The sequence below is a fragment of the Notothenia rossii genome, assembly GCF_949606895.1.
Source record: "Notothenia rossii genome assembly, chromosome: 3".
In the NCBI taxonomy this organism is placed as follows: domain Eukaryota; kingdom Metazoa; phylum Chordata; class Actinopteri; order Perciformes; family Nototheniidae; genus Notothenia; species Notothenia rossii.
Genome location: NC_136901.1, coordinates 15,469,927 through 15,542,015, shown reverse-complemented (window position 1 = coordinate 15,542,015; position 72,089 = coordinate 15,469,927). Strand labels below are relative to the sequence as shown.

At 44.3% G+C, this 72,089-nt stretch overlaps 4 protein-coding genes across 4 annotated transcripts in view; 1 reads left to right on the top strand and 3 right to left on the bottom strand.

Moving 5' to 3' along the window:
* Positions 1-24,957: 24,957 nt before the first annotated feature.
* LOC307032824 (zinc finger MYM-type protein 1-like) lies at positions 24,958-26,805 on the bottom strand (the record flags this gene model as incomplete). The annotated part of the gene is made up of 1 exon (XM_079671101.1): positions 24,958-26,805. One exon carries the CDS (start codon positions 26,803-26,805, stop codon positions 24,958-24,960), a length of 1,848 nt encoding a protein of 615 aa, XP_079527227.1.
* A 5,718-nt stretch (positions 26,806-32,523) lies between these two features.
* LOC307031294 (SCAN domain-containing protein 3-like) lies at positions 32,524-35,696 on the top strand. The gene is made up of 2 exons (XM_079668261.1): positions 32,524-34,116; positions 34,965-35,696. Exon 1 carries the CDS (start codon positions 33,077-33,079, stop codon positions 33,884-33,886), a length of 810 nt encoding a protein of 269 aa, XP_079524387.1. The 5' UTR covers positions 32,524-33,076; the 3' UTR covers positions 33,887-34,116; positions 34,965-35,696.
* A 7,460-nt stretch (positions 35,697-43,156) lies between these two features.
* Positions 43,157-45,007, bottom strand: LOC307032823 (general transcription factor II-I repeat domain-containing protein 2B-like; the record flags this gene model as incomplete). The annotated part of the gene is made up of 1 exon (XM_079671100.1): positions 43,157-45,007. The coding sequence occupies one exon, from the start codon at positions 45,005-45,007 to the stop codon at positions 43,157-43,159; it is 1,851 nt and encodes a 616-aa protein (XP_079527226.1).
* A 24,983-nt stretch (positions 45,008-69,990) lies between these two features.
* Positions 69,991-72,089, bottom strand: part of LOC307031256 (uncharacterized protein) — a 7,252-nt gene continuing 5,153 nt past the window's right edge. Inside the window, exon 4 of the mRNA XM_079668206.1 lies at positions 69,991-72,089. This exon is cut by the window's right edge and continues 2,163 nt beyond it. The gene's annotated coding sequence lies outside the window, so the exon portion shown is untranslated.

Below are 72,089 nucleotides of genomic sequence, written 5' to 3'. Positions count from 1 at the left end.
GTGAATTGTAAATAAATACAGAGACAACATGACAATTTGGAATGAAACATTTTATTGGGGTCACAAAGGTCAAAAACAGGATTAAGAAAGTTGATGGATACTCACCTCCTTATAGAGAGGCGAAGTCCCTCCCCTTCCGGGAGCCTCCATGGGACCCCGGAAGCGGAAAATTATACATTGAAGTCAATGGAGAGAGAAAAGTTATCTTTTGATCCCGTTTGAATTGTGCCACGAATGACACATATGATGTTTGTCAATCTTAAACAATCATTTCCATGCAAAAAAAGTCACAGTTTGTCGTAAAAATGCTGAAATATAAGACTATGAATAATACGCAACTAGAAAGACTACAAATCCCAAATGCATTCTGGGTCGCGTAAGTGATGTCATAGGCGATAATGCTCCAAGACTGGTTGTGACTCGCAAAGCAAAGAGGAAGAAGAAGACTGATTTATTCCCTCCAATAAATATAAGAGATTGCTCCAATAAATTCACTTTTACAAGATGCCTGTGTGCTTTGTACCAGGTTGTAATCACAAAAGAGATCATACCACTTGCTCGTTCTATCGCTTCCCGTCTGATGAAAGGACCAGGAGTCGTTGGACCAAACATATCAGGTAATATACATGTTTTGCATGGAACATAGTCAAGTTAGCTACCTAGCTAGTAGCGAGCATGTTAGTTAGCATTACATTACATTACTTAGCCTTGTCATTTGTATTAGCCTGAACATGAAGTAAACCAAAATGTTAAACAGTAAGAGTAGTCATGATGGTAAGTATTTTGTGAAACATTTGAAGAGTAGCCTATCGCCCCCTCCACCAGGTGCTAAGGGGGCGGGAGGTAGGCTAACGCCACATTAGTATCAGCGATCTTTTCTACTTAATGCTATCTGCACAAATGGTTAACATTGACCATTAAAATATCAGGCAGTTCAGGGAGGGTCGAAGGAAGGAAGGCTGGCAGCTTTGCATGACATTCTTCTGGACGTGTTTCATTGTGATGATAGTGAGACTGAGTCAATCTGTTTGTTGGAAAGACAGTAGTTGAGTGATTACTGAGAGAAAATTATTAAAAGAGAGAATTATTCAGTGTTGTTACTTTAAAGTGTTGTTACTGACCTTTTTCTCTTTTATTTCCTTTACCTCACCTGTAACTGCTGAGACCCTGAGGAACATGCACACTGGACTGACCTGCTCTGGCAACCTGATTTCCACTGTACGTAATAGTATTTGGTTATGGTATATTATTTATATACATCAAAGGCACAATGCACCCCCCAGAGACACACATGTATTGAGTGTGATATTTTGCATTGGTCATGTGAAATCATCTTTACATACTAGAAAACTATAGGAGCAGCAACTTGTTTTGAAATATAATTTGTAATATCCGATAATAAAGTTGATCTGTTTTCTTTATTCTTCTCTCTTCCCAGCTCCATCCATCACCATTCTCTGTTCCTGCCAGCTCCTGCTTGCTAATCAATATTCATATCTTTTTTACACAATTACAAATAAAGTCAATGTATTGTATGACACGAAGTTGTGCTTCATTCTGAGTCAATAATAAATTCATTCTGCCTTCAGCTGCAAAATTATTGTGGACTGCACCGACATCCATGTAGCAGCCCCCCCCCCCCCAGTAAGATGAACCAAGCAAAGCTGACATACTCAACATACAGCTGTGCTCTTAAGTTTACATGAAGAATTTGTGAAATATTGGTAATAACAGGTTTAAATGATTATTAGTAATTAATTATATAATTTTCTCATTGTAGATGAGCAGACAGGGAGCAGATGAGAAAAGCAGAATATGCAGCTGCCATTTTCCACATGGAAGAGAGAAAGGGCCAAGTGTATTTGAGTGGACAAAAGAGAAATCCCAAATATGAAAAATAAAATTATACAATTTACAGATATGTATACAAATAAATACATATCCTATATACACCATGTATAATGATGGTGTATGATGTAGAAGGAAGTGTGGTAGATAACAAGTAAATATAGAGTTACATACAGATCCATGTCACAGCAAAAGATGGACTAACTAAGAAGCACGCAGTATAATAATAATTACACGCAACAATTAAATAACTGCTCAGCATCTCCACCACAATCCCAATCTGCTGTGTCCTTTTTTCCTCCCCTCTGCATAACACCCCATCACACATACGAAACACAACGCAGAGTCCGAGGGTGTTAAGAGTATGTTTATTTAAATGTCCTCCTCTCTACTGGCCAACACAGGGAGCATATGCTGGGTGTAGAATTGTTCCAGGAGGAGGAGATTTCCATGCCATGCAGGGTCTTTGGGGATGGGGATGATGATCCCCTCCTTCGTGGTCCACAGTAGCAGAGACTCCGGTCTGTGATTTGCAGCTGTTATATAATATACAATACATTTTTTTGAAAAACATTTGATCAAAAAATAAGGATTTGGTCAGGATCTAGAGTCAGTGTGTAGTTTATTAATTAATCAATGCTCTCTACATTAGGAAAACACATACCAGTGTACCAGAGGGAGTCACACACAGCTGTGCCTAGATAACCAAACAAATTGACAACAGGGATGCAAACTCATGAGGTATGAAAAAGGTGACAAGGATCCGAGCCCCCTGACCCCACAGAATATCGGCTTTAAAATGAGGAATAACAGAGGATTTTAGCAGTCAGAACAACTAAAGCAGCAGTGTTAATAATAACAGAAACGCCATAGAGTCACATCTAATAGAAATATATAAAAAGCATTTATTTTAATTGTGTAGCAGTCAGTTTATAATTTTGGCAGCACTGTTGAGCATTTTGAAAATGTATTTTCAGGCCTCTGTGCAAGGCTTAGTCTTTCTATCTTTATAGCCACTGGTGTAAAGTAACTAAGTTCATAAACTCAACAAGTACTATACTTGGGCACAATTTTGAGATACTTGTACTTTACTTAAGTATTTCAATGTTTTGCTACTTTGTACTTCTACTCCACTACAGTTCAGAGGTACATGCTGTACTTTTACTCCACTACATGTATTTAATACCTTTAGTTACTTTACAGATGTGGATGAATGATGTGAAATATAATCAAGTGTTAAATCAGACTTTAGTTCCACCTGGAGTAAATCCAAAAGCTACCCTGCAGTATACAAAGTCATTCAGACTAGCTGCACCTTTACCAGCTTTGAGAACACTTTCATGATCAATCATTATAAAACATATCATATTATTCTGAAATGGACCAATCTGCAAAATGACTACTTTTACTGTCGCTACTTTCACTATATTTTTGATAATAATACTTTTCTACTTTTACTTGAGGAACATTTGGAATGCAGGACTTTTACTGTAACAGAGTATTCCTACACTCTGGTACTTCTACTTTTACTCAAGTACAAGAACTGAGTACTTCTAATTTTAATCAATTACAAGATATATACTTATACCACCTCTGTTTATAGCCTATGAAAAAAACGATTAGAAAACGAAGGCTAAAGCTAACGTTAGCAGATAGTGACAATGTATGCTAGTTAGCTAGCTCAACGATAATATTGCGACGGGAAAAAAAAACTTTTCAGTGCACATCACGCTCTGCCGCTCCGACAGGGAGCTCTACTGTGAACACCTGAACGGCCCGTTCTAACAGCTGTTCACCAGCGGTCCAGTCTGTGCCACAGGGACTCCGGACGCACAGTTAATATTAACGAACGCACCGTAGGTAATGTAGCTGCTGAAGCTAGACCATCATCGCCGAGCAGCAGAGGCTTATTATACATCATGAGCAGAGCCGACAGGCAGGAAGACTCGAGCACACAGCTCGCGCTTCATTATAATATATATAAAAAAGCTCGCGGCCACACATTAATCCGGGTCCCAGACCCCCTCCCATACCCCAAAAATATTTTTATTGCAGATCTACAGGAATCACAAAAACGACCTATTTTGGATTCAAAACGGAGAATTTCGCCGAAAGGTGACAAGTTTGCATCCCTGGACAAGATAACCAAAATCCTTGAATCTACACACAGCAAATAAACTCAAATGACACAACGAGATGTAAAAAGGAGATCACACATATAGTCGATATAGAACTGGCCGCTTCAATCTGAAGAGCAACTAAAACAAAACACGGGAGTGTATCTTGTTCTTGTGAACACTAATGTTATCCACAGCATACACAGACACCACAAAGTTCTTAAGGAGAAAACTAGTTGCTAAAACAAAACACGTTAGTGTACCTTGTTAGCTAGCTGACATTAACCTTAAACATTGCACTCATATTACTCACTGAAACCTTGTAAAGCCGGTCCCGCATGCTGGCTCTTACAGAACCGCTCCCTTTAGTGTATGTACAGCTCTCAACATGCCCAGACTTGTAGTGATTTTCACCTCGTTTTATACTTTTTCGCCTCATTCTGAAAGAAACAGGTGAAATTTACTAACGTGACAGCCATCTTTGTGATGGTGACGCGTATTGTGCGAGACCAGAGACCTGTAGTTCACTGAGCGGTTTCACACAAAAAAAATTGTAACTTCACAGTTTTACGACACATTTTTATTTTTTTGACTTGCAAAATGTTCTTTTAATTTGACAAACATCATATGTGTCATTCGTGGCACAATTCAAACGGGATCGAAAGATGACTTTTCTCTCTCCATTGACGTCAATGTATAATTTTCCGCTTCCGGGGTCCCATGGGTCGGAAGTAGATGGGCTTCGATGGACTTCGCCTCTCTATACCGTGACATACGGAGGTTTCACGAAAGTTACATGGGAAATAAGCCCCTCCTACACCTCTATATAAACAGGGTGTGGAAGCCCTTTCTGGCTCACTCTGTCCTGATGCAGCGCAGAGAATGCATCTCTTTTGCTCACGCGTACAGCTGCATATCCTCCTGAATGCTGAAAACTCACACGCACAGCTACATGTTCCTATAATATACACTGCTTGGATTTGATCACCTTTCAGGGCTATCCTGGGGGGGAGATTGTTTAGTTATAATAAGCCGAAATATTCAGACTCCTGGGATTACTACTGAAGATGTGTATTACAATTGTTATATGTGAGTGATAGTAAAAACACTACTATGATGGCTATCACTCAACTTCATTTCATTTTTCTTGGGGTCTAAGGTGGGAGTTGGATATGCCTCGGTGGAGAGCAAGGATGGCCAGTGCATTCAGTCCTGTAGCTGTCTTGGCAGCAGGATTCAAACCCTTTGACCCAGCCTCTGAATTGGGACACAGCTCATATGTGGTCAATTGTACAGCTAATATATATAACGCAACACATTGGTTGTGTTTCCTTTTAACGGGTGGATATAGAGTTGCTGCAGCGGAGACGCTGCACACAGCTGATCGACAGCTACAACACAAACCACCAAATACGAAAACATAATTCAGATCCAGTCGTCATGACTCCACTCCGGAGGGATTCCCCGATCATTTCTTAGAGTTTCTCATCAAGGAGTGTCTCCTGTCCCCGGTACAAACACACTGCCTGAGGAAGGCTATGTGTATTTATTTGGTCATTAACCTTTTACGGACCATTCATTTATTTATTTTGTTGACGATCCGACCTCCATGCTGCTACTCTGTTTCAAACTGCATCCACCAAACCATATGATTTATCTCCACCTCCCCAAAATAACCAAAATCTGACACGGTGTGAGAAGTCTTTTTTAGCTGTTCTGTCGTCATTTCCTGCGATCTTCTTCATGCAGTCAGTCAAAATGAATGAATGAAAAGGCGTTTCTTTGACTATTTATAGGCGAATATGGGCGTTACGTGAAGCTCGCAAAAGCTGCTCCGCATTTCGAGTCAATTGTGATTTATAAAGGGAAACCGGCGTAGGAAGTGCAGTACGTATTTTCCTCGCCGGTACCAAGTGGCAAACTCTGGGGAAGAGCCGGGACGCCAATGCGGAAGTGCCTCAGACAAGACAAGAGTGCATGTTTTCTGCCATCTTTGATGAGAGATAAAATCATTTCTTGCCATAAGTTCTCAGTGAAAGTGGTACTGCTGGATAGAGTGCTACTAGGACTACCACCACAAGTACAGTCAAGTACTTTTATCGTGTACTTTTTGAGTAAAACCCTGTCAAACTCCCATGCAGAGTACAATAATGCATGTTTTCTGCCATCTTTGATGAGAGATAAAATCATTTTTTGCCATAAGTTCTCAGTGAAAGTGGTACTGCTGGATAGAGTGCTACTAGGACTACCACCATAAGTACAGTCAAGTACTTTTATCGTGTACTCTTTGAGTAATACCCTGTCAAACTCCCATGCAGAGTACAATAATGCATGTTTTCTGCCATCTTTGATGAGAGATAAAATCATTTTTTGCCATAAGTTCTCAGTGAAAGTGTTACTGCTGGATAGAGTGCTACTAGGACTACTACCACAAGTACAATCAAGTACTTTTATCGTTTAGTTTTTGAGTAATACCCTGTCAAACTCCCATGCCGAGTGCATGTTTTCTGCCATCTTTGATGAGAGAAAATCATTTTTTGCCATAAGTTCTCAGTGAAAGATGTAATGTTGCACTCAGTACTATTTGAACTACCACCACAAGTACAGTCAAGTACTTTTATCGTGTACTTTTATCGTAATACCCTGTCAAACTCCCATGCAGAGTACAATAATGCATGTTTTCTGCCATCTTTGATGAGAGATAAAATCATTTTTTGCCATAAGTTCTCAGTGAAAGTGGTACTGCTGGATAGAGTGCTACTAGGACTACCACCACAAGTACAATCAAGTACTTATATCGTTTACTTTTTGAGTAATACCTTGTCAAACTCCCATGCAGAGTGCATGTTTTCTGCCATCTTTGATGAGAGAGAAAATCATTTTTTGCCATAAGTTCTCAGTGAAAGATGTACTGTTGCACTCAGTACTATTTGAACTACCACCACAAGTACAATCAAGTACTTTTATCGTGTACTTTTTGAGTAATACCCTGTCAAACTCCCATGCAGAGTACAATAATGCATGTTTTGCATTTCCGTGTGCCAACGAATACATTGTCAGGTCTAGCTTCCGCGCCAGCTCCTCCTGGGTGTAGCTGTCGGGGTAGTGTGTTGTAGCATATACCCTCTTCAGCTCCTTCAGCTGGGACATGGCAGCCATCAATGGATGGAATACTGGGCTGTTGGCCAGCCTTGCAAATGCTTGGCCAACCTCCTCCAGTTCTCCAGGGGGGGGGGGGGCAGTTTGATGACCTCCTGGCGAAGGGCTGCTATCTTCTCTACTCCAGTGTGCACCAGTCTGCAGACGGTGGACTTGGGACATCAAAGTCCCGGGACACCACACTGTATGACAAGCCGTGTGCCAACCAATACATTGTCAGGTCTAGCTTATATCATACCAATGTTTGATGTGCCATAATAGGTGTGGTCATCATTCCTGACATTAACAGCTGGAGGCATACTCCTTGACGTGGATTTGCTCCTTTTCGGCGTAGGCCGATGTATAAATACTGTTGGAACAGCATCTGGCCTCAACCTCAAATTTCCTCCTGATTTGTTGCCAATATATTGGTCGTCTTCAAAGTGTACCTGTAGGTAGGTAGGTTTGATCAGTTTCCACTGCACACTTCAAATGTCATTGAAGAGTCATAATTATCTACACTTGGAAATATGATGCCCTTTAAAATGTAAGCGAAAATGCCGTCAAATGGACATAATTAACATTGCAACTGATGACCAACTGGCAGAATGTGTCTCAATGGACATGCTACTCCAATTGCCTATCAGTTTACTGTACCCAAAGTGTGAAAAAAAGTATTCATTTGGACACGCTGAAATACGTTCAATTTACAATAGGTGGAGCTGCAGTAGAACCTTCCCCGCCTTTCAGAGACTTATTGCTGGGTAGAAAAGCCATGTGCATCACCCTGGATCTCTGCATGTGTGTGCGCCTGTGAGTCTGAGACCCTCACAGCAGTGACTACGGAAGGGGGACTGCAGGAACAGTTTCCAGCCCGCTTCTCCCCGGCTGCTGCTGCTGTGCTGCGCTCTCACACCCTCTACACATTCTAAAAGACCCATTTTAATTGAAAACTGAATTAAAACAGAGCCCCCCGAGCTTTGCAACTAATCTACCCACGATTCCAGCTCCTTTCCTGCGTTTAAATGATTTATTTTATCATTAATATGGTTCCTTAACACAATCACATAGTCTGGAGCTCACTGGGGTCCTGCATATGCTTTAATCAGGCGTTTTCACACTTTTTTCCATGAAAATGATTTTTATTCACTATCATGGGACTATAAAAATCAAATTCCGAGTAATTCGGAGCTCAATTGTACGTTTTACTATTTAAATTTATTTGTATTATATATGTTTGGGCTATAAAAGTGATATTTTTGGATGACTTTGACAGTTTATGGAGCTTATCCCACAAATCCTGGAGGTTCCAGGCCGAATTTGGGAACTCATAGGTGGCCTGCCATGCGCCCCCACCCGTTGAAAGAAGAAAACAAGAAAGAAAACGGTCAATTATATCTTAAAATAATAAAAAATGAAGTTTTGGAAAGAATGTGTATTTTTTCTGAGTGCCAACAGAGAAGGGGCTCCGAAAAGCTCAACCCTTCGGCGCGAAGCCCCGGGGCACTTTTCCACCCCCCCCCGTTGCAACTTACAACGGAGAGGGGAATCCAAGCCTCCGCTACTCCGTCCAAAAGATTCATTCATCATTTTCAGACTACTGTCTGCACGAAATCGGAAACCCAGTTTTTGAGAGGACTCAGAAAAAAAACGGCTGTTTAACTTCATGGAGGAATTCATCCGCTCTATGTGCACTCTGGCATGGTTCTTACCAAACTTTAAGTTTTTTAACTGGCCTCTGGAGGAAAGTAAGGGGAGTTGTCAGGGGACTCTACCCGCATTATGAGGCACTATTTTCGGATACATTTTAACACTTTTAGCCCTTTTTTATGGTTCTCCAAAAAGTTAACTCAGACTTTTTCTGAGTCTGGAGGAATGCGGGGGGAGTTGTCAGGGGACTCTACCCGCATTATGAGGCACTATTTTCGGATACTTTTTTTCATTTTCACCCCTTTTCTATGGATCTCCAAAAAGTTAACTGAGACTTTTTCTGAGTCTGGAGGAATGCGAGGGGAGTTGGCACGGGACTCTATCCGCATTATAAGGCACCATTGGCGGATACTTTCTTTCATTTTCACCCCTTTTCTATGGATCTCCAACAAGTTAACTCAGACTTTTTTCAGATTTCTCACTGATCGAATGGCAAACGCGACCCGCCATCGGAGGGCCTCCGCCGGCCCGGCCTTGTGCCGGTGCTCTGGCGGTCGGTTCCTCCGAACTGCGGGTTCGACTCTGATGGCCGGGAGGGTGTGCTGCCTGGGGGCAACCCTGCGTGTGTCTTCCCTCCGGGCCGACCGATATGAAGCGTGACCAAGACGAACCGTCTGACTCGGGTCCCACCACGGGGTGGAGGTTACGGGCTGGAACCTCCCCACCTCCGCCGCGGCGCGCCCGGCAAACACTGTTGTTTCTCGAACCCTCCACTGTTGCATAGCGGCCTTCGTCGGCTGCGGCATTCAGCAATTGGCCTTGCTCCGGGCAACGGTTCGCCCGGGGACCGGTGTTCGGTGGCTTCACATGATATAGGGTCGACCCTACTTCATCACAGGCTACCTATTTGATCCTGCGTAACCACATATGCTTGTCTCAAAGGAGTAACGGCCTGGTCCAGCCCGGGTGTTTCTCTACAGCTTGTCCAGCCTTAAGCTCTGATATGAGCAATTGGTCCTGCGGAAACTGAAGATGACAGCAAACTGAAACTTAAACGAATTGACGGAAACGCACCACCAGGAGTGGAGCAGAGCCTGTGGCTTAATTTGACTCAACACGGGAAACCTCACCCAGCCCAGACACGGAAAGGATTGACAGAGACCATCTTCTAACTGACATTGCTTCTAATCGAAGCGAGTGTAATTGGTCTCGGCCGCCTTCGTCCCCCTAAGTGTAGACGTTTCTGGATGTCCGGTGCGGTTGCGTGGATCCCCTGGTCCTCCCTCCTCTCCGTTGGCGCAAACTTCCTTTTTCCTCCTCTCACGTCAGTGTCTTCGGGTCCGGGCGTGGGGCGCCCCGTCGGGCTCGCCTCTATGCGTGCGCGGCTGCCGGTGGACTTTCAGTCTCCGCGCTGCCCGCGTTCCGCCTGGCTTGCCGCATGCGGGTGTCGTTTGGGGAGAGAGGGGGTGCCAGCGGAGGTTGGGTCGGGTCCGAGACCCACTCTAACGCCGCTGCGGAGCACCAGACTCATGGGGAAGCTGTGAGCCTCTCGGTGCGTGCTGGGAGAGCCACGTAGTGTCGTCCTCCGGAGCGGCTCTGAAAGGAATAACAACCTGGTCCTGCCCGGGTTATTTCTCCACAATTTGTAAAACCGGGTAACCTCACTCAGCCCGGACACAGAAAGGATTGACAGACATTCTCGAACAGCGACACTGCTTCAAAAAAAACTTCAGGACGCGTTGACCGCCAGTTCACCACACAAAAAACTGGAACGGCTCTCTGATATTCTGGATTAACATATTCCTCTAAATGCACTCTGGCTCGGCTACAATTGTTGCCTGGAGACCCGCCAGCATGGTTGTTACAGAAGTCCCAACTGGGCAGAGTTGACAGGGGAATCTACCAATGTGCTTGTCGACCAAATGAGGGGTGTGTTTGAGAGGAGGGCTCTGGCTGTTTCTGCAGCCTCTGCTTCTGCCTTCTCTCCCCCCCCAGGCGAGCTCGTGCCTGCTGTAAAAGGCAGGTGCACAGGCTCTCACTGCCACTAACTCTGAGCCTGGCTCCCGAGCAGCACGTTCTCCCCGGCAGTCCGCCAGCTGATGAAAAACTCCCACCTCTCCGCCTCTTCCGAGGGAACTGCGCGGGGGTTCTGCTGGAGGCTCCTGCCGGGTGCTCCGTCCTGCGTTTCACCGGGACCTGGCTCGAAAAACTCGGAACCCTGACTCCAGTGGGTGTGGCGGCCTTGCCCTGGCCGTCCACCGTGCGCCTCCGGGTACCTCACTCCCCTGCCTCCTCCGGGGAGAGGTGTGAGGGGTTCAATGCCTCCTCCCCCCGCTGCGGCGAAGGCCGGAGCAGAGGTACTGTTGTTCCCATGTTACCATGTTGTCTGGAGGATAGAACCGATAGATGACATACTCTCTACCCGAGTTACAAGTCACTATTTTCGGACCCTTTCTTTGCTTTACCCCCAGTATGGATCCCCTTTCCTCAACTCAATCTTCTTCCCCCAGCCCCCCGGTTCTCCCTACTGACACCCGGTTACGGGTCAGTTTGTGATTCATTTGCTGGGTGAGTAACATGAATTGATGGCTCGCATATGAGTGTCGGCCTGGTACTCTGGGGCACTCTCTAGCTCAGTGTTGGTATTGGAGTCGGAGCCCCCCTTCTCCGGGTAAATATGATTTACCCAGCAATGTTGAACACAGATGGAGCCTCCCATCTTCCGAAATAGCGTACCTTTCAATCTGTTTGTGTCTCCAAAGGTTCGGCTAATATGACTTCAAAGATGCAGTCCAAGATGACGACAGAATGCTTGCTGTGTCACCTGAAATACCGCTCTCTCCCAAGAAACTTGGTGTTCCGGCACCTAGTCCGCAACAAAACTAAACGCAGCATTCTCCTACGCATGGCCAATGGAAGAATAAACATTTGCCTGGAGCCCTGCTCTGTTGTTGGTTGTGCATACCATGGCACGAGGCTGGACCGGCATCTCAAAACAGAGCACCCGGAGCTCAGCCAACAAGAAGCAGACTTAGTACTGCGAGAAATGAAACGCCTGGTGGGGCTTAAAATGCTGAGGGAGCTCCGGCAGATCGACCCCCCAGTACACATAACAACGACACTTGATGTGGAATGTGGTGCTTATGATGAACACCCAGACTCCTTTTCCTGGGAAATTGACCTCGACTCCGATGAGGGAACAACACACAGACTGTTAAGGCTGGAAAACGTCGCACTGAAGGCTAAAAAAGAGGCCCTCAATAAAGAGGTGTGTTTTCTACGAAATAAGCTGAACCAGTTGAAGGCTTCCAGTGCCAAGAGGGACCTCCGTAGCTCGTCAGCGACTCCACCGGCTGAAAGCATTACGATCCAGCAGCCAGCAAGGCCAGCTTCCTCCGGCAGATATCCCCCCTTGGTTGAACGCGGCAGGCCTCAATCGAAATACGTTGGCGATGAGGAGTCTAGGAGCGAAGGATTAAGGAGACCGATGTCTGCCCCCCCCCCCCCAGTGTGAACTAAGTAGACTTGTCTCAGCGTCGAGCAACCATGCGGAGTTCCTCGGGGGTGAAGTGCAAATACAAGCAGAAAAACGCATAACTTGAGCATGGCTCTAAGACGAGCCGTGATGAGGGTCGTGGTGGTGTGGGAACCAGACATCGTGATGAGCTGAATGGGGACTGTGAGGACTCTGATGATCCGGCCATGACTGATGTGGATGAGCCGGAGATGGCAATTGAAGTCACGGAGCTCCTCATGGGTCAAAAGCAACCCACCATCCCAACTATCTCCGGCATCACGACTCCAGTGACTCACCCGCCTACACAGTAGCATTTTAAATGCTGCAGCCATTGTCAGTGCTCAATCGTCCTCCACCAGCAGGACTTAGCAATTGTTCCGTACCACTGTATTGCTCAGGAACACCGAAGCTCGGCGCGCTAGACTGGCATTTGTCCTTGTGGCTGGGAAAGCGTCACCCACACCTTACTGGCCCTCTGGTAGTGGCCGTGGTAATACAATGCGGTACATCACACTTCCACCCAGCATGGAGGTGGTAATGACAGAGTACCGGTACTACAATGCGGGGGTCGATCCAGACACAAAGTTGTCCGAAAATGTGCGGTCTAAGGTGAGCCGGGTCAAGAACTTTCTGCTATAGTACTTATTGTAAGTCGCTTTGGATAAAAGCGTCAGCTAAATGCAATGTAATGTAATTTATGGGTCGAGACTCTCCCCGTCTGTCGGACTGGCTGTTCCTGAAGGACACTTCAAAGATCCGTGCCTGGCCACATGACCTGAGAGAAAACTCCAACCTTGCCGTCACGACTTTTGCCTTTTATATAAAAAATATAATGCAGTTTATCCGGTACTTGATGGACTCACATGTGAAAACAAACAGGCTCAGTGTGTCTGACATGAAGACCATAAAGCGGGAGTTGCAACGTTGTCTGGACCGTCTGCAAAGGGATGTGACAATACATCAGTTCCATGTGAAGAGGCGTAAGCTGGACAGCCTGCCTGGCTATGGTGATCTTGAAAAGTGTCTTTCTGCCTCAGTCAAGCGCATCCCGGAACTATTGGATCGAATGGAGCATTCCCCCTCTGTAGAAGCCCACTACCTCTTATACGGCTATTTCTCACTCCATTGGTCCCTGCTCTATGGTCACCGTGCAGGAGTCCACGCAAACATGACTAATTCAGAGGTGAATGATGCAGAAGACAGGGGCACCAAGCACGGTTATGTCATACATGTCAAGGCACATAAGACCGCCAAAACCTATGGAGAAGCGCAGCTGCACTGTACTTTGGAGGAATTTGGCTGGGTCCAGTTATGGATGCAAATCAAAAAGACGTTGGTTGGGCAACAGAATCGCTACTTCCTCTACACGGCGGGGGACGGCCCCTCAAAGAACCTCCACATGTTTCTCAACCTCGCATGGACTGATGCAGGGCTTCAGGGTTCCATTTCCCACACCCTGCTCTGCTGCACATTTAACTGTTACCAATTCCATCCATCCATCCATCCATCTTCTCCCGCTTATCCGTGGTCGGGTCGCGGAGGTAGCAGTTCCAGCAGAGAGCCCCAAACTTTCTTTTCCCTGGCCACATCAACCAGCTCTGACTGGGGGATCCCAAGGCGCTCCCAGGCCAGAGAAGAGATATAATCCCTCCATCTGGTTCTAGGTCTACCCCTTGGTCTCTTCCCAGCTGGACGTGCCTGGAACACCTCCCTAGGGAGGCGCCCAGGTGGCATCCTAACTAGGTGCCCGAACCACCTCAACTGGCTCCTTTCGACGCGAAGGAGGAGCGGTTCAACTCCGAGTCCCTCCCGGATGACCGAACTTCTCACCTTATCCCTAAGGGAGACACCAGCCACCCTGCGGAGAAAACCCATCTCGGCCGCTTGTACCCGCGATCTCGTTCTTTCGGTCATGACCCATCCTTCATGACCATAGGTGAGGGTAGGAACGAAAATGGCCCGGTAGACAGAGAGCTTTGCCTTTTGGCTCAGCTCCCTTTTCGTCACAACGGTGCGGTAAAGAGACTGCAGTACCGCTCCCGCTGCTCCGATTCTCCGACCCATCTCACGCTCCATTGTTCCCTCACTCGAGAACAAGACCCCGAGATACTTGAACTCCTTCACTTGGGGTAAGGACTCATTCCCTACTTGGAGTGGACAGTCCATCGGTTTCCTGCTGAGAACCATGGCCTCAGATTTGGAGGTGCTGATCCTCATCCCAGCCGCTTCACACTCGGTTGCGAACCGATCCAGTGAGTGCTGAAGGTCGCAGACCGATGAAGCCATCAGAACCACATCATCTGCAAAAAGCAGTGGTGCAATCCTTAGTCCACCGAACTGCAGACCCCCTCCCCCACGACTACGCCTCGAAATCCGATCCATGTATATTACAAACAGGATTGGTGACAAAGCGCAGCCCTGGCGGAGGCCAACCCTCAATTACCAATTCCAGTTTGACTAATTATCCATATGATACCAGGACACATCCAATCGTGAGGTGCTGTCAAGGTTTATGTGCCACGACTTAAGGACTGCTAACCGGTACTACGCCAGCAACCCCGGTGTTAAGGAGAAAGACATCCTCCGTTCGAGCAGGGCGAGCTCCAGCCCATTGTCCCGAGTTCAGCAGCAGCAAAGATGAATTAACTCTGGTTTACCAAGATACCACCAGTGATCCCTCGGAGGATGAAGCCGATGCATAGTTCTGGGCTGGGCTGCTGGAGCGGGCGAATAAACGGGAGAAAGAACCGAATGAGACTCTCCTCGATTCTGCTGACAATGACAGTGACAATCCCTTAGAGCAGTGACCACCAACTGGCGGCCCGCGGGCCACATCCGGCCCGCACGACGGGGGTGACTGTGGCGTTGGGGGAGTGGTTACTGTGTCCCCACCCTTTTTTTTTTACAACGTCTCGTGAGTAAGGTGCAGTACCGGAGTCCAACAGAGAGGCAGCAGCTGCGGGTCAGTAGACTGCGTACTGCGAAACCTTCGTTGTGAAGAGTCTGGTTAATGCGCTCGGCACCACAGCAGCAGCCCCGCTGCGACAGAGTCCAACAGAGAGGCTGGAGCTGCGGACAGTAGCCTAGAAGCAGGGTTGGGTTGTAACGGAGTTACGTAATCAGAATACAAAAATCAAGGCTAACTGTATTCAGCTGGCGTTACATTTGAAAAACGTGTAATCTGATTACAGTTACTTTCATAAACCTGAAGTTAACACATTTTGGAATACTTATTGGAATTATTGGTGGAAAGGTTTCTTCACAAAATGTAATATTCATTACCGGCAGAACTGTGTGCACACTGCACAGCGCTGCAGCATGTCTGTGAGAGAGAGAGATGGTGTCTGTGAGGCCCCGCCCCCACACGCAAATGAGAGAGAGATCTCTTTTAAAATATATTGAAAGTTAGAAACGGAGATGGTTAGATAAAATGTGCAAGATAACGTTTATGTAGCATTTATTTATTGTCGAAATTATGACATTTCATAACGGGATCAAATCAAAGTGAATGGCCTGCTGCTGTTGAATGCATGAGGCAAGTGACTGGAAACAGTTTTAAAAGTTATTACATCGTTTTAGATAATAAATAATGATAATTCATTCTATTTAGGGGCGCCTTTCAAAGCACCCAAGGACACCTTACAAGGAAAGGTTTTAAGACGGTACAAAGAATGCAGTCCGGGTGATGTTTTTTATGTGGGGTGCAGATGAGGGAGCTGTCCAGAATGACACCAAGATGTTGTGTTTGAGTTATTGATAAGCCATTAAAACAGTAAAACAAGTGTCTCCTGTTCACCAAAACATACCCATCTGTTATGGAAAAAGAAAGCATTCCAAAAGTATTCTAAAAGTAATCTGAATACGTTTTTTAGACACGTAACGTAAAGTGTCTATTGGATAAATGTAGTTGGTGATCCCTGCCTTAGAGTCTACTTGCTTATCGAAGACTCTCCAGGAGCGAAAACAGAAATAGCCTGTTTGCCATTGTCAAATCTTGCTATGAAGCATGCTATTTTAGGGTATAAACCTATCTTATCACCGCGGATGTACCTGTATTTAAAAAAAGCTTACAGCACCGGGTATTCCCAGGCAGTCTCCCATCCAAGTACTGACCCGGCCCGACCCTGCTTAGCTTCCGAGATCGGGCGTGATTTAAAATAAATAAATAAATGTTTATCTTTTATTTACAGAAAAATATAAACACAGTTACATTTTAAAACATAATAATCCACATTGCTGATCCTCAAAAAGAAAAGACCCCAATGCTTTCACCCAAAACAAATACAACAAACTCTCAGCCTTCATGAAAAGTTCTCAAAATATACACAGGATCTTATTTCTATCACAAACAAAAAATAATAATTCTAAGAAGGCACGAAGAATGTCTTCCGCAAGCAACACTCCAATGGCTGATAGCTCCAGTACCGCACGAGACATGTTTTTGATGGACGAGAGTGAAAATGGAACGCACACGCTATTTGTTGTTTGTTTATATGACGGAGTCTGTTCTTCTTCTCTGTCTTCCGGTTGTTGCCTCTTTTGAATGACGAATACACACTACCGCCGCCTGCTGGTAAGGAGAGTTATTGCCACTCATGCATGCGCAGTGCGTACGTGCTACTTGGCCGTCGGCTAAAGTCTTTGCAGTCGGGTTCCGTCGGGACGTGTTCTCTGGTGTCAGTTTGGTGTGTCAGGGCCTTAAGGGCAGCTGTGCGCTCCACATAACAGCTAACGCACGCACTGGGCAGAGGAGGTTGTAGGAGCGCTGAGTGGTCTAAAACCCACCTCGGCTCCGCGTGTCGTTTGGTGAGCTGGGTAAAATCATAAAAGGAAGGGATTAAGAAACACCAGGATAAACAATAATCTGTTTTAATGGTAAAAGATAACAATACAATACAAAGGAGTACTCCTGCTCTTTTCTCCTATCTGGGAGATCTTACTATCTGGACAGCCTGAGGACAAAAGAGACCGGACCAAGGACACAACAGGCTTACATGCAAAAACAACAGGAGGAGTTGCGTCAGATGCTCCTCCCAGAGGGATCATCCATTGGAAGAGACAAACACATTTTATTCACAAAGAGCAATTCACAAAGTATTTTAGGCCTAAAAGTAGCACCTAAGTTTAGGAGAGCTTAAAAGTCCTCGAGAGGACTCCTAACTCAGTAAGACCTATTCACAAAGAATCTGAAAATGGCTGCGAGACAAAATGTTTTGGAGACAATGGAAGACTGTGAATTGATCAAGAGATATAGGCTAAATCGTGAGGGTATCAAACCTGTTCTGGAATTAGTGCGGAATGCAATAACATCCCCGACTAACAGGAATAACCCGATAAGTCCGGAAATAAAATGTTTGGCAACACTACGATATTTAGCAACAGTGAAAATGCAACTTTGCAATGCCGACGATTTAGGAATATCACAACCATCAGTCAGCCGTGCCATAAACCAAACCATCAACGCGCTCTCTAGACCACATATCATCCAACAGTTTATCCGGTTTCCTTTGGACAATCAACAACTACACAGGATCAAACCCAACTTCATGGCAATTGCAGGTATGCCCGGTGTGGTCGGTGCTATTGACGGGACGCACATAAAAATAATTGCGCCATCAAAAGATGAGGACGTGTTCGTCAATAGAAAGAAAGTACATTCCATCAACACGCAGATTGTTTTTGATGCAACTTTTAACATTCTTGATGTTGTTGCAAAGTGGCCTGGATCTACCCATGATTCACGTATTTTAATGGAGAGCGGTCTGAGGCAGCTTTTTGAGAGGCACCATGTACCAGTTGGGTGTCACTTGCTGGGTGACAGTGGCTATCCCTGCAAGACGTGGCTCTTGACACCCTATCTCAATCCACAACCGGGAGCACAGTTAAAGTATAACATATAAGTGATTACGCAGATTACGCTTAGTCCTATGCGTAAAAAACATCGTATTGGCTCTTTGACGCCTTTTATTTGTTGAATCCATATTTATTATTGTTTACTGTTTTCCTCCATATATTTTAGAGCACACAAAAATACACTAAATGTTGTGGAGAGAGGAATTGGGCAGATGAAACGTTGTTTTCATGTCCTGCACGGCGAAATACGCCTCAACCCAGAGAGGGCAAGTACAGTCATCACTGTATGTGCCATTCTCCACAACCTCTGCAAGCGAAGGAACATTCCACAGCCAGATGACGATGATGATGAAGTTGACGGCGATGAACATGATAATGAATTTGGCCGTGTGGAGCAGAGTGGACTGGCATTTAGGGATCACTTTGTGAATACACATTTTAGGTAAACACCTTGGCACAAATCAGTCAACACACATTTGTGTAGTTCATAACATTTATTTCATATTCACATTTATATGTTTTCTTTCAATTTTTCTATCTTAAGACTGTAATATTCTGTCTTCAGTTGTAATAGCCGCTCTTTCGCTTTAAGGACCTTTTTTTGCCTTTTTAAAACCCTCATTTCCATCCTCAATTTCTTCTCCACGAGTGAACTGGCACCAGCAGCAGGAGGGAGAGGAGAGGCAGGGGGTGCACAAAGAGGGCGAGTTGGAAGAGGAAGAGCAGGGAGAGGAAGACCTGGGAGAGGAGGCACAGCTGGGAGAGGAAGAGCAGCTGGAGGAGGTGCAGCTGGAAGAGGAAGAGCTAGGAGGGGGAGAAGAGGAAGAGCTGTGTGATGTGATGCTGCTGCTGGACTTTCATCTTGATTTCTCCTGTGGGGAAGATATATATATCATTTGTTACACATTTTTGGGAAGTGGGTTGAACAGTTGCACATTGTAATTCTTCTGTAAATATTAAACAGAAAGGTTTTTCAGGTAGCCTATTGCAATTATTGCATGCTTACCCCTCAATCTCCTTTAGCAACTCGACTGCAGGACCAGCTGCACCCTCGAGGCCAGTTCTGCTGGTGTCAGAGCCTAGGACGGCGTACACCACTGATGCAACTGGGGACAATGGCTTTGGTGCAGATCCTCCTCCAACAAATTACATTTCAGTTTCATTCACAACGTTTCATATCACTGTAGCCTTTGTTAATTGTAAATTTAAATCATGCAAATACATTTCCCAAATGAATGCAAGCAATGTTAATAATGGACTTACCTGTAGCCGCGACGGCTCTTTTATAGTCGGCAATCTCCGACCTACACTGTGATTGCAGCGCATACCACCTCTTTTCGCAGTCGTCGGTAGAGCGACACACCGCAGGGAAGGAAGCATTGACGTTTAAGCATATTTCTTCCAATGCCTCCCGCTTCTTCTTACTGGTCACTCCAGAGCCAAATTTCCCCTTTATTATTCCCCTCCTCTCCAGCACAAACTGGGCCAGCAGTAACAATCGGTCCTGGGACCAGTTGGGCTTTCGCTTGCGTTTAACTTTGTCTTCACTTTCATTCATCATGATAGGGGGACTTGAATGGCGGAATGGGCTGTTATTGAAAGTGTTTAAGTGCTGGAAATATGCTCATTGGATAATAGTTTGCAGGGTGCTTTTAATTGCCTCCTTGATTTAATGCAATTTACGTATTTTTATTGTTTGCTCTCTCTCTTTAACGTACATATACAACATCATTATCGTGGTCTGCACAAACTTGTCATCATGCGTGTATTCTGCTAACTGCACTGTCCATAACTATTTGATAGGAATACATTTCTAGCCTAGGCTATTTCCTTGTTTTTCGGTGATTTAGTGGGCTCGTTTGTGGGATGTTGCGGATGAGTTTCACCGAGAACGCCTGCTCTGAACAACCAATCACCGTACTGACCGCTTCTAAACTCATGCACGAGAATCAACGTAATCCATAGCAACGGCGCGTCACTCTTAGTTCACTCTTTGTGATTTATCCTTAGTATGAGTAGGTCTCAGCGGCTTTGTGAATAACTTTTAAGAAAAAACTCCTACATAAAATGTTTTAGCGCGAGTTATGAGCACTCCTAGCGGTAAGATAAAATGCTTTGTGAATACGGCCCCAGAGCTGTGTCCAGATAAGGGTATCCCCTCGCTCACCTCTCCACTTCTCCTAATACTAATATTTTCACTTCTCATACTTCCAGCTTTTTGTTATACAGACTGCTACTATTTGATACAAAGTAATTAAACACACACATCTTATCCGGCAGCCCCTCAGAATGTCACATGTCTTTCTTTATGAAAGCCATATTTTTAAATGTTTAAACGTCATCGTCCCATGACGGCCATAGGATTAGTTAACTAACAAAAGTTAACTGTTCTTGTAGCCTAAGGCCATCTTTGAACTTCCTCTCACCTCAAACTCAGCTTACTCGGAATGAATACATTTATTAATCAGATCAGAAGGACCATGGTCTCCAGGCCTCTTTATGAGCCTTGCAGGAAATGAATCATTAACTAACAAGACTTTAACTGCATTATATCTGAGGAAGATCTCTCTTGGAGTTCCCCTGTTAATTGCAAAGACCATTGATGATTAACAAAGAGACTCATGGGCCTCTCCTGATATCTGGAAACTGCAACAAGACTTTCTGAAAAATACTTAACGGGTAATCTTTTCACTCAAGGCAGAAGTCACAGGTTATACTGTACCTTACCTACTCACAAATAGCCAAAAAAACACCCTTTTGATTATACATAAAAGTGGAAGAAAAGACTATTGCACTAATCTAGTTTTACTAAAAATGGGACATTGTTTCAGGAATATATAAAAAACCTCTCTATAATTAAGAAGAAAAAATGTACTTTGTCCATTCAAATTTAATACACATGAATATATAAAAACACAAATATATTAGTGATAACATAATTCAACATACTTCTTATATATCAGGTGACATTAGAATGAATATACCAAAAATACGCTGTATTAAACTTTTCTGCCATAACACGTTACTTCAAAGTGCAGTTTAGCCTCCCTGGCCCCACCATGGGGGGGAAGACTAAAACTCCCCAACTGAATAGCCCTTGACCTGAACGCACTCCTTAAGTTTTTAGGCACAAAGGAGGGTTTCGATATAAGTTTCGCGCCGCTCTGGTCACCCCGAATTAGCAAACAACTCGGGTGCACCGACAGAGCAGTTAACTCGGACACTCTTTTGGCTGACGTTAAGGCAAGAAGCAAAGCTGTTTTCAACAACAATGCTTTCAGAGAGGAGAGCTCCAGAAGCTCAAATGGTCCTGAGGCCAGAGCCCCAGGACCATTATGAGTTCGGTTCAGAGGGTAAAACACATACAACATTAATTCAACTCGATATTTGTTCACTTGAATTTCACTTTGAATGCTTGGATATTCTCAATGGGTGAACACATTTTTTATAATAATACAAATTAAAAATTAAATTAAAATATTAAAACATTTAAATGTACACCAAAGCTTTCTCAGGGTGGGCCAATGAGTAAACTGGGTGGTCCTGGGCCCTATGGTGGCTACGCCACTGGTGCCGGGCAGACAGGCGGGTCTTGCTAATATCTGACATATAAATGGTCAAAAATGGTACATTCTCCATTAGCCTACGAGCTCCCCGTTCGAGCGGAGGACCATTCCTTTTCAATGTAGCATGACATTGGATATGCGCTTAACTTGGATTGGAATTTTTCTGAACATTTCCCTAGGAGGAGTTTGCAAAAATGTGCTTAAAATGCATGAAAAATGATGGAACTTCCGGCGACGAGGAATGGAGTAGAGGCGTGTTTCTCCAGCTCCCACTACTTTTAACATACAACTCACTTTTAAACCTCTTACCTGTAAACAACGCGGGGATTTTTGTTTAATTGTTTTATTTATTTTACGCATAACTATGTACTTTCCATTGAAACGGCTAAATGGCTTCGAAAGCAAGCAGAAAGGAGAAGAGAGACGAAGCACCTGCTACTGCCATAGCAAGCATGCCGTTCTTGTTTAAAGTGGACCTATCATGCTATATTTGAATAATATATTGTAGGGCCATGCCAATATAAGGTATATTTATACGTTTTATTTTTCAAAATACCAAACCGATCATGCATTTGATCCATTCCTCATTTCGCTCAATTTAACACTGTCTTTCATGCTTGGATTGAGTGAGAACAGCACCATCTGGTGGCCTGAAATATGTACTACAGCGTCTCCAGTGCTTTCGAACGGCAATGTCCGTGGCTTTCTCCTCCTGATCGGTGGAGTTGGCCCAATAACCGTAGCGCCACCGTCCTGACGTCAGAAAAGTGTTCAAATCTGGATCAATCTGTATCAGATCCATTGCAGCCCCTTTTTAAGAGATTTGGGTATGGAGGAAAATAGAGAGGATTGTGTTTTCTGACTCTTGGTGAGTTCCCTGACACACCGGGGACACATATTCATGTTCAAAAGACGTACAAGAGTGTATTTTGCATGATAGGTCCCCTTTAAGCTACTGGAGGATTACAGAGACTCCCTTTCCAAGGAATGTAAGTCGGCTATGACTTTTCTGGAAGCAAAATTAGACTTTGTCACAGACCACGGTAAACGCCTGACCTCCCTTGAGGCTAACGCGAATCAGCTCAGCGACAAAATTGAAGAGTTGGAGGCTAAGTGCGCAGCAATGGAGGGAAGCTACAACAAGCTAAAGTCACGCAGCCGCCGCAATAACGTAAGGATAACTGGCCTACCGGAGTCGATTGAGGGTGCACGTCCCACAGACTTTTTTTCGAGACTGCTGGTGGAGCTTCTGGGTGACCAAGTCCTCACTACAGCTCCGGAGCTGGACCGAGCACACAGAGCCCTGACTGCCAAGCCAAGTCCCGGGTAAAGACCAAGAGCGGTAATAGCCCTCACCCATCATTTCAGGATGAAAGAGCTGATCATTCAGGAGGCCCGGAAGCGGCGGGGAAAACAGTTTTTCCAGTGGAAGCCCGTGGCTATCTTTGAAGACTACTGCTCAGAGATCGTGGAGCAACGCGCGGCGTACCGGGAGGTGATGTCCGCACTTTATCAACGTGGCTTGAAACCGTCACTCCTATATCCAGCGAGGTTACGGATCACAACCAAGGACGGGGGGAAAAAGCATTTCGCGTCGGTGGAGGACGCTGCATCTTTCCTGGAAACACTGCAGGGTAACACGTCGGAGTCTTCGGCTAGAGAGGAACAGTGATGGCCAACTTTAATAGCAGGTTTGATCTATGTTTTATCAGCGCCGTTGCGCTTCATACATCCAGGGCCGGCCCTAGACATTTTGGTGCCCTAGGCGAGATTATGATTTGGTGCCCCCCCCGCCTCCAAGCAATACACAATAGAATATATAAAGAATAAATGAAAAATCTCTACAAAAGACCAATACACTACAAAAACTGAAACTTATTGACATAGGTAATATGTGACCTGCTCTATCGAAATCAGTCGCATTGACCCGAAGACACATTTTGAGTTGTATACACTACTGGAAAGAGGATATTTCTAGCTTTCTAATGATATCAGGATTGTTTTTGTACTACAAATATTAAGCGAAATATGTCACATTATATAATGACTGTCACCGAGTCATCATTTTGAGAAAAAGGCCTTTAAAGTTTTCTCTTCTCTGGAATCCATCGATCTGATTGGTTATTAGCAAATGATCAAAATACTACGGAGGGAAGATATTTTCGTTTGGATTACTGGTCTGGGAGAAGCTCGCGAGTGTGTGTGTGTGTATACGTGTGTGTGTGTGTTTGTGTAATTTTGCGTTTGTGTGTATTGCGTTCCCGGGGAAAACCCTCACGAGAAACACCGGCTGTTGTTATGTCTGCTGTGACGTTACATTACTCCGTTCTCCGCTTGTATTTATGCCGTTGCAAGCTTAAAAGCTGTATTTATCATCTGAATTTGCCGAAACAAGTTTAATATTCTGAAAGCCAAGACTTTGTTTAATTGAAATCAGATGAAAACAAACTGTAACGGACCCTGCCGTGTTATTTATGATTACTCTACGCTTACATTCATAATGTCAGCCGGAGGGAGGGGGGGCGGCGCTGCGGAAGAGCAGATTGCCTTTCATCTTCCCTTTACAAGCTTAAAGAATGTATTTATCGTGTGAGTTTGGAAATAAAAGTTTCATATTCTGAAAGCCAAGACTTTGTTTGTTTAAAATCAAACAAAACACCCGAACCCGAAAAAATAGTTTTTTACGCAAATCCACGTTTATTTTGAAATGAGCCGTTGCGACTTCCGACTGATTTCGATAGAGCGGGTCACATATACATAAAGAAGGTTTCAAATGTATTCATTATTGTATGAACATGTTTTAATTGGGGGGTGGATGTCACATCCTCTAGGGGGGTCCGGGGGTATGCCCCCTTCGGAAAGATTTGTTTTAACATTTTAAAGTAAAATGCTTCAATCTGGTGCACTTTGAGCAGAATTACTAGAGACTAGATCTAGGGGTACAACTCTAAACACCCATATGAAAAAGATCGGTTTACATTTTAATAACCAAATAAGTATGTGAACATAACCAATAACCCACAGCCAATAACAAATAAATGTAACATATTTTTTATTTATTTTATCCTTATTATTATTATTGTAGTTATTAAATGAAAATCACTCATCAAACAAAAGTAGCTTCTCTTAAAACTTCAAGAAAAGAAAGTGCAAACGTGGACTAATTAAGATAATGAACAACATTACACACACTATAAATCAAATGAAACAGGCAATCAGAACAACAAGTCTCTGCTATGTTATTGTGTCCTTTAATTAGTCCACATCCTTAAAGTCGGACACGTCTGGACTTCCTTGCTGCAAATTCATTTATTGTGTCGTCAAATGATATTTGCCCCGAAACCTTGCGATTGATGCTTATTAAAGCTAATCCATTGAGGCGTTCTTGAGCCATTGACGACCTCAGGTATGTTTTAATGAGCTTCAATTTGGAGAAGCTCCTCTCCCCAGCAGCAACTGTCACTGGAATAGTGACAGCGATCCTGAGGGCCACCCACATATTTGGATACACTTCGTTCATTTTCTTCTCCTGTAGGAAAGTCAGAAGTTCCAGGGTAGTCATGTTGGCTTTTGGCAAAGCTGGGAAATTCTGCATCTCCAGTGCAAGTTCCCTCTTATCCAGGTCTGACTGCCCACCCCAGCTCAGGGTGTTGCTGAGTGTTTCACACTGCTTCGTCAGATCTTCCTTTGGCAGGTCAGGGAAGTTGAGTAGCACCCCAAACTTTTTCTCTACTTCACCTAAGGCCTTGAATCGCTCCTGCAGTGATGCAATGGAAACATCCACCACCATATTGAAAAAAGAAACTTCGAGTTTCTTTAGTGCATCACTCACTTGCTCCTCCTGGGACTCATAGGAGAACTGTCTCTTGGTTGATCTCAGCCTCTTCCGCTTGAGAACAGCTTCCACATTCATTTGGCCACAGATGTCTTTGGCAGATGCTTGGGCAGAAGCAAATCCATTGCCTCTGTAGCTGACCAAAGAAACTTCTGTTTTTCTCAGGAGGTCAACAGCAATATCCAGCTGCATTGACACTGATTGCAACATTTTGCTGACATGTTTGATGTTGGTCAGGATGTCATACCATACCACAGTGCATATTGCAAAGCGGTATGATCCAACCTCTTCAGCCAAAGATTGTGCCTCAATTTTTACGACTCCATCTGTGGCTTTATCCCTCACCTCTAGAAGTGCATCTCTGACTTCTGCAGCCTGATACCTTACAGCCTCTATGCTGTTGATCCGACTCTCCCATCTGGTATCAGACCATGATTTCAATGTGATGTTCACATGGCTTTTTAGGATGGACCATCTCTGAGTGGAGGCAGAGAAGAGTGTGAAAAGCTTCTGCAGGTAGCCAAAGTAGCTAGTGGCTTCTGCAGAGCTTTTTGCTGCATCAGCTACCACCAGGTTCAATGTATGTGCTCCGCATGGCACAAATAAAGCCCTTGGATTGATTTGAACAAGTCTGGCTTGGACTCCTTTCCTCTTTCCTTTCATATTTGCACCGTTGTCATAAGACTGCCCTCTACAGTCTTCAAAAGGGATATCAAGCTGTTCGAATCTCTTTAGAATCAGGGTTGAAAGGCTTTCTCCAGTGGACTGTTCTACCTCAAGGAACCCCATAAAATGTTCTTTTATTTGGGGCGTGTCCTGGGTTGTAACTAGTCGAATAATGACTGATAGTTGCTCTGTATGGCTCAAATCTGGGGTGCAATCCAAAATAATTGAAAAGTATTTGGATTGTTTGATTTCCTTGACCATATGGTCCCCAATCTTCCCACTGATGCAATCTATCAGTTCATTTTGAATTCTTTTTCCCAAATAGGAAATATTGGTGGTTCCTCTTTGGACCTCAGCAACATGCTGTTTGAGGACTGGGTCGAACTTCGCCATGAGCTCTACCTCCTTCAGGAAGTTGCCATTATTTGGCTGGTTAAGTGTTTCTGTCGTCCCTCTAAAGGCAATATTTCGCTCTGCCAACGACTGAATTATTGCCACCAACCTGGTCAGGACTTCACGCCACTTCCTCTTTTCAGCCTCCATAAGTGCCATTTCTACCTTGTCTATAGTTAGGCCCTTTTCAAGTCGAGTCTCCAGTTCCTTCCACAACGTCATGTGCCTAGAGTGTTCTGGGCTGTTCTCATGTGTTTTTAGTTTGTCAGTGCCATTTTTCCAGTCATTTAGTCCACTGCTGATTAGTTGGTACTCTTTTTGGGAGAACAGCTTGCAGCAAAAGCAGTAAATACTTTTGTTTTTCTTGGAATACACAACCCAGCTCCTCTTGATTGTCTCTCCATTCACTAATCTTCTGTAAAAGTAGTGATGATGGCAACTTCTCCCTCCCTCCTTTTTAGGAAAAGTGAAGTCGGATTTTAAATGATATGGCCCACGTCTGACTAACTCCATCCTCACTGTATCACTCAGTGCTGGCCAGTCAGCAGGATCTGAGGGGACTGCAATGGTGGACTCAGGTGGGCCTGGGCAGTCAGCAGGATCTGAGGGGACTGCAGATGGGCCTGGGCAGTCAGCAGGATCTGAGGGGACTGCAATGGTGGACTCAGATGGGCCTGGGTAGTCAGCAGGATCTGAGGGGGCTGCAATGGTGGACTCACATAATATGCTCGTTATTCCTTCACCTGCAGGCAGGCAATCCAAACATGCAAAGAAGTTATTCATGCTTCAGTTTTCATTATTTATCATAATAATAACAATAATAATAATGACAAAAAAGTAGTGTATGAACGATTACACAGAGACCATAAATGTTTGGCAAAACTTACATTCTTCAGAGTGTGATGTACATGGGAGATCAGATGTTCCTTCTCCAGCAACTGGGGGCTTTTTGAGGTATTTCTCAAGTGCAGCTGGACATTTATAGGGTAGATATTAGCACATTACAAGCAAAAACATTTATATACAGTCAGGCAAAAATAACTGCTGCAATCTGCCTCAGCTGTATGCAAGTTCACAACTGGCCTATATAAAAGTGAGGTTCTGCTGCCCCAGGAGATCATTTGCAAACATAAGTAACAACTAAATAATAACACATGCCCATATTGGTTGTTCAGCCTCACTTTATACAAAGGAGCAGTTATCCAGATAGCTTTCTTCTGGCTAACATTAACATTATTTCGTTACATCAGCATATAAAACAAAGTATTGCACAATAATTAGACATTAAAAAGTGCAGAAAATAAAAAATATATAATAGAAAATAAACAGAAAAATAAATATATATATATACACACAAGTTGACCGTGAAAATAAACTATCTGACAAATTAAACACTATTGGAGGATCAATTTACAGCTATCACAATATAAAAGTAGGATATTATTTACAAAAAGATTATATAGGAATAATAACACATAAATAAAAACTTAAAATCATTTGTATCTATCATTCTGTATCAGAGGCTCGCTGCTAGCATGGCATCAAAGCTGTATCATGGCTACCTCCTTAGCTAGCTAGCTAGCTTAAAATCAAATGTCTAACGGTACAGTACATACTGAATTTTTTTTTTACACAAGCCGACTTACCTCTGTCTTTGACTTTCGATTCCTCCTGTTCTTTTTTCCGTTTCCTTCCCGTTGCCCCAGAAGGCTTGGACCTTTTCATAATGCTAATGTTTTGCCTCTTGCTGTTGCGATCGTTGCGATCTCCTACACTTTCAGCTGGAGCTGCAGCGTCACTTTGGCTGTGAGCCACGGCCTGTGGGGGCCTGATAATAAGCGACCATCCTCCCCTTTCATCACTTACAGTTACAGCGCCCATCGTACAGGGCAAATGCAAAATGTTGCCGCCGGCCCGGGGTGCAAAGGGTGTTTACTTTGTTCAATTATTGTAAATGTATTACATCAAGGGCAGAAAATTAGGCAGAATAAAAATAATTTAAATTTTTTTTATTAATTTTTTTTTTCTCCCAGCGCAGCGCGGCAGCGCCCCTCCAGATCTGGCGCCCTAGGCGACCGCCTAGTTCGCCAGTGGGAAGGGCCGGCCCTGCATACATCACTCCATAACAAGCTAATATTTCTTATAAAGCTGTGGAGAAGGACTTTTTGACATTCGTTTTTTTTCATACTATACATGTCGAGGTACAGTCTTATGCTTTCCCATCACATTACTGAGACTATTATTTATTCATTTCTGTTATGAATAAGCCCCCAGTCACTGTTACTCTATTCGGAGTGATTTGCATTGAGATATGCCACCTATGCTCCATATAGTTGTGAATCCCTCGGCTGTGTGTGTGTCCTGAAAAGAATGTCACGTTTTGACCCTCCAAATGCTTATTTACTCATTATTACTATTTATTATTTTTATTAAAATTGCTGTTTACCATTGTTTATTTGTATCACTTATTTCATATTGTTATTATCTAGTTACCATTTTATTTTGTATGTATTTATTGTATTCAATAAAAACATATAATTGTTTGTGTGGTTTTAGCTTAAGCAGACTGTGTTTGTCTATTGTTGTGACTTAGATGAAGATCAGAACACATTTTATGACCAATTTATGCAGAAATCCAGGAAGTTCCAAAGGGTTCACATACTTTTTCTTGCAACTGTATGTATATGTATATATATGTATGCATTTTCTTTTTTACATCCCCGAGCACTGCTTTTTGTGTAACCTCTTTGTGTGTAAGGTTGTTAAAATACATTTAAAGTTGAAAACGCTTTGATTCTGAGGTACTTGTATCAATGTGGGGCTGAGATAGCAAGTGCAGGGAAGTTGATTTGCAGATGGTACGTTTTGGGGAGAGCATGCAAAACGGAGGGAGGCCGGATCGCTGAGAATTTGGAACAAATGCGCCCCACGGATTGGACGCCAAAAGTTGGATTCTCAAATTTGGAACATATCCGGCCCTCCCATTGACGAACAAAATGGAACAACCCTGGACAGCCATTGGTCAGAATTTGGAACATTGGAACAGAGAAGAACAGCTGACAACAGACTTTTGTTTTATCTTTATTTATTAAAATAAAAACTCTAAATTAAAAGAATTAATTTCACAACGTCTGATATTTGACTGCAACACGGTCAATAAAACACAACATGGTGCATAAATAAGCACAGTAGAGAGGATGAAATGATACATATATATATATACATAAAATATAACATGCATCATAATACAGCTCTGTAGTACAAACCTTTCTTTAACCAAATCTTCAGTTTTATTTATTCAGATGTTATCTCACAGCACTTTACAGATACTATACCCTACTCTTTGTAGTATATTACAATCATCATCATTTACCAAAAACCCCTGTTTTAGAGTCACTATGTGTCAGTCAGTGCTGGGGTGCTCTTCCTCATCTCTGCCACAGCTGGGGATCGAACCGCCGACCGTCAGGGCCCACTTTCCTCACAGAAAGAGAGACGCAGAGAGAGAGAGAGACACAGAGAGAGAGAGAGAGACACAGAGAGAGACACAGAGAGAGAATTAACGACATTGATCGACATAAACCAGAGGAAGAAACGCAATTTTTGGATGTATTTTTGAGTTGAAACTACAAACTAGCTTTCAACTATCAATTGACAACTGTCAACCGTCTAGCTGTGGGCTGCTAGCTGTGGGCTGCTAGCTGTGGGCTGCCAGCTGTTACCTGCTACTGTTGGAAGGAGCTGCACCAAAGAAGGTAGCGGAACATTATAAACTGTGAATTATTTCATGAAGATAAAAAGAAAGGAAAAGAAAAGTATTTGTAAGCTAATTAATTAGCCTAGCCTCTCTTTGGAACAAAACAAGTGGTCGCCATGGAAACTGTCCAGCAGGCAAAAAAGAACTTCTCAGCTCTCAGAGCAGAGGGAAGAGAGATTGAATATCCTGCTAAATGCAAGAGTGTAAATGCGAAGGACAAACACAAGGAGAAGACACTGTGTGGAAACCCAGAGGTCCTCTTCACTGACTATGCCCAACAAAAAGAAGGAAGGAAGAACAACCTCATATTCTTCACTGATTCCATCTACATCTGGAAAGATACTCTGTGCAGGAATTATGCATACGTATCCAGAGAGGGCATCGGCTCAGGAGGCAGATTAAAAATCTGTAAAGATGAACACCTTGACAAAGATGACCCTCTGCTCACCATCACATACTACACCAAAGGAAAGGTCATGGTCCAAGGGAATGAAGCCAACCTTGAGTCATTCCAAGAGACATTCCCCCTGTTGAAAGCTGAGGTGGACACAAAGAGGATCAATGTCCCCTCTGATGTCCCCTCTGATGTCCCCTCTGATGTCCCCTCTGACAGCGAAGGTGATGAGAGCCCAATAGAGAACCCCAAACACCTTGTCCATCTCTGCCCCTCCCACACCGGCCAGCTCCAACAATCGGCTGAAGGAGAGTATGGCCCTGCTGGAGCTGGACTTTGCAGAATTCAAAGAGCGGACCCAGGCCAGGCAGTCTGGTCCCCCAGACAACACTCTGCAGCAGCTTAAAGAGGACCTCCAGCAGCTCAAGAGCGACAACGAGGCTTTGGCATCTGACCTCAGAGGAAGTGTAGAGGCACTCAAACAGGAGAACAGTGTGCTCCGTGTTCAGTTAGCCAAGGTGAGGGAGGATGCTCAGTGTAGAGAGAAGAGCTTCACCAGGCAGGTCCAGCACCTGACAGAGAAACTCTCATCAGTCCTCACAATGACGAGTAGAGAGACACAGACTCTTCCTGCCAGTGTCCCTGGCCCACCCTCTCTGCTCAGCACCCAGCCCAACAACACCCTGGCCCCTCCTGATACACCCACACAGCCAGCTGCCCACAGCCAGCTCTGCCCATCCCAGCCTCCCTCTACTCAGCAGGAAGAACAAGACCCACAAGTGGTCCTGCTGGCTGACTCAAACGGGAAGTTCCTGGACCCAAGAAAGCTTTTTCCTGATAAAAAGGTGCTGTCTAAACACTGCAGCACCACAGGCCAGGCCATGAAGCTGTTGAAAAAGGAGACCCTCAGGAGCCCTCAGTACCTGGTGATCCACACGGGAACAAATGACCTGCACACCCTCCGTAGGGACACTGCTGAGGCAGTGAGGAAAATGGCGGAGCAGGCCAGTAAGGAATTCCCCGACACCCGCATTGTGGTCTCCACCCTGCTGCCAAGGACAGACACCCCTCCTCATGTCATCCATGACATTAATATGGAGATCAGAAAAGGATGTGCCACCTTACCAAATGTCCACCTGGCCCTCCACTCAACCATTGGCCCCTGGGACCTCTATGATGGACTCCACCTACACAGAGAGAGGGTGGGGATATTTGCAAAGACCCTCAAAGATGCAGCCCTGGCCTCCCACCCCCTCCTCTAGAGCAGTGGTTCTCAAAGTGGGGTCCGCGACCCCCAGGGGGTCCGTGGCACTCTGCCAGGGGGTCCGTGAAAAGTTTTCAGATTCATTCATTTAAATCTATTTTTTTTTTATTTTTATACAAAAGGCTTCATAGTTCAACAAATAATATTTAATTTTTTTTATCTAAAATAGTTCAGACTACGTTCTAATCTAACAAATCTATACATTTAAAAATCAAGCGCGTCACCCGTTACCGTGGAAACAACAATAACTGGTACGTCAGTCAGAGAGTGCCGCTGCTAGCATCATAGAGATATAACACGGCTAGCATACTACGAAGATGGACAGATTTTTAAAACGACCGGTTACGGCTACAAATGAAGTAAATGAAAAACAAAAAACAAAAGTAAGGACATACGATGAGGAGTATCTCCAATATGGATTTATTGAAGTGGAAGGGAAACCGAAATGTCTGATATGCCTGCGGTGTCTTGCCAATGAGGCAATGAAGCCTGCCAAATTGAAGAGGCACCTCGAGACCAAGCATCCAGATTATGTAAAAAAAGACCGGGCTTTTTTTGAGAGGAAGGGCGAGGACTACCGCCAGAAACAACAACGGATGGTTAATGTTACGTCTGTTTCTGCTAAATCGCAGCGGGCCTCCTACCTGGTAGCGCAGAGGTTTGCTAAGGCGCCAAAGCCCGGGAACTGCTGCTTCCTGCTGCGGTGGATCTGTGTGAGGTGATGGTGGGGAAAGATGCGGCTGCCAAATTGAGAAGTGTACCTCTGTCAAATGACACCATCAGACGACGAATTGAGGACATGTCTGCTGATATGAAACCACAACTGCTGCAAAGACTGAGAGGGTCTACATTTGCGGTTCAATTGGATGAGTCCACTGATGTGTCCGGCTCTGCGCAGCTCAACGCGCTGGTTCGCTACCCGTGGGAAGGAAGGATTCAGGAAGATTTTTTATTTTGTCAAGAGTTGACGGGGCGAGCAACAGGTGAGGAGATTTTCAATGTTATAGATATGTTCATGGAGACTGGCAATGTGAGTTGGGAGAATTGCATTGCGATTTGAACGGATGGGGCAGCTGCCATGACCGGACGCAAGAGTGGGGTGGTTGCTCGTGCCAAGGAGCGCAATCCAATGATGATAGCTACCCACTGCATGCTGCACAGGCAGGCTCTGGCGTCAAAATCATTGAGTCCTGAGCTACATTCCGTTCTCAGCACGGTGGTATCTGTGGTCAACCACATCAAGTGTAAGCCACTGCAGTCCCGTTTATTCGGCCAGCTCTGCAGGGAGATGGGCGCAGGACAGGACACCCTGCTGTTCCATTCAGAGGTGCGTTGGCTCTCCCGTGGAAAAGTGCTACAGCGGGTGTACGAACTGCGCTCAGAGCTGTGTGAGTTCATCCAGAATGACAAGCCAACCACTGCAGCACTCTTCTCGGACCCCGAATGGATCGCACAGCTTGCCTACCTCGCAGATGTGTTCAACTTATTGAACGATCTCAGTTTGTCCGTTCAAGGCAGATATGCCTCTATCCTGGAGGTAAGCGACAAAATCAAGTCATTCCGTGCCAAAACAGCGATCTGGAGAAGGCGGGTGCAAAATGGCATTTCAGACATGTTCCCCCAACTCACAGAGTTTTTGGACACAAACCAAAGACCAGCTGAGATTGTGAAAAATACAATCGGTTCGCATCTTGCCTCCCTTGGTGACTATTTCAATGACTATTTCACTGACGTTGACACCGATGCCTGGGACTGGGTGCGCGACCCCTTCGTTGCCCATACATCAGCACGGGGTCTCAGTGGAAAAGCAGAGGAGGAGCTGCTGGACCTGGCATGCGACGGGACGCTGAGAATCCGGTTCGGCCAAGGGGGGCATGTGGACTTTTGACCTTCGGTTGAACAGGAGTATCCGGAAATTGCTGCTGTTGCCATGCGGGTGTTGCTCCCCTTTCCAACCACAGAACTGTGCAAGTCATCATTATCAGTGCTGACTTCCATGAAGACCAAGTAAAGGGCTCGGATGGAAGTGGAGAACGACCTACGTGTATGCCTCTCATCTACTTCTCCAAGGATGGAGAAGTTGTGCAGCGAGAGATGGGGCCATATCTCACATTAATGGTAAGAGCGTGCTTTCTCTCTCTCTGTGTGTGTGTCTGTGTGTGTGTGTGTGTGTGTGTGTGTGTGTGTGTGTGTGAAAATAGTAATTTAAAACCCATTTCCTACATGTCTACACCACCTTGCCCTCTTTGGATTTAATCAAGAAACATTAACCCTGTATAATGTTAACCAAAACTGTAAAATTATGTTATATTACTAAAAACGTATTATTGGGAATCGCGAGAAGTTTCAGAGCGACAGAGACACAGAGCGTCCCCGTAACCATGGTAACTCACTCTCACTCCTGCCTGGTGCGCATGGCGCCAGAGGAAAGGGAGAGACGCAGAAGTGAGACTGACTGAGATTACTTTGAGCAACATGCATGGGAATAAGTTACAATATAATACATTTGTGTATATTTCTCGCTATTCAGATGGTCTGCTGCCTGGTGCTGCTGTTGCGCAATGTGCAGTAGTGTCCTTTTCGCACCATGACATTATCAGTTATGAATTTGTTTTTCACTGCTTGAGAAAATGGACTTGTGGCTGAGAGCGTGTGAAAAATGTAAATTGTGTGAGAGTTGGCAGCCCTGTGAACTCGCTTGACATTATTATGTATGAAACTGCCAATCAGATTTATTTACTTATTAATCGAAGGTGCCGGAACGCTGTTCTGGATCGTTCCGGCCCACTTTAACCCCTGTGTGTGTGTGTGTGTGTGTGTGTGTGTGTGTGTGTGTGTGTGTGTGTGTGTGTGTGTGTGTGGTGTGTGTGTGTGTGTGTGTGTGTGTGGCTATGTGTGTGAGCAACAGAAATGTCAGATATGTTGCATTTAATGATTTAGTTTGATATGTGTGTCTTCACTTGCAGAGAGAAGCAATCAGCTTCATGGACTGCCTTGCATCACTCCAATAGTGTCCAGAGCTGGCTGCCATTACAAGTAGTGGTTTGGGATTGTAAAAATGCAGTTGCAGTTGTTTTGCAATTTACTTGATATATGTTGCAATGCAGGCATGTTCAATTGTTTATAGCCTGCATTTATTTTGTGATTAGACTTTTATAAATCATTTAATTTTAACTAAGAGTGAAACACTTGATGTGCTATCTCTCTCTCTGTGTGTGTGTGTGTGTGTGTGTGTGTGTGTGTGTGTGTGTGTGTGTGTGTGTGTGTGTGTGTGTGTGTGTGTGTGTGTGTGTGTGTGTGTGTGTGTGTGTGTGTGTGTGTGTGTGTGTGTATGTTCTGAAATGCACTTCAAATTATCACTTTTCTCTTGATTTCCCTTTGATATTTTGTTTAGGTACAGTGTTACTTGCAGCGGATTGATTGTTTTATGGGTATTCTGTGTTGAGATGGTGCAAATATTTTTTATACATATCTAATATCTTTCTAATACATTTGTCTTGTGTTGTTCTTTCACATAACTAAGACTATAGAAGTGTAAAAAATAGGCTACGTCAGATTATTCCAAGGGACATACATGTCAAGTCAAGTCAATTTTTATTTATATAGCCCAAAATCACAAATCAGAATGAGGGGGTCCTTGGTGTATTCTCTATCTTGTAAGGGGTCCTTGGCTGCAAAACAATTGAGAACCTCTGCTCTAGAGGCCTTATAGACCCTCCCACACCGCTTCCTCCCCATCACCACCCCAGGATCACCACCCCTGCTGTGAGGAGACACAACAGCTCAGCCTGGACCTCCCACTCCCCACGCCCCCAACACACCCAGAGGAGGCTACTTTCACCCAGCTCAACACCTGCACAACATCAGCAGCAGAGATATGCAGCAACAGCTGCTCCTTGTCTCCCTCCCCGCCTACAGCAGCGGAGCTATGCTGCAGTTGTAGCCCAGCCTGCTGCCACCCTCCCTCCCCCTGCTACCTCTGAACTGGGAGACATCAGGATGATGCTGCACACCCTGTGCACCCGACTTCTGTCCAGCTAAGACATTACATTTATATGTTATCGTAGTAATCAGTACAATAGCAATATTAGTGAAAATAGTTATTTTATTTATTGTTTATTTTTTTATATATTTGTCTCACTATACAGGTTCATTTTTGATTGTTTGTTTTTGAAAAAAAGATGCGTTCTTTTCATATAAGCTGTTGGAATATTCAGGGACTCCACTCCTCAACCTTTGAGGTTCAGAGTGAGAATCCAGAGTTCTTAGAATCTATCAAAGATGTTGATATAATTATATTAAAAGAAACATGGTGTAAAAATGATCTGCTCACTCACTGTCCTCCAGGTTATAATGAAGTAATGGTGCCCTCTATAAAATCAAAAAACATACGCAAGGGCAGAACATCGGGGGGATCTTGGTGTGGTATAAAGGAGATCTTTGCCATTAGATCTCAGTTGTAAAACAAGGTAAATCACACATTTGGCTAAGGTTAGATCAAACCCTGGGCATAACTGACAGGAATCTATACGTGTGTGCTATTTATATAGAGCTCCTGCGGTCACGTGACTTTTGGTTATCAGCCACCATTTTGGCAGTAAACATGACGACCGGCGCCAGCGTTTTCCTACCGTGCGAGTATACATCTCATTTTAATTCAAGTGAAATTCGGCTTTATAGTACAAAATTAGAAAGATTAAATATAAGCGACCCATATAATGCACCCGGTGTGCTTTTCAAAAGCATAACCTCCTGCTCTGAAGACGATGTACCCGACTTGCGCTACGCGGACATCCACAGCTATCTTGTAAGCTTTCCATCAGTGTACTCAGGAGACTCCCTCAGAGCTTACAAAAGCTTGGAGGCTTACAAATGGTGTCAGTCCGGCTTCGTAAACAACATTCAACTGTGGAGTCTTACATCCAAAAACTTCGGCATCATCACTGCAAGGGTAAGTATTAAATTATTCCAGTTTGATAGGCAGTGTCACGTTAGCATTGTTTGTTTATTAGCTTGTCTAGCTACGGCAGTGTCACGTTAGCATGTTTGTTTATTAGCTTGGATAGCTACTGCAGTGCGTCTGAAACTAGTTTGTATTTTTTGCTTTTTGAAAACTTTTTGTAGCATTGTACTGTATTCCTTCACCCACCTGATATGAAGTGATCACTGCATAAGCGAAAGCAAACGGCCGGGGGGTCCCATCTTTCAGTCTTGTTCAGACGGCTCCTGGCTCTTTTAATCGCTGCGATCCACTTTTTCCTCCTCTCCGCGTCTTTTGGAATGCGATAATAAGATACACCTTTCTTCTTCCCACGCCTATTTGTGCAACCTGGTGCACAGCAGTTATCCACCATCCTCGACAGTCTGCCAGTGCCTGCCAATGAATTTACTGACGCGATTACTGCCAAAATGGCTGCCCCCTTCGTTTCTCGTCACGTGACCAGCATATGTGACATCATCCGCAGGAGCTCTATACCCCCAGTAGATTCTCCTTATTTTGAAGAAGACATTTTTGAAACTCTCCATTCAGAAATAGCCTATTTTCAGGCCCAGGGAAATGTGCTTCTAACTGGAGATCTGAACGGACGAACAGGAATTGAACCTGATGTCATGGAACCACAGGGCAGCCACCATGTATTTGGTGAGCCCCCCCTGTTTACCACACCAACCGTCAGCCATCGGAACAGCCTTGACTCTGAAATCAATCAGAATGGCAAAGAGATAGTGCATCTCTGTCGGGCCTTAGGCCTGTACATAGTGAACGGGAGGTTCAGAGGGGACTCTTTAGGGAGATTCAAATACTCCTCAGCTCTAGGGTCTAGTGTAGTAGACTATGCAATCACTGACATGGACCCCTCCACTATCAGTGCATTCACTGTCAGACAGCAATCCCCCTTTTCAGACCACAAACAAATCAATGTGTTCTTTAAAGTCTCAGGTCCAATGAGTGACACAACAAGGGAACCCAGTAAGCTGTATACATTAAATCCTACTTACAGATGGGCCCCAGACAGTGGAGACAAATTCACCATGGCCTTGAACTCACCTGATCTGATGAATGACATGTCACTATTTGACCAAAATCAATATGTTCCTACCAAAGATGGTGTAAACATGGCCATTGATTATATCAATATGATATTTCACAAGGCAGCTATTAAAGCTGACCTTGTAAAACAAAAGCGGAAGCCTGTTAAAAGGCAAAACGCTGACAAATGGTTTGACCAGGAATGCAAGACCATCAGAAAAGACCTGAGAAAAATAGCAAATGAAAAACATCGGCAACCAAACAACCCAGCCTTACGCATTAGATACAATGACCTTTTAAACAAATATAAATGTACAATAAGGAACAAAAAACAAAATTATACCCACATGAAACTTGAGGATATTGAGAAAGCCATTGATCAAAATCAATTCTGGGATCTGTGGAGCAACTTCAACACAAAACAACCGCAAGCATTACCCATCCAAAACGGTGACATCTGGAGAGAACACTTTGAAAGTTTGTACAAAGACATACCAATAAATCTAATGAATTCAGATCAATGTATTACAAAAGAGAAACTCCAAACATTAGAAGAAACTATTAAAGACAACCAAAACCCCCTTGATTTCCCAATGACTTGGGAAGAATTGACCACACAGACACAATCTCTCCGGCCAAGGAAAGCTTGTGGCCCAGACAACATTAAAAACGAAATGCTCAGATGCAGCACCCCAGAGATGCAGGGTACAGTATTAAAGCTGTTCAATATCATATTGCAGTCAGGATGTTTTCCTGACATCTGGTGCAAAGGGCTCATTTCCCCCATTCATAAGAGTGGAGACAAATCAGACCCTAATAACTACCGTGGCATCTGTGTCAGCAGCTGTCTGGGGAAATTATTCTGTAGTATTCTAAATAAAAGAATACAAGATTTCCTTAACCAACAATCCATCTTGAGTCAAAATCAAATTGGCTTCCTTCCAAAACACCGCACCACCGACCATGTATATACCCTTCACACTTTAGTTAACAAACATGTACACCAAACAAAACATGGTAAGATATTCACTTGTTTCATTGATTTCAAAAAAGCTTTCGACTCTATTTGGCACGAAGGGCTCTATTATAGACTTCTACATTGTGGTATAGGGGGCAAAATGTACGATCTGGTTAAATCAATGTATTTAGGGAATAAGTGTGCTGTTAAAATTGGAGACAAACAAACTGAATTCTTCACCCAGAGAAGAGGTGTTCGTCAGGGTTGCAATTTAAGTCCCACTTTATTTAATATATATATAAATGAACTTGCTGTTCAGTTGGATCACTGTGCTGCTCCTGGCCTCTCCCTCCTAGATAGAGAGGTGAAGTGTCTGCTTTATGCTGATGACCTTGTTCTGCTGTCTCCTACTGAACAAGGACTACAACAACAGCTGGACATAGTAGACCAGTACTGTAAGAACTGGGCCCTGGCAGTCAATATGAAGAAAACTAATGTCATGGTTTTCCAAAAACGCCCCAGATGTCAGGAGAACAAATACCAGTTTACCATAAATAATCATATCATCGAACATAGTATGAGTTACACCTACCTCTGTTTAACCATAACAGCATCAGGAAGTTTCAACATGGCAGTGAATGCACTCAAAGAAAAAGCCAGAAGAGCTCTAAATGCAATTAAGAGAACATTTTATAATGTCCAAATTCCAATTCAAATCTGGCTCAAAATCTTTGATAGTGTGATCCAGCCCATTGCGCTGTACGGTAGTGAAGTATGGGTTCCACTCAGTCACCAGAGCTATACCCGCTGGGACAAACATCCAACAGAGTCTTTACATGCAGAATTCTGCAGATACATTTTACGTGTTCAGAGAAAAACACCAACAAATGCATGTAGAGCAGAATTAGGCAGATACCCACTGATCATTAACACTCAAAAGAGAGCACTGACATTCTTTAACCACCTTAGGTCCAGCCCCCGAGACACCCTCCACTTCAAAGCCCTCCAAAGCCAAGAGCTAACCCCAGAGAAGAGTCCCCTATGTCAGCTGGTGCTGAGGCTAGTTGCCCCCTCTCAGAGCCACTCTGACCAGTCTCTCAACAACCATGCTCTCCAAACACCAATCACAGTCAAACGCATTATAACACAATGTAAAGACAACTATTTACAACATTGGGAAGAAGAAACTAAAACCCAAAGTAGATTAGAATGTTACCTGGCTCTAAACAGAGAGTATGAGCTGGCAGAGTATCTCTCTACTGTCAGAGATAGAAAGCAGAGACAGATCCTAACCAAGTACAGGCTCAGTGACCACAAACTGGCAATGGAAACAGGAAGACTCAAAAGATCCTGGCAACCAAAAGAGAACAGAATATGTGGTCACTGTACGACAGGTGAGACTGAGACAGAGATGCACTTCCTCCTGAAGTGCCAAACATTCAACGAAGTAAGGAGCATTTACTGGAACAAGTTGAACTCTGTAATCCCAGGTTTCAAGGAGGTTGATGACCTCTCAAGACTGAGAGTACTCCTAGGAGAAGGAGACAAGGCACACCTTGCTGCCCAATATGTATACACATGCCCCAACCTGAGGGACAGTGAATGAGACTCACACACACGTGTTGAAATGTAATTGTATCACTGTATATATATATCATCAATAATATGTAAACATTTGAAACATTTGAAATGTATGTTAATGTTGTTAATTATTTTGTATTGTGATGCTTTGGCAACATTGTTTAATTTAACTTTCATGCCAATAAAGCCCCTTTGAATAGAGAGAGAGAGAGAGAGAGAGAGAGAGAGAGAGAGAGAGAGAGAGAGCTTTTTTTTTATTTAAAAAAAAACACTTTTATTTACATTTTCAACAAACAATTAAATTACTTATTTACATTGAGAGAAAATCCCCCTTTTTTGTTTTGTTTTGTTTTGCTTACACAAAGACAGAGTTAAAAGCGAGCTCCTCCCCCACCACAGAGCACACAACTCTAGTGAAACACCACGGGTTAAAAACTCTTCCATACTTCTCATCAGACAGTGAAATCTAAAATCTACACTCACTCGTGCCTTTACCAAAGATAAAAACATGTGAGTGAGTTCCTGACCGGCTGTACTGTTTATTTTTGTTTTTTCTGCTTTTGTAGATCGACATTTTTGCCTGCCCCACAATAAAATTAAACAGTTCCCACTTCCCTGCATTCCGTTTCTTGTAGCCAGCACCAAAAATAAAAGCAGTGTCTGTAAAAACCTCCCCACAGTCTAAAAACACAGTTTTTAAAACATTAAAAAGAGGTTTCAGTCTGTGACAGTCCAGGTAGCAGTGAGTGATTGTCTCTCTGTGAGTGCAGAACGGACACTCGGAGGACACGGTGGGGTTTATCTTCGCCACAAAGGCGTTAACGCCCAGGGCCCCGTGGAGGATCCTCCACTGCAGGTCTCCTGACCTCTTGTTCAGTGGAGGTTTGTAGAAGAGCCTCCACACTGGTTCACAGCCCCCCGGGACGTTAAGCCTCTGTTTCCACACCGTGTCTCTCCTCTCACTTAGTTTCTGTTTGTTCAGGGCCAGAGTGCAGAGTCTATAAAAACCTTTCCCATTTTGCATTTGGAAGTCTGCATGATTCCTGGGTTCTGGTCCATCCTGGTCTGCTAAAATCCCAATGTCCGGAAAAGGGTCCCCTTCGTCAGGGGTTTCCTTCCTGTTGGAATACTCCCGCAGCATCTCCATCTCATCATCAGATAGCCTTTGAATCAAGTCGTTCAGGATGGTTCTGGTGTGGCGGGCCAACTTCAGGCCGAGCAGAGAGGCCACGGCCTCGGTGTTGTGGAGTCAAGGACCTGCAGCATCCACGATGTTCCTCAGCTTCACGACCCCAACGGACTGAAGCCTCTCAGTGAGTGCAGGTCTTCTGCCGTCCTGGACGTCCAGCCGGGCCCCGCACACCAGAGGCTCTTCCAGGAGCCAGAACAGAGATGCTGCGGGACCCACTCTGGCCCATTTAAAAAGTGTCCATACTTTAAAAAGTTCTTTGTAAAACGGAGGCAAAACACACACACAATGACGCATCCAAACCCAGGCCTGCTACCCCCCTTAAAATGGTGCTGGCTACCGGCCTCCAGACGACATCATCGTTTCCTGTCAGGTATCTTTGTAAAAACTGTAGTTTAAAAGCAGCTGCTCGACTCTCCAGGTGCACCAACCCTTGCCCCCCTTCTTCCTTTGGCAGGTACAGCGTGCACTGAGGAACCCAATGCAACTTATCCCAAAAGAAATTTAAAATACTGCCTTGCATCAATTTTAAAAGACCAACAGGGGGGTCAACACACTTGAGCTTATGCCAGAGGCTGGATGCTATCAGGTTGTTGATGACCAGCACCCTGCCTCTGTAGGACATGTGGGGAAGCAGCCAGCGCCACTTGTTTAGTTTCCCCTCCACCTTTTCTAAAACTCCTTCCCAGTTTTTTCCCAGTGTGACCTCATCCCCAAGATGGACTCCCAAATACTTTAGACCACCCCTCTTCCATGTCAACCCACCTGGGAGTTGAGGGAGGCCACCAGTCCACTCCCCCACTGCTAGGGCCTCACTCTTAGCCCAGTTGACCTTTGCAGAGGAGATCTTTTGGAAAGTATCCACTACCTGCCCTAGCTTTAAAACATCCTGTTGATTTTTTATAAAAACAATGATGTCGTCTGCATAGGCCGATAAAATAAAACGTGTATTAAAACCAGGTAAAAACAGGCCCTCATTAAAAGAGCGGATATTGTGTAGCATGGGTTCTATTGCCAGTGTGTACAACATACCTGACATCGAGCAGCCTTGTCTTATCCCCCTGGTCACATTAAAGGGTCTAGACCAGTGGTACTCAACCTTGTCCTAATCAGGAGCCACATTGACGAAAAAATATTTTTGCAAGAGCCACAATCCAAAAACGCTCCTTTCCTCCCTGAAACCTTTATGCATTTGAGAATATGGATAATAGTAATATGTTACTTAAGAATGAAAAGCATAATGTACAGTGCAATAACTGTGATTTCTTATTTTCACTGCAACCACAAAACACACAAAACAACAGATAACAGACAGCATGTTTACTGATAATCAGAGTCCATATAAAAGCAGATTATACACAGCAGGGGTTGTCAGAAGAGTAATGTTGACCTTACTTCACACTCAATGTGATTTCTGACACTCCTTCTGCCGCACAAGTGATTTGAAGTCGGGCTCTGCGCTGGAAACGGCGATCCGGAGGGCCTCTGTTGTGTGCTGCAGACTCAATCTGTTTCGGTTGCGACATTTTATTTTTGTGAGCGCAGAGAATGCTGCTTCACACCGGTATGTGGACGGAAACATTGAGATGATGCGTCTTGCCAGTCTGGAGATATTTGGTAGATGCCCCACCAGTTTCCAAAAGTCCACGACATCTGTAATCCGAAATTGACGCTGAAGTTCATCTGAGCTCTTTAACTCCACGAACTCCATTTGAAGCTGCACAAGTCCGAGCTGGTCGCTTATTTGCTTCATTTCATTGACTTCAATCAGGAATGGGTTTTTCACAAGTAGAAAAATATTGCTATGGTCCTTGAAGTCGTGGAATCTGGATGTGTAGTTTTGCTTGAGCTCAGTTAGCACCTCACAGAATTGAGATTGACAGGTCAGGAGAGCGTCTGCATGCCTCGCCATCACTTTCTGCACGGTGGGGAAGAAACGGTAATCAGAACCACGGACACTTTGGTCGAGTACATCCAGTTTGTCAGAAAATACTTTGACAGCCGTGTAGAGCTCATACACGGTCTTGTTTCTTCCCTGCATCTTGAGATTAAGTTCGTTCAAGTGCTGCGTAATGTCACACAGGAACGCAACAGACAGCACCCACTCTTTATCATCCAAAAAGGAAAATCGGGAAGTCTCCCCTTGGCCGACAATGAAGGCTTTCAGGGGTTCAATCAAGTCCATTAAATGTGCAAGCATACGTCCTTTAGACAGCCATCTGATCTCGGTGTGTAACACCAAATCTCCATAGTGAGTGTCAAACTCCTCACACAGCAGTTTAAAATTTAAGTGGTTTCTTGCACGGGCCCTGATATAATTAACCACTTCGATTACATTTGCCATCACTTCATTCAGACATTTGAACTTAGCAAACAAGGCTTGTTGATGCACAATACAATGGTATGAGAAAATACCCTCAGCAGCAACCCCGCCGTTTTTAAGCGTCTCTTTCAGCAAGGCCACGGCTCCGTTCCTCTTACCAAGCATCGCCGGTGCGCCATCTGTCGTGAATGCTGTGATTTTTTCTGGGCCAATGTTAAACTTCTGTAATGTTTCCAGCACAGCGTTTTTTATTTCAATGCCCGTTGTTCCATTTTTCAGTGAAACCATGTCAAGCAGTTCCTCTGTAATGTCAAGCTTACTGTTGACCGCCCGGATAAAGATTAGTAATTGTGGCGTGTCATTGACATCCAAGCTTTCGTCCATTGCAAGGCTGACAAACTCAGCGGATGACAGTTTGTCCTTAAGAGTATGTGCAATGTTCTCTGAAATGTCTGATGCCCTCCTAGCTACAGTAGAATCCGACAGTTGCATTTTTTTGGCCTCTCGTTCCAGGTCTTTTTTCTCAGGAAACAACGTTGAACAAGCCAGCAGTATGCAGTCCTTCACCATTTCTCCATCAGTATATGGCTTCATCTTTTTCATCAGTTCATGTGTGATTTTGTAGGATGCCTCTGTCGCTCTTTCACTCGTATTAGTGTGGGAAAAGTTTTTTTGAGCAGTTCGGTTCTGTTTGAGTCTAGCCAGCTTTTCCGCCCTCAGCTCTCCACCTTTCGGAAAGTCGGTACTAAACTTCGGGTGTTTTGTGTCGTGATGGCGCTGCAAATTGGACCTTTTAAATTGTGAAATGATGTTGTCACAAAGCAGGCAGGTGCATTTTCCCGAACCGGTGGAGACGAAGAAAAACTCCAGTTCCCAGTCCTCTTTAAATGTTCGATATTCCTCTTCATATTTCCGTTTAGTCGTAGCCATTTTTGCATAGTGCTGTATAGTTTTCCCAGTGTGACGTAGCAATTATCTCGCGCGAAACAATCAGAGCGCGAAACCTGACATAATATTTGATTGGCTATTCAGAGGGGGAGGGGCGACGACTGATGTGTGACTTGTGAGTGATAATGAAATGTTGATGAATTCTTCTGACTTTGTTTTTCGTTTTTCAAAGATTTATTTATTTATTTTTTTTTTTTAAGTGGGACTTAAAAGAGCCGCAGTTAGTCTTAAAAGAGCCGCATGCGGCTCGCGAGCCGCGGGTTGAGTATCGCTGGTCTAGACAGACCGCCATTTATCTTAAGCACACTCTCAATGTTCACATACATCACCTTTATCTTGGCGATGAAGCCAGGGCTGAGGCCGAACCTCTCCAGCACTTTCCACAGTTAACGGTGCTCAACCCGGTCGAAAGCCTTTTCCTGGTCCAATGAAACCAGACCAGTGTCGAAACCCAATGAACCAGAGACTTCCAAAATATCTCGAATTAGTGACACATTGTCAACAATTGACCTGCCGGGCACACAGTAGGTCTGGGACCGGTCTACCACCTGGTCCATCACCTTCCTCAGCCTGGAGGACAGGGCCCTGGACGGCACCTTGTAGTCGGTGCACAGCAGAGAGACGGGCCTCCAGTTCTTTATTTCCTGTAAGTCGCCTTTTTTTGGAAGGAGGGTTAAAACAGCTCTTCTGCAGCTCAGAGGGAGGAAAGAGTCATTAAAATTTTCATTAAAAAGGTCCATTAAATCCTCTTTTAAAAATTCCCAAAATGTCTTGTAGAACTCTGGGGGGAGGCCATCTATTCCAGGGGCCTTCCCCCCCTGCATGCTCTTGAGTGCTGCACACAGTTCCTCCTCAGTCAGGGGCCCGTCCAGCTCTTTGTTCGTCTCCTCAGAGACCGTTGGTAGGCCCCTGCAGAACAGATTAAAACCTCCATCGTCTTCTGTGTACCTACTGGTGAAGAGGTCGCAGTAGAAGTCCACCGCTCTCTGCCGGATCTGGCTGTTCCCTGTCAGCTGCTGTCCTCCTGCTGACCTCAGAGCGTGGATCAGCCTGCCCTGTCCGTTCTTCTTCTCCAGACTGAAGAAGTATTTGGTGGGTGAATCCATCATGGAAGCGCTCTGGAATCGGGACCGGACCAGCGCCCTCTGTGCTCTAGAACCCAGCAGGTCTGCCAAAATGGCTTTTTTAGATTTGAGGTCTTCAATACAACCTGGATTTCCTGTGGACTCTGCAAAGCTCTGCAGTTCCACTATTTCCATCTCCAGATCTCTCATAGACTTGGTGATGTCACGAGAAACATTGAGAGTGTACTGAAGACAAAGCTGCTTGATGTCGGCTTTCCCACAATCCCACCACTGCTCCAATGAGTTCAAATCCCCCCTCCTTTCTCTAAAACCTTTCCAAAAATAAATAAAAACCTCTCTAAAATGTGTATCTAAAAGCAGAGCAGTGTTAAAATGCCAATACGCAGATTTGCTTTTTATGTTGGCAATAAAAACATAACACAATACAAGGGAGTGGTCAGAGAAACCAACAGGCAATACATCACACTTTTAAAAAACATTCAAATGGTGCTTAAAACAATAAAACCTGTCCAGCCTAGCCAATGATAAACGGTTCTCCCTCGTGTGGACCCATGTGTACTGTCTGTGATGTGTGTGATGCTCTCTCCATATGTCTGATAGACTATGTGTTGCTATTAACTGTGTCATGGCTCTTTTGGATGCAGCATGAGGTTCCCTATGGTTCCTATCTAGCTCATCATTCTGTGTGCAGTTAAAATCTCCCCCTAAAAATAAAAACTCTTCTGGTTCACACTCACTTAAAACAGCGCTGAGCTCGTTTAAAAACTGAACTCTGGCAGGACCTGAATTAGGAGCGTACACGTTTATAAAAACCAGATGAAAAAGCTCATAGTTGGCTCTCACCACCAGCAGTCTGCCCTTTACTCTTTCTTCCACTGTGTGGGACTTGGGGATAAAGCCTTTAGCAAACAGGACTGCCACTCCTGCCCTGGTGCTGCTAAGACCACTGAAGACCACCTCCCCATCCCACTCCCTCTTCCAGTCCGTCCCGTTTAAAGTGTCGCTGTGCGTTTCTTGTAGCATTGCTACATTTACTTTTTTTAATTTTAAAAGCTCATAAACACAAGCCCTCTTCCCCACATCCCTAGCTCCATTGACATTTAAAGTGCACACTTTAAAATCACTCATTAAAAAGGATGTGAGGAGAGACACACCGCTTAAAAACAACAAGTATGTTAAAACCATCATCCTAAGTGCCGTACATGTCCTTTTCTTCTTCATTTAAAATCTCTTGCTGTAACTTCCCTTTCAGGACCTTCAAGCGATAACACTCCTGCTCAGTGAAGAGATGCATCTGAGCTTTCACAGACTGTAAAAACAAACTCTTGTCAGTAAAAAACTCTTCTAATTTTACTCCTCTTTTGTTTTTTGTTTCTTTAAGTAAAGTTTTGATTTGCTGCACTTTAAAAAACTGACTTTTAAGTTGTGAGTCGGTGAGAGGCTGGCTGGCCTCAGCAGAGTCCTCTTCTTCCTCATCTTCTTCGTCCCCCTCATCCTCCTCCTCATCTTCCTCCATCAATTCTTCCTCCTCTGTTTCCTTCACCTCCTCCACCATTTCTTCCTCTCTCTCTCCCTCTGTACTCACTGCCACTTTCTTGGCCTGAGAGCCATTCTCTTTCTCTTTGTTTTTCCTTTTATTTTTACAACCTTGAACTTCACTGTTCTCCTCGCTTGCAGCGGATGCAGAGAATTCTGTCGTCTTCACTGTTTCTTTCGGGACGACCTTTTCCCCCACATCAACCACAAGGTCACTTTTTTCATTCCTTTTCCCATTAGTCTTTTTTTCCCCAGAGTTTTCCCTGTCCTGCTTAGGGAGCTCTGAACCCTCAGCCTTCTTTGGAGGCTTTGAGGGACCCTCAGCCTTCGTTGGGGGCTTTGAGGGACTCTCATCTTGCTTTGAGGGACCCTCACCCTGCTTCGGGGGCCCCTCAGTGGGGTTTCCCTCTGCTGCTGTTTCAGAAGGAGTATCTTTTGTATTTTTTTCCTGTTTTTAATTTTTTTTTCCTTCCTCCTGTTTTTTTTTTTTCCTCCTCCCCCTGTTTTTTTATTTTTTTCCCCTTCCTCCTGTTTTTTATATTTTTCCTCCTGCCCCTGTTTTTTTTTTTTTTCCGGACATGCTCTGGCCAAGTGCCCCTCCTCCCCGCATCCGAAGCACTTGACAGGCCCCGAGTTTACGAACATTACATAATTAAAATCATCCAACTTTAGACTTAACAGCAGATTAAGTTCCTCGTCTCTTTTGCTCAAAATCATGAGGACACTTCTCCTGTGAGACACAACATGTTGTAGCAGTGGAGATCTGCAGCCCGAGGACAGCTTCCTGATGGAGGACACTATCTTGCCGTACTTTGACAACTCTCTCACCAGGAAGTCATCCCGTATGAACGGCGGGATATTCGAGATCATTACCCTTGTAGCAGGGGTGGTTAGTGGAGACACGGATATGAAAGTTTCATTGACAACGATCCCGGTCTCCACCACCTTGTTCGCTTTCCCCTCCGTGTCCACAAATATCACCACCCCGCCGTTCATCCGAGCCGCAGATCTGATGCTGCTGTGCCCCACTAATGCCCCCACAGCCAGGCTGCACTCCTCCACCGAGCACGGTGTCATCGGAGACATTTTAAAACCATGTTTGCGGCTCAGCCGGGCATAGTCCATGCCGCAACTGCGTCACACACAGACACACACAAACACACACCACACACACCCAAACCACGAGAAAATACCAACAATCAAACGTTTAAACCATATACACAATACACACAACTTACAACAGAAAACAAGAAATATGTTAGTAGAAAAACGTGTGAAAAAGTTAGTAACTCACTCACACCACTCACTCACTCAGAGAGAGAGAGACACACAGAGACAGAAAGAGAGAGAGAGAGAGACACACAGAGACAGAAAGAGAGAGAGAGAGACACACAGAGACAGAAAGAGAGAGAGACACAGAGAGAGAAAGAGACAGAGAGAAAGAGAGAGAGACACAGAGAGACAGAAAGAGACGCAGAGAGAGACACAGAGACAGAGAGAGAGAAAGAGACACAGAGAGAGAGAGACACAGAGAGACAGAAAGAGAGATGCAGCGAGAGAGAGACAGAGAGAGAGAGACAGAAAGAGAGAGAGACACACAGAGAGAGAGACACAGAGAGAGAGATGCAGAGACAGAAAGAGAGAGAGAGAGATAGACAGAAAGAGAGAGAGAGAGACGCAGAGAGAGAGACACAGAGATTTGATTTTTGAAACCACCTTTATTCACAATTTTTCACAAAAAACAAACAGACACATTATCACCATATAATAAACGTTCTGTTTGACATGGTGCTAAACTTAAAAACTAAAATCAGTAACATTGTTTAACTTTCACACAAAAAAAACCCCTCGCAACTGAGATCAGGAAAAAACATAGCATCTCTGGGAAAAGAGTCAGTCATTTGGAGACTTCAGTCCATTCCCGTGAGCAGCGATCAGTGCCTCTGCAGCAGGAGGCTGCTCAGACGTGAGGCCAGGCCTGCAGCGTTGTTCAGGCGGGGCCCACAAACCTCCACCACCTGGCCCAGCGTGAGGATCCTCTCCTCACAGAGTCTCTGCTGCAGAGAAGGCCCAGCACCTTGAAGAGAGCTCCATAGAAACCCGAGAGACCGTTCAACTGTAATCCTTTCAGGTCCATCAGGAACAGCGACTCAGCCAGACCCAGCCCACCACAGCGCTAATAAGGCCCGAGCTACGGGTCTCCAGACCAGGTCAGCAGGTCCAGTCAGTAAACTCTGGAGGAACCGGAGCCTGAAGGCAGCCCCTCTGCTCGCCAGGTGAACCAGGCCATGTCCCCCCTCCTCCTTTGGCAGGAACAGGACGCTCTGAGGGACCCAGTGCACGCGGTCCCAGAAGAAAAGCGCCACAAACAAAGATGCTCTCTTAGCATCCCCTTGAGAAACGTCAATCTTTAAAGAGTCCAGCTTTATGTCACTCATAATGACATTATAATTGCATAAACAAAAACATGGCTGAAGAAAAATAAAAAGAGAAAAAAATTAAAACAAGATGTACTTATTCATCATTCTTTGCAGTTTCCTCTCTAATCCTCTGAAGTATCTTCTTTAACCAAGCCTTCTCTGGGCCGCTGAAGAAAGGTTCCCCTAAGGCTTCTATGCGCCGCATGAGGACCCTGGCAGTATTGTGAAAAATCTGCAAAAATAATTCTCTAACTTCACCCCCCTCCACCCCTTAGTTTCCTCCAGAAAGGATCTGATCCTCTGGAAAGAGTACTCCTCTCCCTTTGCTACCTCAACGATGTCAAAGAATGACTCACTGTCACTGTCCTCTGAGTCCTCTGAGACTCCCTCTGGCTGAGAGGAGGAACACAGCGACTCCTTCTTTGACACCTTCCCTTTTTGAGCCACACTTCCTTTGCTCACTTGTTCGTTTCCTTTTAACAGGTAACCTTAATAAATCCTCATCCATTACCACATCCTCCAGAACAGACTCAGCCACTCTGGCTGCAGTGTGCTCACTATCTGCTTCCTGCATGACCTGAGTGTCCGTATGTGTGATACTGTGTGTACCGGCTGCCTGTGTGCTTTCTACGCGTGAAACCGTTGGCTCTGCCACGGACCGACTGACCAGCAGTTCCACCACCGGCGTTTCCGGCGCGGGCCCGGCCGTGGACAAGGCAACCGGCAACGGCTCCGCCGCGGACACCGTCGGTCCCGCTGCGAGCACGGACGCTGCGAGCACGGACACAGCGGGCGCGTCACCCGCCCTCTCCGGGCACACGCGGATCAGGTGTCCTGGCACTCCACAACCAAAACATTTGAAGATGTCAGACGTAACATATACAGTATACACAAAATCATCAATTTTGAACGTGAGAACCAGATTCAGATCCTCTTCATCCTTCTTCAGGACCATAAGCACCTGTCTCCTAAAAGACACAACGTGCTTGAGGTGCAGGGATTTACAGCCCAGGGGGATCAACTTAATGGGAGACGCAAGCTGCCCGTGTCGAGCCAGCTCCCTCTCCAACAACTCGTTTTTCAGAAACGGGGGTACATTAGAGATGATGACTTTTTTAGCTGGAGTGACAAGGGGTAGCACGGGTAACAGCATCCCTTTAATCACTAGCCCACTCTCCACCAGCTGGTTAGCTTTCTCACTGCAGTCTAAAAAAATAACCACTGCACTGTTCATGCGGGAGGCAGATCTAACTCTGCCATATCTCACCACAGCCAGACCACACTCCTCCACCGACACACCGACAGGTGGAGAGAGCTTGATGGCGTGTTGGCGAGTCAGCTTCTCTAAACCAGCGCAGCTGCCACGGAACGCCATGCCGGGCGGCGTGACTGCAGCTGCAGCCGCTAGACAACCAATTCACCAGTGCAACCAAACAACAACACCAACAAACACCAAAGTTGGTGAAATGATGCACAAAGACATCAACTATCACCCAGAGAAAAGTGAATTGTTAACAATGGTTTGAAAAGTTGCAAACTTCAAACAAACGTTCTCCGCTATACTCACCGGTCCACTCACAACAAGAGAGAGAGAGAGAGAGAGACACACAGACACAGAAAGAGAGAGAGAGACACAGAGAGAGACAGAAAGAGAGAGAGAGACACAGAAAGAGAGAGAGAGACACAGAGAGAGACAGAAAGAGAGAGAGACAGAAAGAGAGACACAGAAAGAGAGAGAGAGAGAGAGAGAGACGCAGAGAGAGACACAGAGACAGAAAGACAGAGAGAGACAGAAAGAGATCATTTCAACCCAGAGAGAGACAGAGAGAGAGAGACACATGCTCTCATCTTATTGGGAGAGACCAACACATGGGATGTCGTACCCAATCAGTGCGACACAGCAGAAGAAACCCGGAAACAAAAAGTCTCTTTTAGTTTGACGAAGACCAGACACCTTTTGGTGTCTGGTACGAACCTGCTCTAAACAACAAGTTTCCTTATCTTATTTCACATCTTGCAGCCAGCACACACACATCCCCTTTATGGCCCTTTGTCCCTGTGTCCATCTTCCCCCCCTCAGGTTACCACACACAAGTTAAAAGTATGTTTTAATATATAGTTGTTATAGTTGGCTAAATATACGTAATACATGTAAATCACTTTCATATCAATAATAACGAAGAACACATTACCTATGCTCTTAAGCAGTATTAGAGATGCTTTTCAAATAGTCAAACTTCACAGAGGCCCAATATAGAGAACACACTCATTTGTCCTACAGCCCCTCTCGCCATTTGAGCTATTGTTCACATCTTTACTTCAAATAAAAGGTTTCACATTGCATATTTCCAGCTTCCTTTACACATACTGTTATTATTAACACAAAGTAATTAACCACACACATCTATTTAAAACAAGTAGATTTCCCTGATAATTGACATGCTGAAAATCTTAAGAAGAATGTCCCCTCCCCCAGCTCTCTCGTCCCTGTCATAAAAGCTGCTTCCATTTCATATAGAGTAATAAAACATGTTTAAGCTAATTTCTCCACAATGTTTGTAGCCACTTAGTACCCACACATGAAAGAATAAAAACAGAGGTATAGTTGAACAGTAATCACGCAGCACATATATTTACTGCAATGAAAACACACACATTTGCCCTAAGCATGTGTAACGCACCCTCTTCTTTTATGAGGGAAACATTCCAGAGTTTTGGAGCTATCCCCAAATTAGGATGTCCCCTGCTTGCATCCCTCTCTAAACACAAAGACTTCACCTCAATATATTGGGGAGGGAAAATATACTTTGTCCCTTCAAATTTAACACATATGAATATATATAAGGTGACATTAAAATGAATATACCAGATTTAACTTTCCTGCCATAACACGTTACTTTAATACTTCAAATAATTCAACTTAATCCTTCAGTCTGAATTAGCTACGTGGTGAGAAATGTACAGGGTACCCCAGACTTACCTAACTCCTCCACCTCTCAACACACACACTTTCACAAAGGTCAAACAATTCAAAGATCATGAGTTGCTTAAACACTGCAGGCTCCTTTATCAGCAACAGGCCCAGAGTGAGAGAGAGAGAAGACTTCCTGGGTGCCTCCTTTATGGTCGACCATGGCTGCTGATAGGCCAGCTGAGGGTGAGGAGATCCAATCAGCCATCAGATTCAGGTGCACAGGCAGATTCCGATAAGCTGCTGATTAGCTGTGCAGAAGACAGGGAGAAGAGAGAAACACAGGAGGGAAAGAAAACCACACAAGTACAGCCTGCCTGGCACGTAACACCCCCACACATATAAATCCAAACAGTATGTTTGGACCCAACAATATACATTTTCTATTTACATAGCACGAGATAGTGCATCGGCAAGAACATTATCGGCCCCCTTTTTATGGCTTATGTCAAGATTGTAGTTCTGGACAATCAATGACCAACGCATAAGGCGATTGTGGTCCCTTTTAAACTCTATTCTTGTTATTTTTAACAACTTTTTAATTACTGTCATATAGTATTTTATACCTGTTTTTCATTTAGTCTCTTAATGTCTCATTAACAACTATAATGATCATATCAAGGTGTGCCTTAACCTCACTGAGCTGAGGTTATTTGAGCCTCTCAGGAGAGAGCTCTCTTCCACCTGGTTGTAGAAAAGCTCTTTAGATTTGTTAGCATAGTTAGCTAACCAGATGCTAATAACAACAGATCGCCACTGTGCTTTCAACTAAAGACACAGCCTCACAAACACTGCGGCATGTGTACGGCTCCTTATGGGTACTGCAATATTTGAAGAGCTGGAGCGGTGTTCCGGTGCTCTCCGTCAGCACTCTAGTCTAGTCTACACTCCTTTCAGACGAGACATAACCACGTGAAGACACGTTACGCTAGTGTTGTTTTCAAGGAACCTGTCCTCGGTCAGGAAAAACTGGCACTCGCTCGTTTAATTATTTTGCGATCTAGATTTCTTCTTCTTTTTTTAAGTGAGAAGTTGTCCGTCAGTCGGACGGAAGGACCCCCCCCCCCAAAAAACGAAAACTCTTCGGTTCTCCACGAATTACACAAGTCACCCAAATCAGCGTTCAAAAAGCGGGAGGCGCCGAGAAGCGACTAATTTGGATCACTGAAAACTGCAATATAATGTCTGTGTAGCAATAATACAACATATGTTTTACATGTCTCCAGTACCGATAAAAAGACCGATAACGTCGGAGCTTAACGGTACCACGGTCTTTAATAATTCAGCCCCGGGGCCCGTTTAATACCGGGGCTCGGTACCCATCCCTATATACAACAATCAGCCAAATAACTTTTCAATACATTCTTTATTAACATGTTTGAGGTCCTTAGGTTGGCAGTGAACATAAGTCTCTCCCAGGTTAAGCCAAAGGGGGCGTTATATGCACACATATACTGCATAAACTAAAATGTGAATTTTCCTTCACATTGAATCAGCATTCAAATCAACTTTCAATCAGTCTTTGAGCTCCTGGAGTTAAAAAGCAAAGAGAAAACCTGCACTGAATCATTCAAGGTAAGGCTAAACAGCATAAGGCCTATTAGGGAGTGTCTTTCAGTTCCTTGAGTTTGTCAGTTAGCTGTCTCTCTAAAGTCTCCAGATGTCTTTCCTTTCCCTTAGCAGCTCTTCCAAGGCCATTGGACTTGGAGATGAAGCTTAGTGTTCTTTGTGACTCAGCTTTTTCTGTGTTATGATCATCAGACTTCATGAGGACCCTTATGTCTTCCTCCATTCTCTCCTTTTTGGCTTTTATCTGTGTTATCTCCTCCATCAGTCCTTTCCTCTTCCGTGTCTCCTTTGTTCATCAAGACACATGTGATACTTCTGCCTGGCAGATGCTGCAGAGAGGAGCAGCTCTTTTGTGTAGGCTATGTTGAGCAGCCCTCCAACACTGTGCACATATTTTGATGATCATACTTTTCTACTTTTACTTGAGGAACATTTTGATTGAGGGACTTATTCTTTTAACAGAGTATTCCTACACTCAGATATTGTACTTAAGTAAAAGTACCAGAGTACTTATTCCACTTCTGGTAGCGTATTAGCCTGAATTGTAGCCACAAAATCACGCAGAGCTGCATAAAAATAGACTCACAATTTTAACAATGTAGGTAATGTTGACTACTCAAGTCACCCGTCTTATTCATCTTTTCCTCCCTTTTCTCCAGAATTTTCCGCTGCTTCCAGCTCAGCTCCTTCCACATTCTTCTCCTCCCCCAACATTCCAGACATTCCTGAAATCACGCCGTTATTCTCCGTGTTTCTGTCCATACTGTCCACAAATCACGGTCAGAAAGTGTCCCCCCAGACAGCAATGCTGTTTGGGGGGGGGGTTTGTCCGAAAAAAAGTACAAAAATGTATTTTTTCCTCCACTTTGTCCAAGTTTAGCTCCAAACAATTGCTCTCACACATTCACTGCTCACACTTCCTGCGTCACTAGTGGATTTTTTTTTTTTAATCTTTTATTATAAAAGTGGAACACTTTACACTCATATTTACATTTTCCAACTTTCCTCCATATCATCCTATCATTTCTTTCCTTCAAATCATCCCCATCATTTTACTTTAATACAAACTCTACCCCTTACTTTTTTTTTTTTTTTATAAACTTTATTTTAAATTATTAGGGCAGTACATTTTATAAATATACAAGTTACATTAATAATACATACATCACATAAAGTAAAAAAATATATAAATAACATAAGGAGAGCACGTTTTATTTTATGCGGCTCAGTCACAGACTCAAGATGCCCCATGGCAGAGTCTGGGATTTGTCCAGGGTCTTTCTTCTCCTTAGTTCAGTCAGTATCTGTTTCATGATGGTGTTACTGCCTATTACTCTCTGGTTCAGTATCATTTTACCCCTTACCACTCTTTATACACCCCCATTTCAAATAAACCACACTCCACACAAATAAACCCCCCCATCCTACTCAAAATTAAACATCAACTTTCCTTCTTTTACCCTCAAAAATAAACAACCCTCCACAAAACACTCAACAAAATCATCCCTCCCCATGTGTAAAAACAACAAACCCACATCCCTTTTCACATCTCTTTTCCATATATCCCACACCCCAACCACTCTCCCCTCATACTGTGCAACATTTCTCCTCTGTTTCACAGCAAAGCGTGCGTGGCTTAAAACAAAATTTAACATCCCCACATTGCATCCCAACACTTTCCCATTCATACCAAACAACCACAGCTCCTTCCACACCATACACCTCACCAACCTTTCATTCCAACATCTGTATATTAACTCTTTCAACCTCACTAAAAACAATTTTAATTTGTCACACTCAAAAAACTCATGCATACAACTTTCTACCTCAGTTTCACACACACCACACTCTCTCGTCACCCCTAAATCAAACTTACTTATTACCAAATTATTAAACACCCTATTATGCCTAAAAAAGAAATCAAAATGCTCACACTCCACACTATTCCCTTTCACTCTCAGATTCATCCACATCTTTTTCACATCCATACCCACCACCACCTTTTCCCACACCTTGTCAGCTGCCGGCCTTCTAGCCTTTTCTTTAAGTAGCGTTTTTAAGATCATTTTATTACTCATTTCCTGTACATTTTTCCTATACATTCCCTCACCCACATACATCATTACATCACACTCTCCACATTCTCACTCTCAATCATCCTTCTCCATTCACTCGGCATACCCTCCTTTACACTATCTAAAATATTCCCCGCTGTGACCACCCCCATCACCAAATCTCTCCCTCTAACCTCATCAACTATCACCTGTGCCCTCATAAACCCCGGTACATATTCATACACTAAATCTTTCAACACCCTAAACCCCGCCCTCCACATTGGCAGATTAAACAAAACCTTCCCCTCATTCACAATCATTTTATTCATAAAAATTGGTTGCATCCACACCTGCCTCACATTCACACATTCATACCATACCTTTTCTGCAAACTCTCCCCATGCATTCATCACCTCCTTTTGAAAATCACTCAAACCAATCATCCTCCCTTTTGTAAAACTCATAAATACTCCACTATCCCCACACCCACCACACCTGCTAATACCCTCCCTCAAAAATACCTTCCACACATGATCTTCCCTATTACCCAAGTATTTTACCATTGTCCTAATCCTACACACCCTTATCTTCTTCTCTAAATTAATTAATTTGAATCCCCCATCCCTATACTCATTTTCTAATACCTCCCTCGCTATCCTAACTCCTTTCCCATCCCACAAAAACTCGCTCACTATAATATTTATTTCCTAAACTACTCTGTCTGGAACATCTAAAACTTTCATTACATAAACCACCTTACTCATAATCAAACTATTCACCACCACCACTTTCCCCCTCAACTTTAATTTCCTCACCCTCCAGAACCCCAACACCTTTTTCATATTATTAATAATCCCCTCATATTGTACATCCCTCCCCTCTATATCACTTATACCCAAATTCACCCCTAGTACCCTAAAACAACTTTTATTTTTATTTTAACCCTATCTCTACACCCCCTACCCTCACCTTACCTAACACCATATACTCTGACTTCCCTATATTTACCTTTGCCCCTGAAGCCCTACCATATAACCCTACACTCTCTAAAACCCCTTTTACACTCCCAAAGTCCCTCACCGTTACTGTAGTGTCATCCGCATACTGATATATCAGACTCTGCCTCCCCCCTGGTAACCCCACACCCTTGACACTCACATTGTTCCTGCATATAACATCGCTGAGAGAGGGCACCCCTGCCGGACTGACCTCTCAAGCTTAAATACATTCGAAACAACCCCGTTCACCTTAACACAACTCCACGCACTCCTGTAGATCCTTTTTATCCACCCCACTAACCTTCCCCCAAATCCCACCTTCTCTAACACATTAAATAGATACCCGTGATCCACCCTGTCAAACGCTTTCTCTAAATCTAAACTCACCACTACCCCCCCCTCACCCCCCTTCATATAATTTATCACCTCCCTCACACTACTTATGGTATCCCCTATATCCCTCCCCTGTATGCTATAAACCTGTGTGCTCCCCACCACCGTTCCTATAACCCTCTTTATTCTGTTAGCTGACACCCGTGCTAACATTTTGTAATCTGTGTTCAACATGGCCTATAATTCCCCAGCTTCTCCCTCTTCCCTTTCTTAAACAAGATACTAATCACCCCCGTCGAGAGGCCAGCCGGCAGTTCCTCCCTCTCCTCAAGCTTGCTATATAGTGTAGTTAAAATTGGCACCAATATATCTTTAAACACAACATAAAATTCTGTAGTCAACCCATCTAACCCCGGACTTTTGTTCACCCCCATCCCTTCTATTGCTAAACCCACCTCCCCACTTCCAATCTCCCCTTCACATAATTCCCTGCCTTCCTCACCCAATCTGTTTTCTAAACCCCCCACTACCTCCTCTAAACTTTCCCTATCCCCCTTCTCCTGTGTAAACAACTCCCTATAAAACCCTTCCACTCTCACCACTACCCCCACTAAATCCTTTATCAACTCCCCTTCCTTCCCCTCTATTTCTCTAATATAACTATTCCCCTGCTTCCTCTTTTCTAATCCTAAAAAAAAACCTGTACACTTCTCTCCCTCGACTAAATATTTTTGCCCTACTCCTCACTATAGCCCCCATGAATTTCTCCTTCTCTATTGTCCCCAACTCATCTACCAACCCATTATATTTCCCTAAATCCCTACTTTCTTCCCTATCTACTCTCTCTGCCTCCTTATCTAGCTCCTCCCTAACTTCCCTCTCTCTCCCTACCCTTCCTATTTCTTTTCCTACTAAAATCTATACTAATCCTCTTTATTTCCCCCTTTAACCCCTCCCACCATTCACCTACATCCTCCACACTCCCTTTACCCTTTATACATTCAATCATCTCCCTTTTATACTCATCCTCTTTCAACAACAACCCATTCAAGCACCACACACCCCCTCCTTTCCCCCCACATTCACTCCTCAAACAAAAATAAAACGCCCCGTGATCACTTAAAGTAGTTGACTTGTACCCCATTCACCCAATTTTCTCACCCGTGCTTGCATTACATAACATAAAATCAATCCTACTCTGCTTTAACACCCCCCTTACCACCTGCTTTCTAGAAAAAACCCTCCCATACATCTTTCTTTCTCTCCATTCATCTTTCAACCCATTCACTCTCATAAATGTTTTAAGTGCTCCCCTAGAAGCGTCACTTCTATACACCATCCCCAAAGCTACATCAATCCTCCCACACCATACATTAAAATCACCCACCACCATACAGTTTCCCCCACATTTCCCATCCAGACTCTCAAAAAACACCCTCCTCTCTCTCTTCATTGGGTGCATACACATTCACTAATTTAAACACATCACCCAAGTATTCAAACATAATCCCAATCATCCTCCCTTCACCATCATTCTTTACCTCTCTCACCTTCTCCACCACCCCACTCTTCACTAAAATAGCCACCCCCTTTGCATTACCCCCACCATTATTGACAAACACATCCCCCATCCATTCCTTCCTCACAATTTATATCTGTCCTCCACCACCATCACCGCTTCTTCTCTCTCCTCCACCACCGTCACCGTCTCCCCCTCCTTCTCCGCACCTTCGCCATTCAGACTTTTCTTTCTCTCTGTTTTTTTCTTTTTCCCCGTCTCTTTCCCCACTTTCTTTGGCCCCTCCTTTTCCTCCACCACCACCACCTCATGTTGTCTTTTCTTCCCTCCTTCCTTCTGTTCCCCCCCTGCTTCTTTCTGCACCACCGCCACCACCACTTCACTCTCTACCTCCATCACCTCCTCAGCCCCCTCATCCTCCCCCCTTCTTCTTCATCCACCTCTTCCACCTCCTGCTCCGCTTCCTCCTCCTCCTCCACATCGTGCCTCTCTCTCTCCCCCTCCTTTTCAGGCCTGGCCTGTTCTCTCCTTCCCTCCCTCTCTTCCCCAGCACAATCCCTTGCAAAATACCCAACACCCCCACACCTGTAACATTTAATCTCCGGACACTCCCTAAAAATGGGCCCCGCCCTTAGACAGTTTCTGCACACCGCCACCTGCCTGTCATGGATCACCCTTACATATTCAGTGCCCCCCTCCAATCGAAACTGTGTAGAATATGGCAGTGACGTCACGGTTTCCCCCAACCTAACCTTTAGGAACCGTGTCCCATCAGCCACCCGTGTCCCTTCCCTTGTCCCTCTTATGAATCTCCTTTTGATAGGTGACACAGCCTCCACCCCCCATGATAATAGCTTCAACATAATTTGTGCATCATCAATATAAACCGGCATATACATAAAAGACACCATAATCTCTTTCGCCGTGATCTCTTCTGCCGTCACCATCACCCCCTTCACCCTTAATCCATCCAATAATTTTTGCTTTCCCCCCAGTGCTTCATAGTTATCTCATATTTTGCCTCTCTCACCCTGCACCCAAGCACCTCTCCACACCCATCCTGAATCCCCAACAACAAATCTAGCATAGCTAATTTGGCCAACCCCCCCTCTACCATCACCCCCAGTGTGAGTTCAGCCCGGTATTCCGATTCTCCCGCACCCCCCTCTCTCCTCCCCCCTCCTGTACCCGCACTCTGTCCATCTCCCCCTCTCTCTCCCTTCCCCTGACCAGCCTCGCTCCGTCCTTCTCCACCAGTCATTTCTTTGTCCACTCTCCTTCTCACCTCCCGCCTCACCTCCACTTCGCTTCTCTCCAGCCTTCTTTGCTCCTTTCCTCTGTTGTCCACTTCCTCCAGCCACTCTGAACTCCACCTCTACTTCTTTAGCAGCAACTCGAACATCCTCCACCTCCTCCTCAGCCGGTTCCGCGAGTTTCTGGGCATTTCCCCCCGATACTTCCTCCACTACTTGCTTTGCCGCCTCCTCCTCCATGATGCTGGACCAGTTCCGTCCCTTTTCCACCCGCTTTCAACAAACTTTTTGACCTTTCGGCTCCGTCGAGATTCCTCCTGCACTTCCTCCAGCTTCAGTCTGCTTCAACACCTCCGTCTTCTTCTCTTCCACCACAGTTGTCTTCATTTCACCTTTCTTCTCCTTCTCCACACTCTTCCCGTCCTCCATATGCTCCTTGGCTCCACTTTTGCCCGCAGCTTCGTTGCTAACAATGTTTGTAGCATTCCTGCTACTAGCAGCCGTTTTCCCTTCCTCTCCTCCCGTTTTCTCCACCATTTCCTCCATGACTCTTCTCTGTCTTTGGGGAACTTTACTTGGTTCAAAGTAACCAGAATCGATTTTGTTTTTCCTCCCAACAATTGTTTCCACTGTGTCTAGCTCACACACAATCCTCTTCTTCTACGTCCAATCCCGCACACTGACTCACTATCGCCTCTAGCGGTTCAGGGTGGTATGGCCGTAAGCAAAGAGTTTGGAGGGATAATGGCTTGTTATAGCTGGTTCAGAGAGGGGCTGTAGGTCCCAGGGCCGAGTTTGGGAGCTGAAAGGCGGACTGCCCACCTCCATGTCGATGCCCAGCAGCTGTGGGTTCCGCAGAGGTCCCCAGGCCTGCCTGTGAGCCAAGTCTCCCCCTCTCCAGCAACTGGGAGCTCCCCGGGGTCCTGGAGAGGCATTTTCAGGCTTCTCTCTGCACTTTTCCCCCCTACACATGAATTTTAAATGGATACTTTTGGATGTAAATGGTCCATCGTATCATTACTATGGGTCTCTGAAACAATCAGACTTTTACCAAACTGTTAGCAGAGTTTAATCCGATTTTTAGCACTCTTTGCCCCGCAGAAACTAGTTTAAATCACCGTTGTCACTATCGTAGGGATTTAGAAATGTACCTGTGTGTGGTGCGGAGCTTCCCTGCACTTTAAATCCATTGATTTGCCTTTTTTTTTTTCTTTTTTTTTTTTACTGTTACAGTTTTCTCAATCGCTAAACCCACTATTTAGAATCAAAATTCCTTTCAGCAAACCAACAGCATAGACATTGAAACAGAAAACCATTTCCCTACAACAGTATACCATTTATCATTGATAAAATGCAGATGCTAAGCAGTGTTTTGCAAAACAGATCACACAATTCTCTAACTGAAGTTACAATTCTCTACACAAACATCAAAAATCTTTTGTGTAACTCATGTCTACAAAACAAAAATAATCTTCTCACGGTGGTTAACACTTACTCCTCATAAACTTAGACCATAGCTACACTAATTGACACTTGATGTGCAAAATATTAACAATTATTATCAGTCAATCACCCCATTGAAAAAGGTAACTGCATGCAATGTACTGTATACCTTACAGTAATGATGCTCACATCCCTGTAATGGGAGCATATAACACGCAACGTGTCCTTGCCTTCCTGGATGTCCTGTATGACCGACTTGTGCGACCAGAAGAGAGGGATCAAGTGAGGTCGGTTCACGTGGTCATATGGGACAATGTGGTATTCCACCACTCTCTTGACGTGAGGGCATGGTTTGAGGCTCATCCACACATGGCCATGGAGTTCCTCCCTCCATACTCCCCATTTCTAAACCCCATTGAGGAGTTCTTCTCTGCCTGGAGATGGAAGGTTTATGACCATCATCCTCATGACAGAATGCCCCTTTTGGACGCAATGAATGCTGGCTGTCGGGACATCTCTGCGGAATCCTGTCAAGGGTGGTGTCGACACGAAAGGAGATATTTCCCACGTTGCCTTGCAAGGGAAGACATACGCTGTGACGTAGATGAGGCTATGTGGCCAGAAAGACGCCAAAGAGCAGATCAGTAAAGCTATATAGATCTCATTCTCTGCTTTACTGCTGATTTACATCATTTACCCATGTTATTTTTTTTCCAGTGTATTGCTATTCATCTTTTGTTTCTGTTACGGTGCTCTACTGAAAATGAGACATAAAAACAATGACATAGTTACAGTAACATACTGTTTTTCCTATATGTAAGTTTGTTTCTCCCAACTTGTCAGTTTTCCGTTGAGTTTCCAATATCGATAGCTTGAGGTTTGTGTATTGATGATTGTAGTCAGTATTTAGTGTGCCACTTAGAAATGACTGTTCAAATAGTCTTCTAATGAGCTGACAAATGTTTGTTTTTGGAGAACGTATCTGGTTTTGGAAGGGGTATTTTTTGTTATGAGTGCCTTAGAGCACTTTGCAAGAAATGTATATTGTTATGGTAGAATGTGTTATTATGGTGACCGGAGTTTCAGTTATGAAAACATATTTGTCTCATTAGAGGACAATTTGTTCTGTTTCGATCGACTTATTCTTTTTTGTGACCAGTATTTTCAGTTTTGGTCATGTAAGTGCATTTTGCAAAAGATATTCAGAGTTATGGCAAGTGTGTTTCTGTTTAGATAGCTATGTTCTTGTTTTGAAGAAATGAATTTTGATTCTAAATAGTGGGTTTAGCAATTAAGAAAAACTGTAATGCACTGTGCTCCCTGGGATGATGCGCCCTCCTGTGGGGACACATAAGAACTGCTTTCAAATCACTTTGTGTTTTTTAAACGGTTTAAAATATTTTTTTCACTTTTAAAAAACGCTTTCTGCCCTGGAAATGATTTCTAATCATTATTACCGTTATGGAGGGGCTGCAGGAACACTTTCCCCCGCCTTTCAGAGACTTATTGCTGGGTAGAAAAGCCATGTGCATCACCCTGGATTTCTGCATGTGTGTGCCTGTGAGTCTGAGACCCTAACAGCAGCGACTCTGCTGTTTTTACCTTCTTGTCCATTTCGTGAGTCAAATGTTAACGAAACGGACAGACTTCCGTGCACATCAGCGGCTGTTGGATTAAAACAGTTTAATGCACTTTTAACACTCATTCACCCAGGATTCCAGCTCCTTTCCTGGGTAAGAAAGTGAGGTGACGCAGCCTGCCCTGGCAAAAGCAGTTAGGCTGGATTTATTTCTGTCCATTTCACATGCGGCCGTCGTGTCCATATGGCCTCACGCACCACCTAATGCATGTGAGGGAAGAGTAGAAACACAATACAAAGATGAATATTACTTGTTAAACTCAGTGTTGGTATTTGGTACAATAAACGTTTATTTCCTGTATATTTAGTTATCTCATTAGTAGCTAAAGTTGGCTATTTAAATGTTGTGGATATAGTATCCTGCCGATGGAAGTGCATGTTCACAAAGTGGCCCTCTGGTAGTGAGGAAAAAAAGTTTTGGCCCTCAAAGTTGCCCATCCCTGTTTTAGATACATGAATCATTGGTTCTTCTTTTAGACCAGAACAGACTGCTGACTCAGGAGGAACTATCAAAAACATCTCAATCAAAGTTTAAAGGCACAACATTTTATTAACCAAACAGATTATACTCTCAAACCACTATGGTTTTTATCCTGTGTGAACACGAAGATGTGATTTGAGAGCATCTGATGTAGTGAAAGCAGGGTTGCGAGTCTGTTTCTAAGGCCATTTTATTTTTGGAAGTTTGATCATTTTAACAAGAGAATAGAATCAAACTGAAAACATTGTAAATATGTTCTAGATCAGGGATGGGCAACTGGCGGTACGCGGGCCACATCTGGCCACCGCTAGAGGGCGCTCCCCCCAAATTCATGAGGCCTGCAGCCAAGTGTAGATTGTCTTCTGTTTACCTCACAGCCTTCCTCCTCTGAGCACCCAAAAAAGAAAACTGGACCGAGAAAACCGTGTCTTTCAGCCAAAATGGGAAACAGGTATGGCTTTGAATTCTGTATACAGATAATCTATGTGTTTGGTGTGTCTTGAAACTAAATCGGCAATGAAGGACAACAATTTAAGTCGCCACTACGACAGCACCCACAAAGACAAATATGAAAAGTACACAGGAGCTTCCAGAGTCGCCATCGTCGCTGACCTAAAATATGCCGGCAGCAGACCTTTTTTACCAGAGCCACGACGACACGTCTCTCACAGCGTCTTATGCCGTTTCACTTGAGCTTGCTAAAGCTAAGAAGCCCGAACTACAGTCAGACCCATTTCTAGAAAAGCACCAGGAGAGGGGAATTTCCTTTTGGAGACTGCTACCCGAGTCCCATTTTCCACTCCTCAGGGATTTTGGACTCTCAATGGCCAGCATGTCTGGCAGCACTTACATCTGCGAGAGCAACTTCTCTACAATGAAGCACATCAAGTCAAGGGAGAGAAACAGACTGACAGATGAGACACTGTTCCATCTCATACAAATCAGATGTACAAATGTTGATATTGACATTCAGTCTATTGTGCAGCAACAGGAGAGGCCACAAGTATCTCATTAAGACGTATAGCTTACTTAGGAATATAATATGTGTGTCTAATATTACCGTAAATGAATGATAAATAATAACACAGGTGCCGTTTTTGAGCCATGTTGTTCTTTTCGTCTGCAAAACTCACATTTTAATTCATGAAATAAACAAACGGGGTTTACTGCTCACGTATACCATGGAACGGCAGGATGTAAAACGCCCCCCGCTGCAGGTCGTCGAGAGCCTAGCGAAGAACGCTCCCTCGATGGCTATAGGGGAGCGGTTGGCGGCCGACAGGCTGAGGCTGACGGGTCGTCCCGCGCGAAACCGCAGGCCAGGAACTACTCCAGAGACCAAAGGTCCGACTGCGCGCCAGTGTCCGCGACGGCGGATATTCGAGCTCCGTCGGCCAAACCCCGGTTGCTGGTGCCATCCCTCAGCCCGACTGGCATGTCCATCGAGATGGTGATTAATGCTCGGGGGTGGTCTCTCAGCCTGGCTCGCCTCCATTCGCCCTTGGAGAAGATGTGGTGCTTGAGTCTGATAGGTGCAGGCCTGTTGACACAGCCGTGCGACGTAGGGGCGCGGCGTCGGCGATGGCTCCCGCGACGTCGGCCAGGGCGGGCTCCAGCTTGCACCGACGAAACCTGGGAGACCAGCTCCGACCCCATGGCGGCCTGTTGACTGTCGGATGACGGCTGGTGTCGCCTCTGTCGTCGGCGGGCCCTGTAGCAGCCGATGCACACCTGGTGAGGCTTAGGATTCCACCCGCGAGGCCCCTCCGTGAAGACGTTAAAGACGCTCTTACATTCCGGGCACGAGGCACGTTTAGCCCCGTCCGCAGGGCTTGGGGCGGGGCTCGTCTGTGGAGTCGTCTTCAGGCGCCGGAATGACGACATGGCTGGTAGGGGAGGATGACGGGAGAGCGTTACGGGCCATCTCTTTGTTCTCGACGAGTGCAATTACGTCGTTAACTGGCTTGACCAGGATGTCAGGTGTCCCCAGCGTCTCGCGGCGTATGTCCGAGTCATAGATGCCATTGAGCAGAACATCACGGATAATGTGGTCGGTATAGTCCACGTCCTTACCACACTCGCATACCGCATTATATGCGCATGTCTCTGCTTTACCCCACACTCTGGCAGCGAATGCGCAGAATGTCTCGTCGCGTTCCTGGCGTAACTGAAGTAGCTCGGTGCGCAGGACACATGTAGCGACTGGGAGGACAGCTAGGGACCACATGACGGTGATTAGGTCTGGCAAGGGTCCGGAAGCGGCGTCGGGGACGGCTTTCAACAGGCTGTCTCCAAGTACAGGCCCAGCGCACTGAAACAGCTGGAAGGGGGCCTGGGCATCGCCTGAGCCGGCGCGGAATACGTTCCAACGGCGGATGAAAACGTTCCATTCCTCTATCGACACGCCCACATCAACTTTGGGCCGATCGAGTCTCGGGCCGTGAGGGGCTGGGGCCTGGAATGGCGCGGCCATGACAGGCGCTGCGTGCTGGTGGCTAAATCCATTAGTCGTCAATAGAGCAATGACGAGTGCTTCAGACAAGTCATCGGATTCAAACTCGCAGCCGGGGACAGGGCATCCAACAACGACCATGGTGTCGTCATGAGGAAACACACTCCTCAATGTCAGTTTTGGTCATTTATTGACAAGGATGACGACACCATGAATGAGTGGACGAACGTCTCAACTCGAGGCGGAGTGAATGAACAATGTTTGAACTAAAATGGCCGCTCGGCACTACCGGGTCAGAGCACGGCATAACCGGGCAGCGACTGCAGTGACGCTGCCCTCTAGTGGCCGGCGATAAGCTCTTCACTTCCCTGTGGTGTAATGTAATGCAAGGAAAAGAACAGTCCAGGGGAAGTTCTCGTTCTTGCCACAGGGAAGGAACTGACTGGTCAAACTTGGAGGATCTATTACATTTGTAAGGAGGATACCACTTTAACCTGGTTTGATTTATTTTGAACTGACTAATTGACATGGCTGTATTGTCCTTCTGCTCTGTTTTTTAAATAGGTGTATGCAGAGTTCCAACGGGTTACCAACCAGAATCTACCAAACACGTTCTACGCTGCTTTTGACCGCAATCTTCCTTGACTGATGGCCATATTTAGACAGAAGGCGTCCAAAACTGGGAAGACAGCTGAGGCTTTGGCTGACATTTTAAAAATCCACGATGAACAGGTAAAGAGATTATTTTAAAATTCAAAGGTTGAACATTTTACGTCGGAGAGATTAAAAAAATATATTTTGAATTTTACAATTAGCCCACTATGTTTTTGATGTCTGATTGCATTAAAGATGTGAACAGGTTATCTGTGGATGTTCTGATTGGATTGTTGGATTGACAGGCTTGTTCATTAAACTTCACAGTCAACAGTTTGTGCGCTTATATTTTTATCGTTATAGGAATTACATGAAATCAACACCAGGCGTACCGCCGTTATCCATGCCCTTCCTGTGTATCTGCAAGAGGACACCTCTGGATTTTTCCGAACCTGCACAGTTAGTCTCCTTAATTAATTAACAGTACCACTCTATATTAAGTGAATAGTTCATTAAAATACAAATATTTATTTGCACCTATCCTGGTTCTGTCTATCCATCCATATAGTTTGTGTGATTTGCAGAGGTTTTGGTCGGTTTTCCTTCACCCAAATACAAATGAACTGAATCGTTTTTTTAGTTTGAAGCGATACTGAAGTTAAAGGGGACCTATCATTATGACAATGAATCATCATCTGTGGATGACAGCCAAGAGGTAAACTTAGATTATTTAAAAAAAGCTTTGGAAGTACGTCTGTTTAAGTGGGTTAGAATGAATTGTTAAAAAGTTAAATAGCTATTAATTTTTATATCTAAATGTTAGATTCCCAGCTTTCAAATGTGTTAAACATTTATATTTTTTAACAACAACTATATTGTATTGTGAATGAAATTTGCTATTTCTGAGGGATGTCCTTTTACAGAAAAAATACATCTTCTTATCCTTACATTGTATGATGAAATTTGCAATATTCAGTTCAAGTTTGGATTTGGCAATTGGATATACTTGAATTCATATTCATGCATACCAGCTTCTAATCTACCTTTCTTACAACTTGCGTTTGCAGAATACCAGCATTGCCTGTAGTAGTAGCAGTACCACATCATCTACAAAGGACGAAGAGAAGCAGAAATAATTCACCCACAAATTGCCTGAGCAACCCTGTTTTTTTTTCATTCCACACAAGGAATGGAGAAAACTCAGAAAGACCCAACAAAAACGGCAGTTCAAAAGTTTGCATTGGACAAATGTGATTGCAAAAGGTATCCGAAGTGTCCATCCACACTGTAGTTTTGGTTTCAAGGGGCACAGTGTGAAAATGATAGGCTCTATGACAAAAAAGCCACTGATTACCTGCACTGGGTACTGCCGTTTTGATGACTGTCAGGTTCAAGTAAATGTGAAAGTGGAAAGTGAGTCGTCTCTCAAGGCTGTTGTCTGCTTCCAATGGGGCATTGTGCGGCACAGCCTTCAACAGCTGAGAAGGAGGCCAATTAGAGCTGAAGAAAGGCAGCTGATAGCAGACACTCTTAGCTCTAATCTCCCAAGAAGTGGATATTTACAAAGCTTGAACAAGTTGGAGGAGACTGTTCTGCAATCTGGTTGCAGAGATGAGGTGCCGACAACTGGAGTCTTAAAGACTTTATCTTGGGGTGAAAGGGAAAAGCAGAGGAGGCACGAAAATGAGATGGTGAGTCTGCAACTTATGTCTGAGGATGTTCAAGACAAAGATGACCAGTGGATTCAAAAGGTGTCATGCTTTGGTCTAAGAGAACAATTAGGTTATTCCATGACAGATCGAAGGAGGACATTGTCTACCTAGATGCCACAGGTAGCATTGGTAAAAAGTCAAAAGGGGAGAGCACACCTTTTTACATCGACGAACTTGTGGTCAGAAATCCAGTAAAAGGATGCCCCCCTGTCCCTGTTGCCACATATGTTACCTGTGAACACACCACAGCATTGATAACATACTTTCTTGGCTCTTTCATCACAGACTGTGTCAAACAAAATGGGCCAAAGATTCGCAGAAGACCAGTTATGTTACTTTGTGATGGCTCTGTAGTTTTGATGCATGCAATGGCTCATAGTCTCAATGAACTAATATCACAATATTATCACATTGTGACGGGACAAGGAAAGGAGCATGCACTTCCTATCCTACATAGATGCCTGAGCCATCCTTGGTCTCGTGTCATCCATGTTTCACGGAAAACTCATGGATGACCATGGTCATCCATGGACATCCGTGATCTGTCCATGGTGGGTGTCCATGGTATGTTTGTCCGTGGTTTGTCCATGGTCATGAAACATGGACAGAACACGTACTACCCGCCTGGCCGTGAACTGACCATGATTGTCCATGGTCATGAAACATGGAAAAACATGTTCACTTGTCTGGCAATGAATTGACCATGATTTTCCATGGTCATGAAACATGCACAAACATGGACAAATCCTATATTATTTCCATCCATGAAATATCCATGATTTTCCATGGTCATGCAACACGGTGAAACATGGACAATCACTGATATTTTTATCCATGAAATATTCATGCTTTTCTGTGGTCATGAAACATGGTAAAACATGGATAGAATTCTGATATTTCTAACCATGAAATGATCATGCTTTTCTGTGGTCATGAAACATGGTAAAACATGGATAGAATTCTGATATTTCTAACCATGAAATGATCATGTTCTTCTGTGGTCTCAATGTTGAATGCAGATCAAAGATATTGGTGCCAATCTTTTTGTCTCAGTTCTGACTCTTTTTGTTTGTCCTGGAGTAGTGAGTTACACAGGGCTGAACTGGGGATTTATGAAAAATATGAAGGCACAACATACAGTATTTATAATAGACACATTTAATTTATTTCAGAATGTACAGATAAATGTAATGTCTGATCAAATAACATTAAATATGTGATCTACATGTTCGTCAGCAGAAATAATAAATTGTTTGCAAATATGACATTAGCAATACCCCTGCCAACATGAAAATTAGGGTTTGGCACGCACTACATATTTAGGAATTTTTTTTGGACATGTGCTCTATTTACCTGGTAGACTGACATTGAAAATGTAAACAACAGTGCCAATTTCATATGAATACACTAAGAATGTCAGAGAACAGACAGTGGTACAAAACTTAATTCACACAATTACATGAAAGGTTACAATTTTGTCAATACATGGAAACATTTTACAATATTGGACTCCCAAGTAGAATCCTTGTCTGCTTTACCAAAAACAAGACAGAACCAGTTCCCTTACTTCAATATGAACAAATATAATTAAGTGTGCCAGATATATCTTCACCATAACAACATAAACATACTACATTGTCTTAAAATCAATTAATTCCACAATCATCAATCATAATTCCACTCAGCTATAAATACATCAATTCCAGGGACATCAATACCAGTTTTCAAGCTGAATGAATACCAGGCTATGCAAAAACAGAAAAATAGAAGGATGACATATCTAGTCATTAGTTGCAAACATGTTTCATTTGTGATTGGTTGATCAATGTTTTAGGCCACTTTTTTGCAACTTATGCTAATCTGGGCCGAGTGCCCTCTAATGTGAGATGCTGGTGGTGGTATCATTTGAAGTGCTATATACCAATATATATACAATGTTGTACATTATTGAAGAGCAGTAATATAATATGATACTATTTACAAATTATTACCTTGGACTTCATAGAATTTGTACTTCAATTTTTTTTTCTTCTCGGAAATTGGGAATGCTAATTCACATTTTCTGTCAAGTACCGGTATCAATTCCAATGGCATCTACCGGTATTCTATTCAAGAATTTGTGCAAATAACCTACTTAACAATGCTCCTGCCATAAAGGTTTGGTAACCGCACAACATATTTGGGGCAATTTGGGGGGGACATATACACCACCTTCTCTACAAGTTCATCAACCGGCACCACCAACAAATCATTTGTTTCCTCGACTACTCTGAGGTGACAACCACCAAACCTAATTTCCCTGACATTTCTTTCCTCCAGTTTGTAGCCAACTGCAAACACTTTATTAGCTTCCAAAACAAAGGCAAAACTTTCAATGGACAATAAGCTTCCATTGTTCAGTAGAACAACATAGCAAATGCGTCTTTTCATTCGAGGATATGCTTTGGAGTAATACTTCTGAGTGCCTTGCTGAACCCGTGCGACTAGCCGCACTTCCTCCAGACTTTGAATTCCCAATTGTTCACAAAGAAATTGCTCCGCTGCTTCATCGGTGAAAGAAAATGCTTTCAAACCACCTGCAATCTTGCAATTGTCAGTGGATTTCAACCCTTTCCAATATGTTTTAAGGTGGCTGCGGTCACGAGTTACATTGCACAAGAATGAATGCTTGACCTCATCAGAAACACGTGACCTTGACAACACAGAGCGAATATTTGCTTGGGCATACTTGAATTTCAAAATCTGTGAGGTGACATCTCCTGTTCCATGAACCGATGTCAGGATGTCTGCATTCGCATCCTCGAACCCAAAACAACTCCAGCAGAATATAGGGCCCCACAACCTCACATACATAACAAGATGCCTACACGTGTTGTGGACATTCAACCCACATGATCCCTGGCCATACAGGACAGCAAAATCGCGATAAAACATATCCAGCATCTTTTCAGCCCGATCCAATTCTGATTCGCTGATATTGTCACCCAACAAAAGGTAAATTCCTT

Excerpts from the sequence above, each read along its gene's own strand:
- LOC307031294 (XM_079668261.1), top strand. The coding sequence starts at position 33,077 with ATGACCGGACGCAAGAGTGGGGTGGTTGCTCGTGCCAAGGAGCGCAAT.